General features: G+C 39.1%; 1 protein-coding gene across 2 annotated transcripts; it reads left to right on the plus strand.

The window, feature by feature from the left end:
- The first annotated feature begins 32,892 nt into the window (after positions 1-32,892).
- TMEM33 (transmembrane protein 33) lies at positions 32,893-48,617 on the plus strand. 2 transcript variants are annotated; one of them, XM_040238114.1, is made up of 8 exons: positions 32,929-33,110; positions 33,199-33,271; positions 35,605-35,699; positions 36,223-36,410; positions 39,803-39,870; positions 40,783-40,916; positions 45,601-45,684; positions 46,939-48,306. In XM_040238114.1, the coding sequence occupies exons 2-8, from the start codon at positions 33,227-33,229 to the stop codon at positions 47,066-47,068; spliced, it is 744 nt and encodes a 247-aa protein (XP_040094048.1). In that variant the 5' UTR covers positions 32,929-33,110; positions 33,199-33,226; the 3' UTR covers positions 47,069-48,306. The 2 variants fall into 2 exon arrangements, with proteins under 2 accessions (XP_040094047.1, XP_040094048.1); XM_040238113.1 differs by having other exon boundaries at positions 32,893-33,271; positions 46,939-48,617.
- Positions 48,618-59,974: the final 11,357 nt, after the last annotated feature.

Raw genomic sequence — 59,974 nt, forward strand, 5'->3', positions numbered from 1 at the left:
TGTCACTCGCATTGCACTTGAATTCCTCCACGTTCCATCTTCCTCAGCGATGTATTCATTTGCTTTAGCTCCACCTAGTCTAATTGACAGGATCTATTGTTGCTGCCTACAACTTTTGTTCTTCTGGCCTTTATCCCCCAAAATAGGAATGCCATGCCCATCTTTTCTTTTCCTTTCTTTTTTTTTTTTTTTAAGATTTCTTGGGCTGGTTCCACACAGGACAGCATTCTACATAAAAGGCAATGGTAAGCCCAGGACATAGAAACTTACACATCCCAGAAGTCCTACTGGAGCTGGACACCAACTAGAAAAAAGGGTTACCCATCGGAGGCCTGGCAAAGTCAATAAAATACATCTATGAATATACAGAGTAGAGTGATCTTGTTGGATTTTGCAAAGGGAAGAAAGAACATATTTAAGTAAGGCCATAACTGTTGCTTTGGACTTCCCTGGTGGCTTAGATGGTGAAGAATCTGCCTGCAAGGCAGGAGACCCAGGTTCGATCCCTAGGTTGGGAAAATCCCCTGGAGAAGGGAATGTCTTTAGCTACTTGAGATAAATTTTGAGAACTTGAACCAAATCTGGAGGAGGAACTACACTGGGGAGGGGGATTCTGCCTCCAATGTCAACCCTAAAATGAAGCAATGATCCTTCCCATGTGAGTGGCCAGGATATCTCAATGGTTTCCCTCTTACTGTCCAGAATTGCCTTGGCGGTTCTGACCTGGGCTTCCAGTCCCAACCTCTAGGCCGTGGTTCTCATCCCATGGCCCATGAGACGCAGTGCCTATTGCATTCGGGCTTGAGGGGTAAGGAGAAGACTCAGTGAACAGTCACTGGAAGGTAATGAAAAGGGACCTTCATATTTGAAGATTATATAGAGAATCTAATCTCCACTTCTCAAGATGACTCAATATTAGTGAAACATGTCATTTTCTCATAGGTAAGTTTGGAGCTAAGGAATATCCATTAACTTGACTAGTAAAGTATGTGAGTTAATGGATTCTACTGTGCTGTGCTTAGTCACTCAGTCATGTCTGACTCTTTGCAACCCCATGGACTGTAGCCTTCCAGGCTCCTCTGTCCATGTGGATTCTCCAGTCAAGAATACTGGAGTGGGTTGCCATGCCTTCCTCCAGAGGATCTTCCCAACCCAGGCATCAGACCCAGGTCTCCCTCATTGCAGGTAGATTCTTTACTGTCTGAGCCACCAGGGAAGCCCAAGGAAACTGGAGTGAGTAGCCTAGCCCTTCTCCAGGGGATCTTCTTGACCCAGAAATTGAACTGGGGTCTCCTGCATTGCAGGCAGATTCTTTACCAGCTAAGCTATAAAAGAAGCTCCAATGGACTCTACTGCTGCTGCTAAGTCACTTCAGTCGTGTCTGACTCTGCGACCCCATAGACGGCAGCCCTTCAGGCTCCCCTGTCCCTGGGATTCTCCCGGCAAGAACACTGGAGTGGGTTGCCATTTGCTTCTCCAATGCATGAAAGTGAAAGTGAAAGTGAAGTCCCTCAGTCGTGTCCGACTCTTAGCGACCCCATGGACTGCAGCCCACCAGGCTCCTCCATCCATGGGATTTTCCAGGCAAGAGTACTGGAGTGGGGTGCTACTAGACATCCTAATTTAGACTTGTTCTCTGTTTTATTCTCTAAGGGCTTCCCTGGTGGTGCAGAGGTTAAAGCGTCTGCCTGCAATGTGGGAGACCTGGGTTCGATCCCTGGGTCGGGAAGATCCCCTGGAGAAGGAAATGGCAACCCAGTCCAGTGTTCTTGCCTGGAGAATCCCATGGACAGAGGAGCTTGGTGGGCTAGAGTCCATGGGGTCGCAAAGAGTCGGACACGACTGAGCAACTTCACCTTCATTCTGTTTTATTCTACACCCTTATTAAGTACAAAATGGTGGGGAAATTCCCTGGCTGTCCAGTGGTTAGGGTTCCACACTATCACTACCAAAGTCTTGGGTTCAACTCCTGTTCAGGAAATTAAGATACAACAAGCTGTGCTGCATAGTGCCCTTCCCAAAAAAAGTGCAAAACATTAACCGAATTTTAATATTTTCTCAGCATCAGAGCACATGTCTCTGTCCAATGGTAATTATCACCTAGGATGTCTTACCTGAGAGCTGCCTATCATGACAATTGCTTTTGTCCCTCAGCTTCCACAGAGAGGCAGTACAGTCAAGCAGCGCTCTATGGGTCAATTCTTCTTTTGTGTTCAACCTAGGAAGGTGCTTCATGCTGGCGTGCTTCTGCCATGTCTGGAAAAGTGAGCCAGTATAATGTGCACATGTACCACTCTCTAGTTTGACTTTTCCTCAAGTAACTTGTCTCCTACACTCTTTACATTTTCCCAACAATCCATCTCTTTAACCGTCTTCCATGTTTTATTTTAAAGTCTAGTTTTTTGGTGATTGGTGCCCCATAGTAACTGTGGACTCACCTCTTGAGACTGATAATATTTACACATGGCAGCAGAAAGAGCGCGGAGCCTGGAGTTTCAGGACTTGGCTTTGAGCTCCAGCTCCACACATTCTCACCGTGGACAGAGTGGCAGAGAAAGACATCTAGGCAACATTCGGATTGCATTAGGCTGGTTTGGAATCTGAACCTCAGTACTTTTTACAACTCACTTGGGCATTCTTATGTGCATCAAAGACTGAACAACACTGCTTGCATCTTAAACTTACACAATGTTGTATGTCAATTACATCTAAATAAAGATGGGGGGATGGAGAGTGGGGAACCTCTGCTCTGTATTGATGCATTGACAGAGCACTTGGGAGTCCAGGAAGCTACAAGGGCAGGACCCCAAGGCTAGGAAAGCCAGTACTGGGGCGTCTGACTTGGGCTCTTCCTTTGTTATATTCTTTAAGGAAACAAATATCCTCTTTATGATACTGTTCGTGCTTATCATGATAGGGCCTAGGAGCATGCTCTAGAAGAGGAGAAAGCATACATGAGCTCAAGTCCAGTTTCTAACACTGCAGCTCTGTGACCTTGGACAAGTCACTTTATTTCTCTTGGACCTCAGTTTCTCAAAATCTGGCAATGTGAAAGATGCCAATCTCCAGTGCACAAGTTGGTTGGAAGAACAAACTATAATAAGCACACCTGCCATTTATCATGTGCTTGCTCTGATGCTCAGGCAACATTCAAGTGCTTCATGTGAATACCTCATTGGACTTGCAAAATTTCATCTGAGGAAGGTCTTCTGGGGAGACAGTGCACTGAAAAGGTGCTTTGTGATCAGGAAGGCTTTATGAAGGCATGGGATGCTCATGCTTCACAGGGTAGAAAGACAGATCTAGTTTGACTTTATTTCTTCCTTACGTAATTATTTGCCCTTCACAGTCTTCCAGAACTCTCTGACATATATATTATCCGAGGCTCCATAACTGAAAAGCAAAGACACTAGAATTCACATTTGACTCTTTTAACACTGAGATCATTGATCTTTCTACTCTACTCAACTAGTTCCTGGTTAATTGAAAGTATAGCACATTTGAATCCAACTGTTAGCTCTCTGATACACAAAGTGTGATCCATGGACTTATAACATCAGCTTCATCAAATTCTAAAAAAGTGTTCAAAGTTTAAAATGCTTAGTTTCATTATGTCACTTACTATAGTTTCTGAATTCTGGCAGTGGGGCATGTCTCTTCTAGGCCTAAATATCAATTCTGGGCACATGAAGTATGACCACTTATTCGAATGTGAAGTCCTTCAGGCTTGCCAAAATGTGCACTAGTAATCCTTAAGTATGTACTTCCTGAGAAGCTTATAGTTGTTCTCCTTCTATCAATCAGTCCAGTCGCTCAGTTGTGTCCAACTCTTTGTGACCCCATGGACTGCAGCATGCCAGGCCTCCCTGTCCATCACCAATTCCCAGAGTTTACTCAAACTCATGTCCATTGAGACAGTAATGCCATCCAACCATTTCACCCTCTGTCATCTGCTTTTCCTCCTGCCCTCAATCTTTCCCAGCATCAGGGTCTTTTCAAATGAGTCAGCTCTTCGCATCAGGTGGCCAAAGTATTGGAGTTTCAGCTTCAACATCAGTCCTTCCAAGGAACATTTAGGACTGATCTCCTTTAGGATGGATTGGTTGGATCTCCTTGCATTCCAAGGGACTCTCAAGAGTCTTCTCCAACACCATAGTTCAAAAGCATTAATTCTTCACCGCTCAGCTTTCTTTATAGTCCAACTCTCACGTCCATACATGACTACTGGAAAAACCATAGCCTTGATTAGACGGACCTTTGTTGACAAAGTAATGTCTCTGCTTCTTAATATGCTGTCTAGGTTGGTCATAAGTTTCCTTCCAAGGAGTAAGCATCTTTTAATTCATGGCTGCAGTCACCATCTGCAGTGATTTTGGAGCCCAAGAAAATAAAGTCTGACACTGTTTCCACTGTTTCCCCATCTATTTGCCATGAAGTGATGGGACCGGATGCCATGATCTTCGTTTTCTGAATGTTGAGCTTTAAGCCAACTTTTTCAACTTTTATTGAAACTGAAACTAATTTGAGATGTGCTGTTTTTTTTTTTTTAATTACAGATTTTATCTATTGTAACTCTCTTTGGTTTTAATGAGTTGACTGCCCCCTGGTGGACAAGAACTGTCAGCGCACATGAAATCTAGTGATTTTGCTGTTTAAGATATGAATTATTTTCTTTCGTGGGTAGGTCAGCCGCTCAGTTGTGTCCCACTCTTTGGGACACTGTGGACTGTATAGCCCACCAGCCTCCTCTGTCCGTGGAATTTTCCCGGAAAGAATACTGGAGTGGGTTGTCATTTCCTCCTCCAAGGGATCTTCCTGATCCAGAGGTCGAACTCGAGTCTCCTGCACCTCCTCCTGCATTGGCAGGCAGATTCCTTTTTATTTTTTTGCAGGCTTATTCTTTACTACTAAGCCACCAGTGATATGCTGGCTGTTGCACATATCTGGGAGAACTCCACAGGCCAATTTTGATTTTATACAACTGTTTTCCTAGGAATCAATCAGACTCCTGGAAACCCCTCAGGACTCTGTATATAATCATATACTCCAAGGATATATTTGAAGATACAAGTATGAGGAGGTGATCTCAGTGGCCTAAGCAGAATAACATGGTTTCAAAATACAGTCTAACATATCTAGTAACACAGGCACGTTATTTTGTCTCTAAATTAAATATTGATGGGGCCAGAAAACTTTCTGCTTATCTCTGCTTCTAATAAAGTTCATTTTATGGGATATTTGGTTGGATTTTATTAATAGTAAATCTAGAAATGGCAAAACAGTGTGGTTTTTCAATACCAGTATAATACATTTTATGCACATACGGAAATGAAATTCTTATAATCTCAAGCCCGAAGTATTGAGGTAATTAGTATTGGCTTTAATTGTTTCCTTTTTTCCCTTAAAAAAAAAAAGTACATCTGCATTCACCCAGAAGCACATGCAGAGTTAAAATCAGACTGTCTGGGTGTTTTGGACACAAAAGGAACCTTTGAAAACTCTGATTTGAGCATATGAGTGTCAAGGACCCCCGCAACAGAGCCGATCCAAAACGCGCTACAGTGTTTCCATTCAGCAAGCATCAATGTGCCTCTTTAAGGGTTTTTCAGAATCCCAGGAAATTGTGATTACATGGCATTAGCTTTTCATTTTCTAAAGAATGGGTGAAAAGCATGAAAGTCCTCTTAACAATGTGAAGAAAAGTATTTTTGGTTCTGGTAAACTTCTGCTGTTCTCTGATAAAAACTACACAGAAATGCCTTTAGGATACCACACAATCCTACATACAATTGTAGCTCAGTAGTGTGGGTGCTGGATGGACTACCACCTTGTCCAGCCTGAAAAAGACTCCCAAATGCCTATTGTTCCCCCCAAACAGTCACTTAGTCAAGGATGGTATTCATTCCGGTGATATCATGAATGTATTTGTCTCTATTAGAATGTTCTCATTTTTCCATGGATTTGTGGAAGAAAATAAATCCAAGTAAATCACTGTAGGTTTTGGCAACAATTTATTTCATCTGGTTGATTCTGTATTTGCTATATAGAGGAGGAAATTTTTCAATACTCCATTATGTGTACAAATTGTGGAACTAATATTGACTTGGCTACATTACATACGTACTAGTGGTATTTACTGAATATCAACAAAATAAACCACCAGGAGTCGGTTCGGTTCTAAGCATATTTATATGAACCCAAAGATTCCTTCAAGATCTTGGTAAGAAACCAATGTTGAAATCCTAGGATATTTTAGGGCAATATAAGGATTGGGGCTGGGCTTCCCAGGTGGTACAGTGGTAAAGAATCTGCCTGCCAATGCAGGAAATGCAAGAGATTTGGGGTTCAATCCCTAGATGGGGAAGATCCCCTGGAGGAGGAAATCGAAACTCGCACCAGTATTCTTGGCTGGAAAGGAGGAGCCTATCAGGCTGTAGTCCATAGGGTTGCAAAGAGTTAGACACACACACACACACACACACACACACACACACACAAGGATTGAGGCTACCACCATCACACCATTATTAATTTAATGTATTATGAGATCATCAAATGATAGTCTTAGAGAACTTAGTCTCTAAACTCATGCTTTTTGAATTTTAATATGTGTAACAGTTGCTTAGATGTTTCCTTATTAAAGATTCAGATTCACAGGCCCCTTGCAAAGATCACGATTCATTATGTAAGGTGTGGAGCCCGAGAGTCAGCATTCGAATAACATCCCGGATGATTCCGATGCAGTGACCTCTGGCGGGCTCAAAGAAACAAAACTCAATCCTTTTAATCCACCTTTAATATTTACCTAATCTGATTGTCCCCACCTGTCCAAATGCTTGTACTCATCTTGTTGTGCTTGTCTCCAGGTTTGGATAAATAATTATTTCCTGTCCACATAGTAATAAATGCCTACTCCATCGTCACCTGGTGGGGAAAGCTAAGGAAATATTTACCTTATGGAGAAACTACCTGAGCCACTCATCTCTTGAACAAAGTCAAGTTAGAATGGGCTTACCTAGGTCTGGACATCCGTTTATTTTTTCAATATTTTTAAAAATGTTTTTATATATTTATTTGGCTGCACCGGTCTTTCTTTACTTGTGGCATGTGGGATCTTCAGTTGCATCATGCAAGCTCTCAGTTGCAGCAGATGAGATCTAATTCCATGACCAGGGACTGAATGCTTACCCCCTGCATTGGGAGCATGGAGTCTTAGCCACTGGCCCACCAGGGAAGTCCCTATTTTTCGATATTGAAGAAAAAGGTACATGCCGTTCCCAGCCTCGTCCCCCATGTTGTATACCTTTGCTGCTGAAAGTGTGATCCATGGACCAGCAATAGCTGGGAGTTTATTAGAAATGCAGAATCTCAGCCCTCATCCACACCTATTGAATCAGACTCTGCACCCAAGAACCTGGGTGGTCCCTGTGCATGTGAAAGATGTGTATGATAACAGCCTTTTTTGGAGAAGAATAAACGGGTGAGTGTGGGCTTCTTGACAGCACAATTAACGTGCCCTAGGTAATATCTCATCACAGTAGGATCAAAGAAGTTCTGTAGACTAGGTGGACAACTTTTTTCCTTCTAAGATCACCTATTTAACCTAACCCTTCAATTTTTAAAAAAATTTATTTATTCATTTATTTATTTGGCTGCATGGAGTCTTAGTTGTGGCATGTGGGACCTTCTTTGCGGTCATACAGATCTTTCATTGTAGCCTAAGGACTCTCAAGTTGCAGTGTGCCAGCTCTGGGGCTTCAGCCGTTGCATCCCGTGGGTTTAGTTGCCCCTCACCATGTGGGATCTTAGTTCCCAGGGATCCAACTCTGTGTCCCCTGCTTTGGAAGGTGGGTTCTTAAGCAGTGGATCACCAGGGAAGTCCCTCTAGCCCCCAACTTTTTCACCCTTGAAGCCTGAGACAGTCCTATGACCTGGATTGCTTCAGGATTCTCACTGCTGGGACAAGATTTTACTCAGTGTGCCAGTCCCCAGTCCCTCTAGATGCCCAGTCTCTCTTCAGCAGATTTGACCAGGCTCTCTTGCAAGCAGGGCTCTGGGAAAGAGGCTGGAAAGAGTACAAAAGAGAACCAGGAAGGCCTCTACCCTCTACAAGCGGTGCTGGTTTAGTCTCTAAGTCGTGTCCAACTCTTTGCAACCCCATGGCCTGTAGCCCACCAGGTTCCTCTATTCATGGGATTTTCCAGGCAAGAATACTGGAGTGGATTGCCATTTCCTTCTCCAAGGGCTCTTCCCAACCCAGGGATTGAACCTGGGTCGCCTACATTGCAGGCAGACTCTTTACCAACTGAGCCACCAAGGAAGGCCTCTAGAAGACTGTGATAATAATAACTAATAGTAATAACAGGACAGAGACTTCCCTGGGAGTCCAGTGGTTATGATTCCATGCTTTTACTGCCAGTGGTGGGGGCGGGGGGAGGTGATCCCTTGTCGGGGAACTAAGATCCCACAAGGATCACAGTGCAACCAAAAAATAAATATATTCAATAAGGTGCAGAGGGTTCCAGTCCCTGTTGTTGGCTCCTCACAAGCATTAGCACAGCTCCGTGAGGTATGTGAGAATTCGCTTGCTAAACACGGCACAACCAGGAAGGGACAGAGGACGGGCTGCAGAGCCTGGGTGGGGGCCCACAGGAGAACAACGCAGCAAAACTGAGGGATGATGGCTGGGGAAGAAGGGTCAGGCTGAGTTCCCACAGAGCCACCTCTTCATAATGAGATCGGCAGTGTCCCAGGGTCATTAATTAAAGTGTGAGGCAGACATAGCATCAGCCTCCGAGCTCCCACCCTACCTCCCCTTGACTCCTGCGTTAATTCCTCCTTAAAGGAGCTTCTGGAGTCTCTACTGAATGGTGGATGCATTTCCAAACCACGACCCTGCAAGGTGGGTAAGCACCCTGGAAGGGAAGCAGCTTCCTGGGGGAACAAGACTATTCCCGTCCTACTATTCATGCGGGGACATTACAACGAGGGAGTAGTAATTCCTGTGAGGGGTCAGGCTGCAGTGAAACTCCTTTGCAAATTACATTCCTAGGCTTCCTGGAGGAAGTGGCATGTGAGTTAGACCTCGTTGGGCACGCTCCCTGGTGGCTCCGAGGGTCAAGTGTCTGCCTGCAATGCAAGAGACCTGGTCAGAAGGATCTCCTGGAGAAGGATTTGGCAGCCCACTCCAGTCTTCTAGCCTGGAGAATCCCATGGACAGAGGAGCTTGGTGGGCTACAGTCCAAGAGGTCACAAAGAACTGGACATGACTGAGCTACTTTCAATTTCACATGTGAGTCATGCAGGCTAAGCAGCAGAAGGCCTTCCAGCTCAGATCACCGCGTGGGATGGGACAGCTTTAAGAGCTCTCTTAGGACTGAGCTGTGTTTACCTGCCTGGAGGGGCAGGTGAGGGGAGCCGTGAGAAGGGTCTCCCTTTCCTCGGAGCGGGCTCATCTTGCCCTGTCATATGGTAAGGAAAGCAAAGTCTCGAGCCCATTCCTAGCTCACATGCTTGTTCCTCAGGGCCTGGTAACTCCATCTTCAGTTTCGCCAGAAAGGGAGGTATTTCCTATTGCATCAGAATCCCCTTCCTTGAATGAGAGAGAGGCTTCTCCTACCTTTTGAGGCACAGTCTACCCAGGAATCTGAAAATATCCGTTCCTCACTTTCCTTGCAGCTCAGGCCAGGCCTTCAGGGATGTTCCTGTCAAAAAAAACAGTGCTGAAAGATGCAGACTCTGAGGAAAATCCTGCAGAAGAGTGGCAGCAGAGTCAGCATATACACGCGGTGTGAAGGGCTGTGTGTGGTTTTAGCCCTTGTGTTTCATGTTTGCTCTGGGCATGGAGGTGGTTCAAGTTATCTTGTAGTACTTATGGATCCAGCGCAGCGGCCATGGCTTCTTGGGGCCAATCCAGAGCATAACCTAGGGCATTGTTCCAGCTATGTAGTCTCTAGGCTATGTTCTCCAAATGAACTGTTCAATGTCCCTTAATACGTTCCTTTGTTCTTAAAACAGCCAGATTCGAATCGTCTTGCCTGAAACCAAGAATCATGACGAGGTGTGCTGGAGAATGGAGGGCGTGCCTGTAAGAATTTCAGAATTGATTCCTTGCTTTTACGGAAAGACCAAATGGTTTTTGCATAGGTAATTGCAAATTCAGCTATTGTCTTGATTTCCTGAGTTATTTGATAATTATCTTTGGACCTGATTCTGTAGATTGTGGGGAGCTACAGCTGAAGTTGGGGAGCCAATCAGAAGAGCAGCGAAAAGAAATGTGAGAAAAATGAGATCCTTATGCTTAGTGCTCAGTCATGTCCGACTGTTTGCGATTCTCCAGGCAAGAATACTGGAGTGGGTTGCCATGCCCTCCTCCAGGGATATCCTTGTGAGAATGACTCAGATCCAATGTTTTTTTCCCCAGTGGGCCTTTCGTGGAACTGTCAAAAGTAGACAAAGGGCCCATACCCTTCTGTTCTATTATTAGAAAATTGACTCTTCAATCTGTATTCATACAGTCCTTTTCTGGACTCCAAGTTATCTCCTCTACATTAGTAGAATGGTATAGGATGGTGTGAACAAGAGAGGCCCAAAACAAAAAAGCAGTGTTTACATTTGCTGCAAGTGGAAAGAACTTCTGTGTGGCAAGAAAGAATTGTCAAGAACAGTTTCTGGGGATTACCCTGGTGCCCAGGGGTTAAGATTCCATATGAGCTTCCCCTGCAGGAGGCAGAAGTTCAATCCCTGGTCAGGGAACTAAGATCCCTCATACTGTGAGGCCAAAAAAATAAAAATAAAATTACCAAAAAAAAGAACAACCCTGGCTGTTTCTTTTAAGCTAAGCTGCCAACAAAACAGCACTATTGATAAATATCACTCTGTTATTGTCACAATGATCCCAGAAGAAGTAGACTTTAAAATATGATGTTAAATTTATAAATTTGTTGAAACCATCAAATTTACTTCCTCATATGATGCAATACATTATTTCGGTTCCATAGGTCTTCAAGTAATTTGGTAGAGCATATCATGGAACAATATACCTTTTTTTGTTGTCTGCTCTACTAAAATGGTAGCTTCATGAAAAGAGGGTCTTCAATTGCTCATGTCCTCAGAACATAATAGGCGCTGGGTCAAACTTGTTTAGCAGAAAGGTTATACTGCCTTGGAGTTTGTGAAGAACAGAGAGCATGTGTGTGTATTGTACATCGTTGATTATCCTGATCATATCTTTGCAGCATACTCTTATCAGTAAGTATTTTTAGAAGGCAAAAATGTTACTGCATAGTCACTGCACCGATCCATTTCTGGGTAAATGTGTGCTAACCAGTAAGTCATACCTTATTTAGGTCTTACTCATTCCGCATGTCACTTCTCCATTTTGTTGGTGGTGTTGAGTCGCTCGATCATGTCCAACTCTTTGTGACCCCATGGACTGTAGCCCACCAGGCTTCTCTGTCAGTGGGATTCACCAGGTAAGAATACTGGAGTGGGTTGCCACTTCCTTCTGCAGGGGATCTTCCCGACCCAGGAATGGAACCCAAATCTCCTGCAAGTCTCCTGCATTGGAGGCGGATTCTTTACTAAGTCACCAGGGATTCGATTCCCACTTCCCCCCTTCAGGACTCCCATTTTCCACATTGAACAGAGAGCTTATTTACACACAAAAGAACTTGACTTGGGCATTCTTGGATTTTTTTCCATAAAAGTCTGTGGAGGGTATATTCTATTTTGTAATGTAATAGGATCTAAAGAAACATTCCATCCTCAAAAATGATTTGAGCAAAGCGTAAGGCTCTAGAAACCACTGAATCTCTGAGATTCTTCCTGTAATTGAAGCAAGCAGTACTTCAAAGTTAACTCTTAGACTTTCAGCGTGAATAGCTTCTATCTAAATTGGCAATTTACTTGTGAGTCTGCAATCCTCCACCTATTTTGCATAATTAATATTGTAAACAATATTAATAGTGTTCTTTGATATTACAGTTGGAGATGAAAATTTCATTTTTAATGCATCCCACAAATAATTTGATAGTTGATTCTGTAAGTGTCATTTTTAATTTACTTATAGCTCTTTCCCAACAACTGTTCTGGCAATAAGCCACACTATACAGCAAATGGTTTATTTTCTTGGATTAAATAACACAACATAATTACCTTCATCTTTGTTTGATTTGTACCTGTTGTGACTCGTTTTGCCAGCTCTGAGTTTTAAAAATAAAGAGTAAACTTCTGATCACCATTTGTTTTTTCACTGTATTTAAAAACAAGCAAAAAAAGATGAATACAAACTTAAAATAAGAGTATAAAATGCTCTAGGTAGCCAATTACAACCCAATTCCAGAAGACAGACAACTGTATTAGTTTTATAAGGGTGCCATAACAAAGTGTTACAAACTACTTTGTAATACTTGCAAAGCTTAAAACAATGGAGATTTATTGTCTCCGAGCTCTGAAAGCTAGCAGTCTGAAACCAAAGCAGGGCCATGCTCCCTCTGAAACCTGCAGGAGAATTCTTCTTTGCCTCTTCCTAGTTTCTAGTGGTTTGTCAGATCATTGGTGTTTCCTGTCTTAGAGCCATCACCCCCATCTTCTGTCTTCACATGGCCATCTTCTTAAAGGGCACCTGTCATATTGAATTAGTATGACCTTATTTAACTGAAGTATGACCTCACTGAACTCACTACACCCGCACTGATCCTATTTTCCATCCTGAAATACTAGGGATCAGGATATCAATGAGTCTTTTTTTTGGCTGGGGAGGGAGCACAAGTAAACCTGTAATAATTATTTTGTTATTAAAGATTGACAAATATTTGTATAGTACAATTAATGTTAGTTTTATTATTTAAAGTATTCCTTAGAAGAAACCTTTGGTCTAGCAATTTGAGACAAAAGCTTGAATGTGGTTCAGCAGCACCCCAAGAAGAGGCAATATCATTTCAGTCCAGATGGAGCAAGAAGAATCGAGGTTTAGGCAGCCAGTGGGTCATTTTTCTCCTGTTTGTTCATGACCCTGTCATCATCTGCAAATATTTGGAAGAAAGAAAAAGGTGGTACATGTAGGTTTCCCAGTTGCTATGGATTGAATTATGTCCCACTCAAAATCCACAAGTTGAAGCCCTAATTTAGCTCCCACACGGTAGTATTTGGAGATGGGGCTTGGGGAGGTAATTAGGTTTAGAAGAGGTCTTAACACCTCCTCATCTCTTAGCTATGCTGTCCTGTAGTAAAATTCCATATCCTAGAATCAAACCACTAATCTCTAAATAATAACACTTTCCTAGGCACATGGTTCTTTTTGGAAATGATACAAATACATGTAATATTTTAGCTAAGTCATACCAGAATATTTATAGTTATCAAAAAGAACCAAATTATTGAGGAAATGCATTCTTGCCTCCAAAGGGCACAAATCCTACTTACCCCCATAAATCATAATTCAAACAATACTCTGAAGCGGATCCAATTCATGTATAGTTAACGTCCTTGTAGCTTCCTTATATTATTGTTTAGGCTTCCATGTGTTGTGTAGGGTAAAGAACACACCTATTTGACTTTTTTTTAAAGGGGAGGTGGGCTTCCCCTGTGGCTCAGTGATAAAGAATCCAATTGCCAGCGCAGGGGATATGGGAGGACCCCACAGGCCCAGGAGCAACTAGGACTGTGCACCACAACTATTGAGCCTGTCCTCCGAAGCCTGAGAAACTTAACGGCTGAAGCCCCCACCCTGCAGCCCAGCTCCACAACAAGAGAAGCTGCTGAGATGAGAAGCCCAAACACCGAAACTAGAGAAAAAGCCAGCGTAGCAACAAAGATTCAGTACAGCCAAAACTGAATAAATAAAGGAAGAACATTACAAGAGAAAAGAAGACGTTAGGGAATTCCGTGGCTCTCCAGCGGTTAGGAGTCCACCCTTTCACTGTGACCTCATGGGTTCAGTCCTTGGTTGTGGAGCTCAGATCCCACAGGTCAGGTGGTGCAGGCAAAAACGAAAACGTAAATCAAAGCTGAAATGAGATACCGCTTCATAGCCATCAGGTTATTAACAACAACAACAACAACAAAACAGAAACAGCAAGTGTTGGCAAGGCTAGGGAGAAACTGGGACCCATGTGTGCTGCTGGCAGGAAGGTATTTATAAAATGGTGCAGCCACTATGAAAAGAGGATGATTGTTCCTCAAAAAGTTAAACATAGATTTACCACATACTCCAGCAATTTGATTTCTGGGTATACGTCTGAAAGAATTAAAAGCAGGGACTCAAACAGCTATTTGTACACCATTATTCACGGTGGCATCATTCACTGAGGCCAAAAGATTAACACAACCCTAATGTTTTTTGATGGGTGAATACCTAAAATGTGACATATAAAGGGAAGGAGGGAATGGGGGTGAAAAAAATACGATATATACATATAATGCAATAGGTAGCCTTAAAAAGGAAGAAATTTAAAAAAAAAAAGGAATGAAATTCTGATGCATACTGCAACCTGGATGAACTTTGAAGCATTATACTAAATGAAATAAACCAGACACAAAAGGACAAATGGTATGTGATTTACTTTATTTTTTATTAATTTTTATTGGAGTATAGTTACTTAACAATGTTATGTTAGTTTCTGCTGTACAGCAAAGTGAATCATTTATACATATTCACACACCCACTCTTTTTAAGTTTCCCTTCCCATTTAGGACACCACAGAACATTTGAGTAGAGTTCCTTGTGCTATACATTAGGTTCTCATTAGTTATCTATTTTATGGAAGTAGTGTATTTATGTCAATCCCAATCTCCTAATTCATCCCACCTCCCTTCCCTTCTACCGGAGAAGGCAATGGCACCCTACTCCAGTACTCTTGCCTGGAAAGCTTGGTAGGTTGCAGTCCATGGGGTCGCTAAGAGTCGGACACGACTGAGCGACTTCACTTTCACTTTTCACTTTCCTGCATTGGAGAAGGAAATGGTAACCCACTCCAGTGTTCCTGCCTGGAGAGTCCCAGGGATGGGGGAGCCTGGTGGGCTGCCGTCTGTGGGGTCGCACAGAGTTGGACACGACTGAAGTGACTTAGCAGCCCTTCCCATAAGTTTGTTTTCTACATCTGTGACTCTATTTTTGCTTTGCAAATAAGTTCATCTGTACCATTTTCTAGATTCTGCATATAAGCATTGATATGCAATATTTGTCTCTTTCTTACTTCATTTTGTATGACAATCTCTAGGCCCATCTGTGTTGCTGCAAATAGCATTACTTCATTCTTTGTTATGACTGAGTAGTATTCAATTGTGTATATGTACCACATCTTCTTTATCCATTCCTTTGTCAGTGGACATTTAGGTTGCTTCCGTGTCCTGGCTACTGTAAATAGTGCTGCAGTGAACATCAGAGCATGTGCATCTTTCAATTATGGTTTTCTCTGAATATATGCCCAGGAGTGGGACTGCTAGGTCATATGGTAGCTCTGTTTTTAACTTTTAGATAATCTCTATATTGTTCTCCATAGTGGCTGTATCAATAGGATTCCTTTTTTATAAGGGACATGTGTGTGTGCTCAAATGAGTCTGACTCTTTGTGACCCCAATGGACTGTAGCCCACCAAGCTCCTCTGTTCATAGGATTGTCCTGGCAAGAATACTGGAGTGGGGTGCCATTTCCTCCTTCAGGGGATCTTACCAGCCCAGGGACTGAACCCAGGTCTCCTACATCCCCTGCTTTGCTGGTGGATTCTTAACTGCTGAGCCACCAGGGGAGCCCCATATAAGACACACAGAATAGTCAAAAGCATAGAGACAGAAAGATGGATGATGGTTGCCAGTGGCTGAAGAGGAGGAATAGGGAGTTGTTTAGTGGGTACAGAGTTTCAGTTTGGGAAGGTGAAGAATTTTTGGAGATGGATGGTGGTAATGGTTATACAACAATGTGAATGTATTTAATGCCACTGAAATGTATACTTTTAAATGGTAAATTTTCTGTCATTTTTTTTAACAGAAAAAAAATTTTTTATTAGGAAGAATCATGGAGACAGGATCTTGGATACAGCCTCTCTGACTCATACCCTTCACCTTCAAGGGGAGAGTTCACTTGAGCAATCCTTAAAATCAAGGATTTTTCTGGTTCATGAAAATTTGCCAGATGAGGATCTGTTGCCTTTGTTAACCCAGGATATTCTTCTAGAGAGCTAACTTAAATCTTTACAAATAGTTTCCTTTATTTCTTCTTTCCTTTTCCTTCCTTTCAAAAAGTGTTACTGAGGACCTCTCCTGTGTAGGGCACTGTTTGGGAGATATCACAGAGGCAAAAATGACGGTATAGATAGCAAATACACAGACTCTGGATTTCAATGTCAGTTTTTCCAATACTTTCATTATCTAATGGGCACATTACTATGGATACCTCAGTTCCCACCCCGTGGAGAAGTGAATGGCAATCCACTTCAGTATTCTTGCCTGGAAAATCCCATGTTCAGAGGAGCCTGACAGGCTACAGTCCATGGAATTACAGAGTGTCAGACATGACTGAGCGACTAACACTTTGAGTTCCCATATCTGTAAAATGGGCACAATAATGGTGCGCATTTCACAGGGTTTGTGCTGAATAACTTTTGTTTGTCCCTTCAGACCCTTCTCTGCTCAGTTCCTGGACATGGGAATCGGATTACATGAGCTGCATCAACAGTCACCCTTGCTCCCTAGCTTCAGTATAGATTTGAGCAATCCAAATCCCTGGTAGGAGATCAGAGGGAGGCAGGAATGAGTTATTTTTTTTTAAATCCCTGGCTTTCTCCCTGTGGGGTTGCTGCAGAATGGCTTCCTCTTAGACCAAAAGCTACAGCTGCTGCTAAGACAGTTCTCTCCACATGTCTTTCTTTTCCTAAACTTTCATGAACATTCCCTCCCTTGATAATGTCAAGCCTAGCCATAGGAGAGGTCATGTTCATATTAACTAGCTACCACAGAGGACACGAGTGCCAAGACAGGGGCAGTGTCTTTTGAATAACTCAGCACAATGTTCTGATTCTTCATCATTAGCAGCCAGATCCCAGAGGGCGCTGAATATACCATGATAAGCAGTTTGCAGATGACCCAGCCTGCCCTAGAATGAAAGCCGTAAGAGGACAGGGCCCTCACCTTTTTTATTAATAGTAACTATTCTCTCTCCAATGTCTGGTACCTAGTTACTGACCCCTTCATTATTTAATGAATAGATGAATAAATATTGAAAAAACAGCTCTGAATAAAATAGAAGGGACTGGTGCTTAACACTGACTTTCATTTTATTTTTATACTATGTGTTTGCTGCCTACATTTACAAGTTGTTCTTACTAAGCTTATGGTCAGTGATCGCTATATGTCTGTTGTTATGCAATATGTGTAACAATGACACTTGATGCCAAGGAGAATTTCTCATTGTCTTGAAAACTGTAGATGAATTCATGAACAAATAGTCTAGTGATTTGTGCTGAGTTTTAAAGTTTTGTTTTTAAAGGTTCTGTTGGAGAATTTTTTAAATAAAAAAATCTAAATTTTATATTTTGAAAATGTTAACTACTGAATTTTGCTCTTCATAAATTTTTATTAATTATTTAATAATAAGCAGTAATAAAACAGTGATAAAAAGTGAATAAATATCTTTTCAGCCACCTAAACAGTCAAATTCCTATTACAGCTATAAAGATAACAAATATAGCAATAATACCTAAACTATGGAATACGTAACTGGTAAAATACTATGTAACCAATAAAACTTAAGTAACAATGACATGGATTGCTTATTGTATTATGTGAAAAGAGTAATATAAAAATTTTTTATATAGATGAATTTTACAATGTAATAAAAAAGTCCAACAAAAACTTAGGCATTAATGAAAGCCAGTGGTGGTCTAGAAGGCTGTTCTGTGAATAACTTTTCCTCTTATTTTAAAAATTCTTTTCCAAATTTTCCAATATAATTATATACTAATTTCATAATGAAAAATATTAAAGCATAATAAGTCCATCATCTAACATAACAAATTATTTTCTTCACTAATGGAGAGACAATATGTAGATTAGAAAGAAATAAGTACAAACATTGTTCCTTTAGACTCTGATCAAAAGGATAAATACACTTAAATGCCATTTAGAACCCAAACTGATTTTTTCAGGTTTCTAACATGCATACAAATTCCATTATCTGATGTTCATTTTACTATCATTATTATCATTGTTTATTACTCATTTTTATTTTGCTAAAAATTTGTTATAATTAGAGCACAGTTCCTCAGTGACAAGTATCAAATGAAAAGGATTCGGATCGGTAATGTTAGCCTAAAACAATAAAATAATCAGTTATTTCACCAGCAAAATGGGTTTATGCAGGCGCAGCAAAGAATTGTTACTGGGGACATACAACTATAGTGAACCACTTGCAAGCCCTTTAAAACAAAGGAAGGGGAAACTCAAAGAGAAGGAGAGGTTGGGAGGGGCTGTTATAAACAACAAGTCCATTGTAGGAAACTGGGAATTGGAGGTACAGTGTCCTTTCACTGGCGGAGTTGAGACAGTCCCTCACTGGCTGAGCTATTGCCAGGCAAGGAGAATATCTTTCTTTCTCCGAATGACGGTGGTAAAGTAGTGTCATTCTGCTGGAGATGGAAAGTACATCACTTCCTATTGGGGTATCATGTAGAGTGCTGTGTGTATGAGAGCTCCCCCTTCTGGACTCCTGATTCCATTTCAGTGAAGTTTCCTTTTATTAATTTTCAGATGAATAAAGAAACATTGAATTTATTGTCTTGTATTTTCCTTGTTTCTTCTAGACTACTGGAAATTTTTATCTATTGAGATGCTGTGCTTCAAAAGGTAGGGTAAAGCTTAGAGTAACTTACCATGTCAAGGTGAGTTTAGGTGCTTGAGATGAAAGAAAATAGAGCTAGGGTAATTGCAGAACAGATAACTCCCCAACATCCTTGTGAAGAGTAATGGATATTCTACACTCCTATGTAGAAATGTTTAAAATGTTCATCTAGTCTAGTCTTTCCCAAAACATTATTTGTTGCTCAATGACTAGAGGTAGGGTGGTTAGCTAATTATCAGTTTTCTCTTTAAGATGTAGATTGTAAACCTTCTGGGATCCAGCTAGGGTAATGAACAGATAATCTAAAACAATTCTCTTAATTGACTGTGACACAAATATGATTTTCAAATGTAGGGGTAAGTAACCTGATCTTTGACTTTGAACCAATACAGTCCCAGCCAGGTCCATCTCCTGCCCATGTTGAAATTTATGAATGACAGAAGAGAGTGGTAGATGTCCTCATTTTCTAAAGCCCTAGATCACATCTTGAGTATATGTATGATCGGACCACCCAAGATGGCTCTTCTCTTGCTTTCGGTACATCCAGGCTTGACCAGTGCCTGCTTCACCTATACCCTGCTCACCTGACTGACCTCCCTACATACTTGCCCCAGGCCCCAGCAAAAGATCCTTCTAACTTTAGCTACCAAGCTAGCATATCAAAGGAATGGTGAAGGGTGTTCCTCTCGGCTAGTTTCCCTGGTAACCAATGAACCAACCTAATGTCAATTCCCACCATGACAGGTAACCCTCCCACCCCACAACCCCCCATTCCCTGGAGAGCAAAGACTACTGCCACGTCCTGCCCATCGCCAGTGGTAGGGGTTTTGCTCCAGGACCTTGTTTTGAACACGTAAAATCCCCCTATCTGTTAAACCATTGATGTCTCTGTCCCTGACTCCTGGCTACTCTTCAGTTGTGAAGCTGGGCAAGTACAGGGCTTGCAAGCCAGAGGGGGTGCAGCCTATATGCAGATATATGACACAGGAGGAAAGGGGGCAGGGCATAACCTATAAAAGAATAACATAGCCCAAGGATACAACACAAACTGATTGGAACTGAATAGGTCCAAGATGGTAGACCTTGAGCCTCAGCAAACTCTTTGTTACACATTAGCAAGCTATACCCACAGGTGCCATGACAGCTTCAAGGCTGACCATGCTGCTGCTGCTGCTAAGTCGCGTCAGTCGTGTCCGACTCTGTGCAACCCCATAGATGGCAGCCCACCAGGCTCCCCTGTCCCTGGAATTCTCCAGGCAAGAACACTGGAGTGGGTTGCCATAGAAGTTCAAAGAGTGGGCTGTGACCCAATTCCTGGAAATCTCCACCCCTTCCCCAAAATAGCTGGAAGACTCCTCCCACCTATTAGCCTATGAAATTACCCACCCTTATAAGAACTGACAACCCCATGCCCTGGTGCCACTCTCCCCATCTGAGATGGCCCACATTCTATCCGTGAAGTGTATTTCTCTCTAAGTAAATGTCCATCTTATCTATCACTTTGTCTCTCAGCGAATTCTTTCTGCAGTGAGATATGAAGAACCTAGTCTCATTAAGTCCTGAGACCAGGTGTGTGATTTTAGTTAAAAGAACATGGGTTCAAGTCCCAGTGTGGGTTTTGGCTGGATTGGAGTCCCAATTTGAGCTGCATGGTTTCATATATAGGTTGCTGTTCAGTCACTCAGTTGTGTCTGACTCTTTGTGACCCCATGGACTGCAGCACACCAGGGCTCCCTGTCCATCACCAACTCCTAGAACTTGCTCAGACTCATGTCCATCGAGCCAGTGATGCCATCCAGCCATCTCATTCTCTGTCATCTCCTTCTCCTCCTGCCTTCAATCTTTCCTAGCATCAGAGTCTTTTCTACGGAGTCCGTTCTTCGCATCAGGTGCCAAAGTATTGGAGCTTCAGCTTCAGCATCAGTCTTTCCAATGCATATTCAGAACTGATTTCCTTTAGGATAGACTAGTTTGAGCTCCTTGTAGTCCAAGGGATTCTCAAGAATCTTCTCCAACATCACAGTTCAAAAGTATCAATTCTTCTGTGCTCAGCTTTCTTTATGGTCCAACTCTCACATCCATACATGACTACTGGAAAAACCATAGCTTTGACAATACAGACTTTTGTCGGCATATAGAGAAGACAATTCCATCTCCACTAGGCAAAATTATTTATGTGTTTGAGGATGTGAAAGGTACAATAGTGCTTTCCTCCCCTTATCTGCAAGATGTCCACAGAACCACAGATGTCCTTAGAACGTGTAGATAGGTACAATGGTGAAATGGAATTAAGTCTGCAGACAGAATTAAGATTGCTAACCAGCTGACTTTAGTACAGAGAGAGTATCCTGGATTATCCAAGTAGGCCCAATGTAATCACAAGGGTTCTTAAAAGTGGAAGAAGGTAAGCAAAACAGAGTCAGAGAGAAAGTGAAAGTAGCTCAATAATGTCCGACTCTTTGTGACCCCCTGGCCTATACAGTCCATGGAATTCTCTAGGCCAGAATACTGGAGGGGATAGCCTTGGGGGCACTGTTAACCACAGAAAGATGCTCAGAAAAACTGCTACATTGCTTGCTGGCTTTGAAGAAGGGAAAAAGAGGATCAAGAAGCCAAAAATAGAGTGGGCTTTAAAAGCTGGGAAAATCAAGGAAATAAATTTCCCCCTACAGCCTCCAGAAAGGAATAAAGCCCTACAGATATCTTCATTTTAGCCCAGGGAAACTTATGTGGAATTTCTCTAGAACTGTATGACTGTAAATTTGCAATGTTTAAGGAACCATAGCAGTGGAAATTTCTTAAAGCAATAATAGAAAACTAAAAAATAAGTATTGCTGATTGCATTACTTATCAACTATTTACAATTTACAAAGCTTAAAAATAGCTTGGTCAAAGATGAAGACAGGCACATGTACACACACACACACACACACACACACACACACACACACACAAATTAAGACCCAATACTCACACTATAACTGCAGAGCTTACAGAACTACTTTGGGGCAGCAAATAAAAGTAGGAATATATTCCTAATGAGATAAATGACTCAGCACTTAGCATTGCAAAAATGCCCTATGCAACCACAGGATCATTAATCACTGATGGTAGCAGAAATGAGCAAATTGATGACTTGATGGTTCAATAGAATCCCCCTTGAAAACTGGGAAGAGCCAAATCATCAATAATTCTGGAATCAATTCTTGCTCCATCAGCCAATTTCTAGCCAAAAGGAGTAATGGCCTCTTAGTGGCCAACTGCTTCAGCTACAGAGTTGGTGTTACAGTAGAATTTTCTTTTTTTCAATTAAAGTAAGCTGGGTAACACTTAGGACTTGACTCTCATCCCATGGAAAACTCTTATCAAGTAGAAACTGATTGAAAAGGATTTGAAAAAAAATATATATATATATGTACATAAAGCATCAGCTAAAAAAATTATGATTGAAGCAGAATTATATAGTTTTTGCTTTCTTGGCATCCATACCTCATTCTTTTCACAGCAACACACGGTTTCAGATGAGGCTGATTCCACACATATTCCTCTTACCACTTCATTTAAACAAATGTGGGTGAATGACCCAAGCCTGGCCTTTCTGTCTTGCCAATTGGTTTAAGAACTTATGGGACCAGAATTGACCCATTGAGAATCAAGTTTGGACCATTATTTGAAAGTACCAGGCAAGAAGCACTTTCTATGGGCTGGTCTTGCTAACCTGGTGCAATATGAATAGAAGTTAAGGAAGGATCGGTTTGGCAATGAAGTCAACTCAGAGGGAAGCAGAAACCAGAACACATATCCACTCCTTTGATATCATTTGTACTCTTAAGTCCTGTCATGCCTGTCACAAGATCATTTACCTCTGGTCTCTTTAAAGTAGCCATTTTGTCTCTTTTCCCCTTGAAACCTGTTTGGGTTTAATTTCTGTTACTTGCAATCAAGACAGTCCTGACTAAGAAGACCTTGTAGATTTGGGAAGTGAACTCACTACTGAGGTACATTAAGAATGTTAACAGTGTATTTGAGCAAAAGTCAATTATAATCACTACTAAACCAGAATTAGTAGGAGTTCACTGACAGGAGCTAAGGGAAAGGCTTTTATAGAAAAACAACAAAAAAAAGGCAGAAGCAAAGCAATAAAGCTAATTTATTGGCTATAGCTTAAATATTCGCCTTATCTGGAAAAGCTTAGTTGGCTGTTTGCAATTGGTTGTCCTTAGGTTTTGATTTCTTAACCTTGAGGTATTAATAGGCTTAGATTTTGGTTTGCTTAGTAGGTTAATAAGGTATTAGAACCACCTTGGTCTCATGGCCTTCTTATTTAATTAACTTAACATTATGAAACAGACTAATCAAAGAAACTAAATAAATACACTAGGGGAAAAAGGGCTTCCCTGATAGCTCAGCTGGTTAAGAATCCACGTGCAATGCAGTTTGATTCCTGCGTCGGGAAGTTCCCCTGGAGAAGGGATAAGCTACCCACTCCAGTTTTCTTGGGCTTCCCTGGTGGCTCAGACAGTAAAGAATCCGCCTGCAATGTGGGAGACCTGGATTAGATCTCTGGGTTGGGAAGATCCCCTGGAGGAGGGCATGACTACACACTCCAGTATTCTTGCCTGGAGAATTCCATGGACAGAGGATACTGGTGGGCTACAGTCCATTGGGTCGCAGAGTCAGACAACTCAGCGACTAAACACAGCATAGCACTATAGGGGAAAAAGACAATTTCCAATTGTTAGAAAACAAAAACAGGACTTCCCTGGTGATCCTTCAATTAAGAATCCACCTGCCAATGCATGGGACATGGGTTTGATTCTTAGAGTGGGAAGATTCCACATGCTGTGGGGCAATGCAGCCCTTGTGTCATGAGTACTGAGCCCATGCACTCTAGTAACCATGTACCACAGGTAGAGAAAGCCTGTGCAGCAATAAAGAACCAGAGCAGCCCCCCCAAAATTAATTAATTAAAAAAGGGGGTTAAATATCATGCATATATTAAACATAACACAAATCATAAAAGTATTCACAATAGTTTTATTTTCACAATTTTCTTCCCACAGAGGAAAAATGACACATGTCATGGCATTGAATAGTTAACAACAAAAGCTGTTACACAACCAAATGTCTTGACAAAGTGACTTCAGCTTCTCCCATTACAACCTCAGTACATTTTATGCTGTCCCTGAAGTTCCTGAAACACTGGCCTGGGACCCACATCAGCATCTATACTTTGTCTGAAGTCTGGAAGAATGACACAGAAATGGAGAAAATATACTCTGCCTTTCAGAGGCTCATGCTCTAGGGAAGGGCAATAGAAAAAGAAAATCTAATGTCACTAAAAGTGAGCACCATTTGTAATAAAGGTAGTTACCCCCTTATTTTTATGTATTCAAAACACATTAGCTCTTCCTTGAAATCTTTCTAGAACCTCCACTGTAGGACTAGGTCTGTGGTCCCTTTTAGTCTATTTTTAGCACATCTGAGAATGCAGAAGAAGCAAAGGGATTGAAATCAAAATAGCTCAGTTCTTAGAATAATATGATTAAATTGATTCAGTCAGGAAAACAAAGTCAACCTATTAAAAGAGTTTTGATGGGGAATATCATCATTCATAAATCAACAAGATTTGGAAAGCAGCCTGGTTGGTGCCCCCTTTTCATTTATCTTAAGTTAACAGTTTCACAGATCCAAGCCTGGCAGTCTCTAGCTCAGCTTGGTGTCTAGGTTTGTGGGACAGCCTGTTTCTCTGTCTGTGCCCCATGCATTCACTTATTATTTTGATTCAGCTTTAAAAGGGAGCAGAAAACTTCCAGCTCATAACAAAGGACTACTTATCAAAACATAATTTTAACATTTACACATGTATTTTCAAAATTAAAACAATAAATAATATGGATGTTAATAATAACAATAGAGTCCAAAATGCAGTACTTGGATGCAATCTCAAAAATAACAGAAAGATCTCTATTCATTTCCAAGGCAAACCATTCAATATCACAGTAATCCAAGCCTATGCCCCGACCAGTAATGCTGAAGAAGCTGAAGTTGAATGCTTCTATGAAGACCTACAAAACTTTCTAGAACTAACACCAAAAAAGATGTCCTCTTCATTATAGGGGACTGGAATGCAAAAGTAGGAAGACAAGAAACACCTGGAGTAACAGGAAATTTGGCCCTGGAGTACAAAGCAAAGGAGGTCAAAGACTAACAGAGTTTTGCCAAGAGAACGCACTGGTCACAGCAAACACCCTTTTCCAACAACACAGCACAAGACTCTACACATGGACATCACCAGATGGTCAACACCGAAATCAGATTGATTATATTCTTTGCAGCCAAAGGAGAAGCTCTATACAGTCAGCAAAAACAAGACTGGGAGCTGACTGTGGTTCAGATCATGAACTCCTTATTGCCAAATTCAGACTTAAATTTAAGAAAGTAGAGGAAACTACTAGACCATTCAGGTATGACCTAAATCAAATCCCTTATGATTATACAGTGGAAGTGAGAAATAGGTTCAAGGGGTTAGATCTGAGAGACAGAGCGCCTGAAGAACTATGGACGGAGGTTTGTGACATTGCACAGGAGGCAGGGATCAAGACCATCCCCAAGAAAAAGAAATGAAAATGGCAAAATGGCTGTCTGACAAGGCCTTACAAATAGCTGCGAAAAGAAGAGAAGCTACAGGCAAAGGAGAAAAGGTTTACCCATTTGAACGCAGAGTTCCGAAGAATAGCAAGGAGAGATAAGAAAGCCTTCCTCAGCGATCAATGCAAGGAAATAGAGGAAAACAATAGAATGGGAAAGACTAGAGATCTCTTCAAGAAAATCAGAGACACCAAGGGAACATTTCATGCAAAGATGGGCACAACAAAGGACAGAAATGGTATGGACCTAACAGAAGCAGATGATATTAAGAAGTGGTGGCAAGAATACACAGAAGAACTATACAAAAAAGATCTTCATGACCCAGATAACCTAGAGCCAGACATCCTGGAATGCAATATCAAGTGGGCCTAGGGAGCATCACTAGGAACAAAGCTAGTGGAGGGGATGGAATTCCACTTGAGCTGTTTCAAATCCTGAAAGATGATGCTGTGAAAGTGCTGCACTCAATATGCCAGCAAATTTGGAAAACTCAGCAGTGGCCACAGGACTGGAAAAGGTCAGTTTTCATTCTAATCCCAAAGAAAGGCAATGCCAAAGAATGTTGTTGTTTAAACTACTGCACAATTCCACCCATCTCACACACTAGCAAAGTAATGCTCAAAATTCTCCGAGCCAGGTTTCAACAGTACGTGAACCGAGAAACTTCCAGCTGTTCAAGCTGGATTTAGAAAAGGCAGAGGAACCAGAGATCAAATTGCCAACATCTGCTGGATCATTGAAAAAGTGAGAGAGTTCCAGAAAAACATCTACTTTTGCTTTATTGACTACACCAAAGCCTTTGACTGTGTGGATCACAAGCTGTGGAAAATTCTTAAAGAGATGAGAATACCATATCACCTGACCTGCCTCCTTAGAAATCTGTATGCAGATCAGGAAACCGCAGTTATAATTGGACATGGAACAACAGACTGGTTTCAAATCAGGAAAGGAGTACGTCAAGGCTGTATATTGTCACCCTGCTTATTTAACTTACATGCAGAGGACATCATGCAAAATGCCGAATGCCGAGCTGGATGAAGCACAAGCCAGAATCAAGATTTCCAGGAGAAATGTCAATAACTTCAGATGTGCAGATGACACCACCCTTATGGCAGAAAGTGAAGAAGTAAAGAGCCTCTTGATGAAAGTGAAAGAGGAGAGTGAAAAAGTTGGCTCAAAGCTCAACATTCAGAAAACGAAGATCATGGCATCTGGTCCCATCACTTCATGGCAAATAGATGGGGAAACAATGCAATCAGTGAGAGACTATTTTTTGGGGCTCCAAAATCACTGCAGATGGTGACTGCAGTAGTGAAATTAAAAGATGCTTCCTCCTTGGAAGAAAAGCTATGATCAACCTAGACAGCATATTAAAAAACAGAGACATTATTTTACCAACAAGGTCCGTCTAGGCAAAGCTATGGTTTTTCCAGTAGTCATATATGGATGTGAGAGTTGAACCATAAAGAAAGCTGAGCACCAAAGAATTGATGCTTTTGAACTGTGGTGTTGGAGAAGACTCTTGAGAGCCCCTTGGACTGCAAGGAGATCCAACCAGTCCATCGTAAAGGAAATCAGTCCTGAATATTCATTGGAAGGACTGATGCTGAAACTCCAATACTTTGGCCACTTGATCTGAAGAACCAACTCATTTGAAAATACCCTGATGCTGGGAAAGATTGAAGGCCGGAGGAGAAGGGGATGACAGAGGATGAGATGGTTGGATGGCATCATTGACATAATGGACATGAGTTTGAGTAGGCTCCGGGAGTTGGTGAAGGACAGGGAAGGCTGGCATGCTGCAATCCATGGGGTCGCAAAGAGTCAGACACTACTGAGTCGCTGAACTGAACTGAAGAATAATAAAAGACAACACAAAGTTGTGAAAAGAGGCTCAACCTCATAGTTACTTAGGAAAATGCAAATGATATGTAATGCAAAAAAGGCAATGATATGCCATTTCACACATATATGCTCAGTGAGAACTGAAACTAACAAGTGTTGCCAGGAATTAAGAATTTTCTCATATACTAAGTACAGCTACTTGGGGGAGTAAATTTGCAACTATTTTAATATGCAAGATTGAAGATACCCTATGGCTTACCCATTCCACTTCAAATATTTACTCTAGATACAAGCTCAAAACTACTCACTGTAGAATTGATTTTAAAAGTGAAAAACTAAATGTTCATCATTAAGATTAATTTTGGTAATTCATAAATAAAGTACTATAAGATATAGTATTTATCACTAGAATAAACAAACTAAGCCTAGGTATACTAACGTGGACATAGCTTAAACACTGAAAAAAGGTTCCAAGAGGTACATGAAGTATGGTACCATCTATTGAAAATGTTAAAGGATTCAAAGCTGTACTGTATATTGTTTATTCTCCATGTACCCAGGTAATAAGTATGTATGTAATAAAGATGAACAGAAAGAATATAGTAACTTCCATGAAGAGGTAGCTCTGGGTAATTGGGTTAATGGGATGGAGATGATTTTCAACTGTATATGTATTGCTTTATGAAAAAGAAAATATATAAAGTAAATATGGCAAGAGATTAACTTCTGTGACACATGGACTCCTGGGAGTTAAAAAAAAAAAAAGGTTTTCTGAAAGATCTGCTGGCACTGATAATTTTAATGGAATTGACCAAACCATAAATTCCACTGCAGGTGGTGCCAGTTTGATCCCTGGTCAGAAAACTAACATCTGGCATGCCACCAGGTGTAACCAAAAAAAAAAGGTTAAAAATAATAAATAGTAAATCATAAATAAGTGTACAAGGCTATTCACCAAAGTCCTCCACCTTCTTCTACTTTCCATTTTCTCGTTTCCTTTCTCATATTCACCAAAGTCCTCCACCTTCTTCTACTTTCCATTTTCTCGTTTCCTTTCTCAAATGTAAGACCTTTGGTAAGGATGTAAAAGTTATCTTTCTGAGAACATGTCACACTAGTTCTTTTCCAACCTCTTTTTCTTTCTGTAAGAAAGGCATCTTAATCTTCTGAGTCTTAGTAGCTGTCAAATTTTCTAGGGCACTGAACAAAGAGACAATTTAAAATACCAGGCTAGATGTTAGGAAAAAATTTGACTCAATAACCATGTAAACAAATCCTTTTGCAATCTCAGTGACTTTTGTATGGGAAGTAAAAAGTTTTCCCTTAACCCTTCTTAGTTTCATTGGCTGTGGTCCTATAAATTAGACTGACAAAAAAGAGTAACAAGAGAAAAATCAAAGTTTATTAACATGGAAAGTTTATAACATGCGTGATTCATACACGTGGGAGTAACTCAAAGGGGGTGGTTAAAACTCTGGCATATATAGCATCTTAACAAAAAGTGACAAGACAAAGGGAAAGGACTTTTGAGTTTCTAGAGTGGCAAATTGTGGGAAGGCAACTATATAGAGGAACTAATGGAAAATGAGGGCTAGTTAGTAAAGTTTGTTACATAGATTACTTTGGTGCCATGTCTGCGCAGATTCGGGTAAATTTCATCCTTACTGGTAGAGAGAGGAGGAGGAAGAACTTCACATATTTATGTTCTGTTTTTAGGCAAATGGAGGGGAGAACAGATTCTCAATTGCTACTTCTCAACTGCCTTCAGCTTAAAATAACCCTTATGCCAAAGTGACATATCCTGCTGCTGTTCACTTTCAATACCACTGGAAAAACAAACTAAGCTGTAAGTTGACTGAATATTATATATAATACCTGATAATAAATTACCATATGATTTTGGGCATACTAAAACTCAGAAGGCATTACATTGCTATAACAAAATTCCTTTTATTTTCTTCTAAGCTTTTTAATGTGGAAAATTTTAACACAGATGAAATCAGAGAATAATACAATACTCTTCCATCTTGACTGAACAATTATTAACATTTTGTTGCATTTGCTTTTGTTCTATCTGTCCATCCATCTACTTAGTTTTTCTTTTTTTTCGCTGACACTTTTGAATATAAGTTGCAGACATCCTGAAACTACCTCTAAATCACATCTCCCTCAAAAAAAATTAACAATAGTCACATAATGTCTTCTAATATTCACTCTGTAATCGAGTGTCTATAATTTATAATTGTCCCCAAATTTCTTTTACTGCTCTCTCCCAACCTAGAATCTAGACAATCAAACCATGCACTTGGCTATTATGATTTTGCATGTGTGTATGCTCGAGTGTGCTGTCATATCTGACTCTTTGTGACCCTGTGTACTGTAGCCCCCCGGGATCCTCTGTCCATGGAATTTTCCAGGCAAGAATACTGGAGTGGGTTGCCATTTCCTACTCCAGGGCATCTTCCCCACCCAGGGATCAAACCTGTGTCTCTTGCATCTCTTGCGTCGGCAGGCAGATTCTTTACCACTAGAGCCACCTGGGAAGCCCTACTGTGACTTTGTACATGCTTTTAATTTGGAATAGCTCTTTCACCTTTTGTAATGATACTTATTATTTGAAGGATCCTGGCCAGTTATTTTGTAGAAATCAAAACTGCATTTTGATTTTTGTCTCATGCTGTTGTTTAAGTTGTTAATCTGTCTCTTTACATTTTCTGTAGCCTGGAAGTTAGGTCTAGATGGGCTGGATTGAATTTGGAGTAAATATTCTGCCAAGAATTTCTTTAGAGAATATTGTAAATATTATGTCACACCGGGAGGCAGTGTCAGGATAACCCAGTATATTTATGGTGCTAAATTTGATCTCTTGATTAAGGTTTAATTGACATGTTTCTCCACGGAAAAGATTCATTTTTTTTTTTTTTAACTACAAATCTCTGGAGTTATACTTTAGAATTGTGTCAATATTGTGCCATCAACATTTCTCTCAATGGTTTTAGCATTCATTGATGGGCCTTTCTATTATTAGTGGACATTTGTCCATTAGTGGACTAATTCCACCTTAGTATTATTTTATGGCCATTTTTTAATGTATTTATTTTTAATTGAATATTTTTTAAATAATCATAAATACAGGGATTTCCCTGGCAGTCCAATGGTTAAGAATCTGTGCTTTCAGTGCAGGAGGTGCCCAGTTTGAGCCCTGGTCAGAAAACTAAGATCCCACATGCCACTGGGTGGGGCCAAAAAAACCAATAATGTTTAAAAATAAATAAATTATAAATACAGTGTATAAGGTTATTCACTGAAAGTCCTCTACCTTCTTCTACTTTCCACTTTCTCATGTTTCCTTTCTGAAATGTAAGACCTTTGATAAGAATATAAAATTATCAGGTTATAATACAAAAGAGAATCAAATAAATTCTCCAATAGAATAGGAATATATTGGGACTTCCCTGGCTGTCCAGTGGTTAGAACTCCGAGCTTCCACTACCACCAACATGGATTTGATCCCTGGTCAGGGAACTAAGGACTTCCCAGTTGGCTATAGTGGTGAGGAATCTGCCTGCCAATGCAGGAGACACGAGAGACTTAGGTTTGATCCTTGGGTTGGGAAGATCCCCTACAGTAGGAAATGGCAAACCACTCCAGTATTCTTGCCTGGAGAATCCCATGGACAGAGGAGCCTGGCAGGCCACACTCCAAGGGGTGGCAAAGAGTTGGACACAACTGAGCAGCAGGCCTGGCAAGGCAGGGAACTAAGATTCCACAAGCCAGGAAGAAAAAAGAGTCATGCTTTTTAAGTGTGGTACCATACCAGCTGCCTGTGTATCTCTAGTCAGCTTCCTCCTTCAAAAAGCCTCAGGTTTTTATTCTCAGTCTCCAGATCTTCTAAGTCTTCCTTCTCTACAGCTCTTCTCTAGGTCTCGGAAGATAACCTTACCTCTCCAGCCTACTCATACCTAGTCAGCCACCAATCCTGAATGGCCTCTCCAAGTCATCTTTCCTCTTCTCTTCCCCCACAACACTGCTTTGGTTCAGAATCCCATCACTTTCCCCCTTGTAAATGCAATCGCCTCCCTATAAAGCCCCTGGATTTTTTTTTTTTAATTTTTATTTGTGTTTATGTATTTGGCTGTGCTGGGTTTTATTTGAGGCATGCAGGATCTTTACTTGTGGCATGAGAACTATTAACTGTGGTCTGTGGGATCTAGCTCTCCTACTAGGGATTGAACTCGGGCCTCCTGCACTTGGAGCTCAGAGTCTTGGCCACTGGACCACCAGGGAAGTCCCGGAAGTCCCTGGTGTTTTAAATTATTTATTTATTTTCGCTGTGCTGAGTCTTCATTGCTGCTGGTGGTATTGGCTTTCTCTAGATGTGGTGCGGGGGCCTACTCTGTAGCTGCGATTCACGTGCTTCTCATTACAGTGGCTTCTCTTGTTGAGGAGCACAGGTTTCAGGGCAGGAGGGCTTCAATAGTTGCTGCATTCCGGCTCAGTGGTTGTAGCGCACAGGCTTAGTTGCCCACTTGCTCCTGGGATCTTCTCAGGTCAGGGATCAAACCTGTGTCCCCTGCATTGCAAGAAGTACTCTTAACCACTGGACCACCAGGGAAGCCTGCCCCTGGTGGGCTTATGGGTTTGCCCCTCTGATCATCCCCTTATCCTGTTTCCAGAGTGACCTTTGTGGTTATATTGAACTGTCGTCGCTGTCTGCATTCCCCTTCCCCATTTAGCCAACTTCTCCTTGTACTTCAAAACTTTGCGCCAGAATTAGGTTTTCTAAGAACGCTTCCGGGACTCCTCTGATTCAGGCCCCCCGCTGTGTGCCGACTGATTAACTCCGCCTCTTCGGAGAAGGCGATGGCACCCCACTCCAGTACTCTTGCCTGGAAAATCCCATGGACAGAGGAGCCTGGTAGGCTGCGGTCCACGGGGTCGCTAAGAGTCGGACACGACTGAGCGACTTCCCTTTCACTTTTCACTTTCATGCATTGGAGAAGGAAATGGCAACCTACTCCAGTGTTCTTGCCTGGAGAATCCCCGGGACAGGGGAGCCTGGTGGGCTGCCGTCTATGGGGTCGCACAGAGTCGGACACGACTGAAGTGACTTAGCAGCAGCAGCAGCTGCACACATTACAGAAGCACTGGGCTATGACTGCCGTTTCTCCTATCTCTCCCGCAGCCTGTGTCATAACCATCTCTGAAATATTCCTTGCCAAGTACAGAGCTTGTCACATAGCAGCTCTCATTAAGTGCTTGTTGAAATAACTAATTTTAGAGGTAGCATCAAAGAGCTTGGTGGGCCTCTGAAAGAAAACGGCAAAGAAAACATTTCCGAGGCTTCTTCAGGGAATAGAGAGCCTTTGTGGTTTGGCCACGGGTAGAGTGGACCAGCTCTGAGAGGACGATGAGGCAAAAGCTGCTTCGGCTGCCCGGCTTCTTAGCTTACAGAGCAATGGGCGTGCACGAAACGGGAAGCCAAAGCAAGAAAAACGACAGTTCCCGTCATGCCTCAGGGCACCGCTCCACTGTCCCCTCTGGGTCACCGCCTCTTCCCCACGGAAGCAAAGCGAGCACTTCCGGGTTCGGCAATAACCTGGAGCCGGTGGCGTTAGGTTGGCCCGGCTGGGCCCTGTTCCGAAGCTCCGCCTTCGTCTCGGTCTTTCTGGAAACCCAGCTTTGCTCTTGGCGGTGCCAAGCGGGTATTTTCCGGCCGTTGCGGGTGCCCTTGGGACAGTCCGCTGCACTGAAGCGGCGAGACCTTTGCTCTGTGAAGGTTCGGACGCTCCCGCAGAGAACAGGGAAGCCGGTTCCCGGAGTTGCGGCCCCGGCGCTGACCTTCCTTTTTCCCTTCCCGATTGCAGCGTCTCAGACGCTAGTGTGAGCGCCCCCATGGCGGATACGGCCCCCAACGGCCCCCAAGGGGCGGGCGCAGTGGTAAGTGAGCGGACAGGATCGTTTGGCTTGATTGCAAGTTAGGAAGGAGCTGGGACTGTTGAAAGTCGGGTCCCAAGCGTTCCACCGGCTTATTGTTCTTGGGCCTGAGATTAGTGATAGGGGTGGGGGTGGGGAGAGAGCCGATGGTGAGCTAAGACATTAGACAGAGCTAAAGTTTCTGATTTCGGCAGCGACAACAGGCGGGCCTCCAGCAGTGGCCCTCACTTGTATGCCCGCCTGAATGCCGAGGACAGAGGGCCTTTTCGTCTCTTCCCACCCTTCGGTCTCTGTCCTAGGTCCCACGGTTGAAGATGCGACCTGAGATTGTGCTGTGACACACGCCTCATTACGCACACGCGTGCTGGCAGAGAACGGGTCTGCCGCTTTTTAAGCAAAAGGAGAGCGGTTTTTTCTCTTTTCCTCCTTCGTTATTTTACGAAGAGAAATATTAAGTTTATGTAAACTTTTATTTCTAGGATGCATATCTGCTGCTTACTGTCTTTTTTTTTTTTTTTGGTACCAGAAGCAAAATTGTACGTGAATTGAGCCAGTCACTTAAAAAAAAATGTACAGCATCTCTCTTTGTGCACACCTTTTTTATTTTGCTGAACCATTTCAGAGTTACATGCGTCATTATAATTAACCCATAATGTAGTACTTATGTAGAATATTTTTGTACAGACCACAATGCAGTTACCTCAAAAATTTGTGTAGTTCATTTTGCAAATTTAACGTTGCTACTTGTTACCACCTAATATACAATTCATATTTAATTCCCTCAATTGTCTTTTAAATTGCTTTCTTCTTATCCAAACTCAATCAAAAAGCTTGCAGGGTGTTTACTGACCTTTGGTCCCTTTCAGTCTGGAATAATTCCCTTGTTCTTCTCTTCCCATTTTTGTCTTACCAGAGTCCAGACCTGTTGTTTTGCAGAATGCTCCTTAAATTGGAATTGTCTAATTTTTTGTACCCACCCCTTGACTAGATTCAGGTTAAATGCTTGGTAGGAATATTAAATAAGAGAGATTTCGTTCTTCTCAGGGCATTTTATATATATCAGGAAGCATGTTACGTTGATTTATCCCATCACTGGAGTTTGGTCATTTGGCTTTGGTGGTGTCCACCAGATTCTCTATGGTAAAGATAACTTCCTTTCTTTGTGAATAAAGAGTATTCTGTGTCATGATACTTTAAGATTATGTGAATAATTTTTCACCTCAATATTTTTTTCACCCAAAGATCCATTGATATTTTTTGCCTGAATTATTTGTTGTGGTCAGTCAGTTCACTCTTAAAATGTAAACCAATACATTTTCTTAGATCTTTTTTTAAACTATGTAGTTAAAAAATGCACATGCATAAAAGAGTATGAGGTGAAATGCAAAATTCAATGATTTATCACAAAATGAATACTGTAAACAGATTTTTTTCTAATGTTCTAAAATTAAATTTCAGACAATTGTGTACAGTCTGAATATTTGTAGAGAAACTGAGCACTGTAAGCTGGATTCATCCTTCCACTTGACTTACTGGTGAACATTTAAATTTACCAGAGTAACATGTAGTAGGTTTGGATAGAATAAACCCTGAGGCATGTATCTGAAACTACCTGCATACTGTTAGAAAGCCTGCAGTAAAATTAAAAACATCCTTGAATTTTAAAATAGGCTTGGGTTTCTTTCCCCAAAGTTTTTTGTATCTTCTTCGAAAGAGAATTAAAGTTAGATTGCTTCCAGCAGTGTTTGAGACTCCAGGTTAAAACCTGTTAGGTTTGAAATCCTTTTTGTGTAAACATTGTTTCTAAAACATTAAATAGAATGCAGAATAGCAGAATCCATCACACATAGTAAAAGTAAGTATTGCTTTTGTGAAATTTGTTTTATTTTACATACTCACATGTTTATGTTGGGTCTTGATGTAAAAATTGTTTATGTAGATACTATCCAAAAATGTAAAAGCCACTTTAGAATTTGAATATGAAATACAGTTTGAGAAAATCAATTTTAAGTTATTGAATTAGTGTGATGGACATATCTTTTAGCAAAATGCAGCAAATAGGAAAGATAGAATGAGGAAAAAGTGGAGAAGAAAGTGATATGTGCATGTTTAGTCTAGGGCCACAGAAATCTGTGAAAGACTTGTCAGGGAGCTTTCAGGAGAAGGAAGAAACTCACTAATGAAGAAACAGTTGCCCTAAGAGTTATACCTAAAAAAACCAGTTGGTACAGGAGCGTTGCGACATTTTGAATAGGAATAAAATTGCAAAATAGTCATCCTTTAAAACATAATTTGCAAGCTTAATTTAACTACAGTATTTTTCTTTTTAAATTCAGCAATTCATGATGGCCAATAAACTGGACACAGCAATGTGGCTTTCTCGCTTATTCACAGTTTACTGCTCTGCTTTGTTTGTTCTGCCTCTTCTTGGGTATGTATTATACGTGTTTCTGCTGTTCAGTCATTTTTTTCTGGAATACCTTTTTAGATGTCACACTTTGTTAAACACCCAGGGGTTTGATAAATAATAAAACACATGTCTCATTCTTAAAGGTACTAATATTCTAGTAATAGTACCAACTGGAGGTATATTTTACATTATGTGCTTTGTGAAAAGTAACATCACATTGAAAATCTGAGAGGAAATGAATGTGGGGATGAGTTCCTGTTTTTTCACCTTTTTGAGTGTTTAAGAGGAAGAATGGCTGCTTTCGAAAATTCAGTTGGATATTGTACATCAATAATACTTCAATAGAGATAAACATTCAGTTGGGTATATATATATAAAATGATGCTTCTAAAAAGCTTCAGTAGAGTCACATAATTTTTTTTTTCTATTCTTAAGTAATAGATTTAGGTATTAGGTGTTGTGCAATTATGATGCAATTCACAAAGGAGGAAGAGGTATGGTAGCTGTTTACGTCTCCTGATGATCTCTCCACTGTAATTCGCAGGTTGCATGAAGCGGCAAGCTTTTACCAACGTGCTCTGCTGGCAAATGCTCTCACTAGTGCTCTGAGGCTGCACCAAAGATTACCACACTTCCAGTTAAGCAGAGCATTCCTGGCCCAGGCTTTGTTAGAGGACAGCTGCCACTACCTGTTGTATTCACTCATCTTTGTCAATTCCTACCCTGTTACAAGTATCCTTTTTTACTGTTTTGACAGTGAAATTGCCTACTGAATGTAGGGAGATCACTTGTGATTTTTTTTTTTTTGCTACTGGAAGGATTCGGCAATGAGGGTGTTCCATGAAGCCTGGGTTGGTTAGTTTGTTGGCACTTCATTTGAAAGCAGTTAAGTTAAGTGTAAGAGTTTCTGACTCTAAAATGTGAAGTCCAAATTTTGAAGAGGTGATTGGGAATTTTAAACTTTTTATATTTGATGTTATAAACTTCTCTGTTAGCAATGGATACTGCAAAATTCAGATTCAAAGCACAAGCCCATGGAGGACTTATATTTTAATATGTGAGTTTCTTTCATTTAATTCACACCTTCTTTGGGAAGATACCCAGATGTCTTGCTTTAAGAAAAGAGAAATCCTTAGCTCTGTTTTTTAACTTTCAGTAAGCTAGAAACAAAAGGAAATTAATCAAGAAATAACTTATATTTAATCTGAGAATGAGGTAATTAATAAAGTAAAAAGAAATTAGTATTTGCTTTGAATAGCCTGAAATGCAAGAGATGCTGGTTAAATTCCTGGGTTGGAAAGATCCTCTGGAGAAGGGACAGGCTACCCACTTCAGTATTCTTGGGCTTCCCTGGTGGCTCAGATGGTAAATGCAGGGGACCTGAGTTTGATCCCTGGGTTGGGGAGATCCCCTGGAGGATGACATAGCAACCCACTCCAGTATTCTTGCCTGGAGAATCCCCATGGACAGAGAAGCCTAGCAGGCTGTAGTCCATGGGGTCGAAAAGAGTCAGACACAACTGAGCCACTAAGCACAGCACAACACAAAGTAGAAAATAAGGACAGACCCATGGATTTTTGGAATTTGTAAGTTTATACATTTCAGAAATATGTTGTGGGATAATAGGTATTTTTTAAATGGAGGGGAAGAGATTCTGCAGTTTGATATTTGGGAAGCAATAGATTTAACATTGCTAAACAGATTCTTTCCTGTGGGACCTTTGATATGGTAATATGCATCGTGAGACTAAGAGTTACCAGTCTTTGCTAAACTTAATCATTTTAATCGGTTGTCCACCCAGCTACCCAGCTCCCCTTGAATCATCCCTCAGGAAAATATTCTGTACTTTAAGAAGTGTTGCCCTTAAGTGTTCTTGAATATTTTTGATACAGCTGTACATAATGGAAAGCACAATAAAATATGTCTCTACCACAAGTCTTAAGGAAAAGAGAATGGAAGGAAAATTTTTTTGAGCACTTGTTTTGACAGTATGTATGAACTTGACGTATTTAATCCTTGCAACATTCTAAAGAAAATTGTTATGAGCATTGTATTATTGAGAAGTATACTGAGGCTCAAGGAGTTTAAAATAACCTGCCTGATAGCACATTGGCAAGTGAATAGTAGTGTAGGTAAAACTTGCTAGATAATCCTTGTACTGCAGCTGTAAGCGATTAGCACGTTTGTTGACATATCATTGGATTGACCTGTTTTTATCAGCCACATTCATTGAGGTTCTTTACAATCAGCAATATTAAAATTCTTGCTTTTCTGAGATATAATGGGAAATTGTATAGAGATTCTTGTTTCTGCCCTTAGTAGCTTAAAATTTCCTTGAAGAGAAAAACAGAAATGGTAGAAACTGTTTTCTAGATACTAATGTAGAGCAAATTGAACACATCAGTTATGACCTCTGGGACAGTTATATTGAGTGAATCCTGAGATGCTGCCAAATGACTCAATGACAGTGAAGACAACCTCTCTGTCTTTTCTGTCTAGTATTTGCTATGCCATCTCTAGGGAATGTTGAAGATTAAGGATTTAATGTTCTTTAATTCTTACTGGGAGGGGAGTATGTAGTGGGAATAACATAAGCTATTAATTGACAAGAAATACTAATCTGATTCCTAAAGTAGTTAGGTATTACATTAGTAAAAGTGAGCCCAAAGTCATGTTCTGATCTTTGCTCTTAGAAAGATGATATATTGTCCTATTTCTGTTATACACTCTTTGTCCCTTGAATTTTCTAAATAGTTTAACAATGAATGCTAAAATTATGAGTCTCTTATCAAGGATTTCTGAACTACAGAATGTTAGAGATAGGACATATTAGAAACCCCTAGCTTTGGTCACTGCAAATTCGTACGACAGAAGATGGAACTTGGCCTAGGGAATTGAAGTTAGTGTCAGAGCCAAGAATGAGACCCAGATATCTTGACTCTGAATTCAGGATTCTGTTAAAAGTGTAAAGCTATTTTTATGTATGTGTGATTTCTTCTCAGGAAATTGGCATTTTATTTAATTCTTATAAGTGATAGGGAAGGTTTGGTCAGGATATTAATCAGAGAACTTTTATGTTAGAGTGTTAGAATTCTTACAACACTTGGCTGTGGGTCAGTGTTTTACTTGCCAGTGGAAACTTAGGAACCTTTGGGTCCTAAATGATGAGTTATGGTTATAATGAATTTGATACTCAGATTGTGTCATAGTGGTCATCATTTCCCTCAAACCAAGCTTCCAGTTGGTGTAGAAAAATATCATGGATTATTTTTTAGAAATTGCTATTGAGGACAAGTGTTTTGCCATTTATGATTAACAGTCTATAGCATTTCATGCAAATAACTTGGACAAGTAGGGGTTTTTTGTTATCAACCTAGCAGAAGTTGGGATAAATAGAGTATTTTGAGCAATTTCCATTTTTTTAAAAAGCTAAAAGAAAATTGTATATATTATCTATCACAAAAAGCCAAATAATGAAACTTAAAATAAGGATCCTTTGCTCATGTCTGTAATTAAAACTGATGAAACTCTCAATGGAGTATATATACAAACCAGGTATACAATGTCTTTTTTATTTCTACAGATTGAGAATACCTTAACCATGAAAGCTTGACTATAAAAGCTTAATTGGAACCATATCTCAAAATAATGAAGTCCTTGTAGGAAAAATGAATTAAAGATCTATAGTTGAGGAAAATTTGGGAACTGCTTTTTAAACCATTACCCTATACTCTTTCTTAAGTTGTTGAAAGTACAGAGACTGTGTTGGTATTTGATGGCTAAGGTATTCCATCCAGAATGACCATTGTGGGGTTAAAAGCCATATTACTTATCACTTTGAGGTGGTCTAGATTTTAATTTAATTTAGCAAATGTTCACAATATGTTATATACTAGAAATAGGGGAAATTTTTTTCACTTCATAAAAAGAACTGTGGGTTTAAAAAAAATGTTTACAGATTAAAAAAAAACACTTCATTTTATGAAGTATCAGTAAAACAGAAGCCATCACTGAACTCATTTTAGCAGATGCCATTTCAGATCTGTATACTTGAACATAATACATACCCTGTTGTGCAGAGTACTTGATGAATTTGTAATGTTTTCCTTAATTATTTTCTTCAGTGAGTATTTTCCCAGTCTTGTTATTTTCTTTGCTTCATGCTGCCACATACACAAAAAAGATCCTTGATGTAAGTAAAACAATGTTGGCCTTGTCTTTTGACTCCCGGATTTACAGGTAGTTGACACAAATTTGAGTTCCAAGACATTTGGGTGTGTGTCTCAGAAAGTTCCTATGTTCCTTACAAACCTGCTCTAAATTAGTGATTTGAAAATTTTGGAATTTTTTTATTGTTTCAATAAAATAGTACATTTTGTCATAATGGATTATAGTTAAAATCACTGCCCCGTTCCTGGAGGAGTTTCAGAAGTTTGAAATACATTAGATAAGTTGTCAGAAGTCTTGTTCTGTCAGTGATTTTAACATACTAGATGAGTAGAGTGTACTGAATTTCTTTACACTGATGTTCAAAACTACTGCGTTTCTAAAACATTTTCTTATTCCTGAGTCGGAACATTTAGTCTAATAACCTCCATGTGCCAGGCAGATTGACTGCACATGCACTGAAGTTTAAATTAAAATACCCAAAAATTTGCCTTGTGTTGGCCTTTTTCTCTATCTCCATAGTTCTAGGGTTACAGCAGTAACTGAACTTTGTGATTTCTATCTTTAATTAACTAAGGAATCTCAGATACTTTCTATTTCTGCATAGCCAGATTTTGTTACGGTTGAGAGAAATCACCACCACTTTTAGTGGAATAATCTAATCTTTCTTAAGGAAAACAAAGCATCAATGAATGAAAAGGGCTTTTATTAAAGTTCTCTATTTAATTCTCCAAATATAGAAAATACAGTAAAGCAGGAAAATATGTTAACTTTTGTCCCTAAAAGTATAGTTTGTAATTTTTCATATCATCATTTTCAAATAATTGTCTTTTGATTGTATTACATGTTAGATATGCCATTTATCTAAGGAAAGAAAATAATTGATTGATCGAAAATGCTTTCATGACTTCTGATATTTATTTTCTTACATTTTAAGGCAAAGGGTTCAAATAGTTTACCTCTGCTGAGATCTCTCTTGGATAAATTAAGCACTAATCAACAGAATATTCTGAAGTTCATTGCTTGTAATGAAATATTCTTGATGCCTGCTACAGTTTTTATGCTTTTCAGGTAAGAATAAAAATACATTTATTTTAGGAGGCTGATGTCTAAGTGAATATAATAAATGTATCAACTCAAGTTTTAGGCTGCTTAAATCTGTTGAAGTAAATACTGGTGTGTAGAGTTTGATGGATCTTAGCAATCATCTTCTCATGTGATAGTAGAGAACTACTGCAATAGCACTACTACTGTAGTTGACTATAGTAAACCTAGGAATTTGTCTTCTTTATTATTTCCTGCTGCTGCTGCGTCGCTTCAGTCGTGTCTGACTCTGTGCAACCCCCATAGACGGCAGCCCACCAGGCTCCCCGGTCCTGGGATTTTCCAGGCAAGAGTACTGGAGTGGGGTGCCATTGCCTTCTCCGTATATAGTATGAGTTATTTAACATTTTGAAAATTATTTTCCAAATAACTACTTTTGAAAGAGTCTTAGAAAGGCTAATTTAGTCCATTGTAACATTACTGAGATTATTTTTCCCATACTGGAGAAAAATCTGAAAAGTTAAGGTCTGGTATTGGTAGTTGTCTACTGCCACCTCCTTATTTTGTTTGTTAGTTATGAGAAGAATGCGTAAGTAAAGAAAACCTTCTTTTTGAAAATAGAACATTAGGATAGTATTGACCTCAGTCTCTGAATTCTTGCATTTAAGTTATAAAACTACATTTCTCTCAAGAGGGCAAGGCTGATTCATGTTGTACAGCAGAAACTTAACACAACATTGTTAAGCAGTTATACTCCAATTAAAAAATAAATTTTAAAAAATGTAAAAATATGTAAAGGAAAATAGCTAAATAAAACTACATTTCTTCCCAGATTATTGCTTTTTCAATTTTCAGTTTCTCAGGTAATAGGACATTACAGATAAAAAACTAAAATATCATTTAACTATGAATGCTAGTTGCAATTCTGTCCTCTCCTTCCCAGAGATAAGGAATTTGATATGAGTACATATATGTAGTTATTTTAAAGTACTTACACAGATAGGAAATGTGTATCATTATTTTATGGGTGTGGGGCTTTGTTTAGTTTTTATTGTACATCACAGGCATCAGTTGTGTGCACCTTGCTTCTTTCACTCATACAGTATGTTTTTGTGACCTGTTTATATTGACATTCACAGTTCTGGTTTGTTTTGTTTAATGGCTGCATAGTGTTCCATCATATTATTATGCTACATTTTATTAATGGCCATTTGTTTTCAGATTTTTACTTTTCCATATGTTGCTGCAATAAACATTTTTTTTAACCTGTCTGCTTATACTTTTGTGTGAATCCATATATACTTTTACTGAGTCTAAGCTGGTTATATTTTATATTTAATAGACCATGTACCAAATTGCCCTCTAATAGATCTGTTACCTATTTTCCATAATCTCATTAGTTTGTAACAAACATTTTTATCTGTGAAATATTTCATTTTAATGTTCATTGACTTGATTAACTAGTGAGGTTTTTATATAACAACAGTTACTCCTTTCCTTAGCAGTGTTTTTAAGCTGGTAAGAGAGTTTTTTAGATTTCCTCATAAATACATCTGTACCATTGTTGTAAATAATATTTTCCTCTGAAAATTCCAGAATCACCACATGTTGTTAAGCTGTGGGGTTCCAAACTAGATAATATAATTTAAATAGGGTCCTAGAATGGTACAATGGAAAAACTTCTTACCGGGTGTCAGGGAGCTGGATTCTGGATGAGTTGACAGTTAACTAGGCCTTCTGGGCCTTGTTTTTGTACATTTAAAAAACTAATAGTAGTTGAAATTAGTAACTTCCAAAAATCCTTCCAATTGTAACGTTCCATGAATATTAAATATAGAATTTGATGGAACTGTATTTGTCTATTATTCACCTCTGGAATTTTCACCCTAGAAGTTAGTTCATCTTTTTTGTGATCCTCATCATACACTTAAACATTTTAATTGATGAAAGGAACTTTTTACCCTCTTACTTTCTTGCTCATTTTTCTGTTTCTTGGGTCGCCTGGTCTTGGGTATCCCCAAATTCTGTGATTTGCTTTATGTACCTGAGTGAAAGTTAAAATGTAGCTACCAAAACTAACTCTATATGTGGAGATAATTGGTGTCTATTCAGGTTAATAAACAGAACAGTTTGTTCTCTTTTTAAGTAAGCTGAAGAGAATTACAATGAAATGCTGAGACACCAAGCACATTTAAACAAAAAACCTCATTATTGGAACTGTAGTGAATTTTTTGTTGGCATACCAAGCATTTACTATATTGGTATATTAAGTCAGTTGTGGTATTTAGTCTTTTATTTAAACACTTACAATGTACAAATTGATCTTAATTAAGATTATTATAAAGGAGATGAGAATTTACCAAAATATTTAAATAGAAGAATCATGTTATTTTTAAAAAGTAAGACTAAGTAATAAAGTATTATTCAATTCCCTTATAAGAGAAGCTATTAATGGTTCGAGTTTGTCACTTGACTTTAACACAGATTAAAAAGTTAAACATTTCAAGTCATTATTCCTTAAATGCTACCTTTCATGGTAGAAGCACAGTCTAATATTAGAAGGCCTTGTTATTAAGTTAAAGTTGTAGCAGTAATGCATAAAACTATATTTAGAAGTGAACAGTTTTTGAGTTTATCTTATACATGGAGTCTGTGAGTTAGTTTATCTTACATAATACACATACATGTGCAAAGACAGATAAAAAAAAGGATGATCATTTTGGGTTTGTTCATCAGTAGAGAGCATGTTAGTACATGCATAAAATGGAATATTTCATGTTGTAAAAAGAATAAGATAATTTGTGTGTTGTGATAGGGGATGATTGCTAAGATACAATACATTTAAAGTTAGTTGAGAACTGTGTAGGGTATTCCCCATTTATATTTGAGGTGTGCGTGTTTAAAGGCATATATGTTTCTTTCTGTTTCATCTCTTTTGTGTTTTGGAGTATAGTTGTTTTATAACGTTGTGTTCGTTTCTGCTGTACAACGTCCTGAATCAGTTATGTGTGCGTATGTCCTCTCCCTGTTGACCCTTCCTCCGGCTGCCCCATCCCACCCCTCCAGGTCATCGCAGAGCACTGAGCTGAGCTCCTGTGCTCCACGGCAGCTTCCCACTAGCTGTCTGTTTTGCACATGGTGATGCATATATGTCAGTGCTGCTTTCAGTGTGTTCTACCCTCTTCTTCCCACCCTGTGTTCACACGTCCCTTCTCTGCCTTCTCTACGTCTGCATCTCTGCTCCTGCCCTGCAAGTACGTTCATCAGTACCTTTTCTAGGTTCCATATATATGCGTTCATGTATGATATTTATTTTTCTCTTTCTGACTTATTCCCTCTGTATGACAGACTCTAGCTACATCCACAGGGTTCTTCATCTTTAAAACAGGAATGATAATACCACTTCCTTCCTAGAGTTAACTGAGTTCAGTGCATTACAGAGTGAGCACTGCATTTTAGCCATTATATACACTTGTTTATGTAAATTTCTGGAAGGCTATATTAGAGACTGCTATAACTTTGATTAAGAAACTAACTTGGATGATGGAAAATTTGTGTTTCATTGGATATTCTTTTCTACTTAATGTGTTCTGTAATGCCTCTATTTTTCAATTTACAGAGTTAAACTTTTATCACATGATTTATTGGAGAAAGTAGATATATTTAGTTATAAATTTGTAATCATGTAAATTTTTATTATGAAAGTAATACAGTTGGGGGTGCAGAGAGGCTAAAAAGGAGAATTGCCTGGCAGTCCAGTGGTTAGGACTCTGTGCTTTTACTGCAGGGGGCTGGGATTTGATCCCTACTCAGGGAACTAAGATCCTGCAAGCTGTGTGGGTCTGCCAAGGGTGAGTGGGGAGGCTAAAAAAATTTAACCTAAAAAATCACATTTAGGATCTTGATGCGTTTATTCTACCTCAGATTTTTAAAATATAGTTGTAATAATATGTATAGCTTTATATCCTGCTTTGTTCAGAGTTCCTGTGTAGTTTTCAGTAGTCAAGATTTTAAGTAATTGCCTACTGAATCCATCAAATATACATATCATTTACTTAGCCCTGCTACCCAACTGGGCTTCCCTGGTGGTTCAGATGGTAAAGAATCTGCCTGCAATTCAAGAGACCGAGGTTCAGTCCCTGGGTGGAGAAGATCCCCTGGAGAAGGCTACCCACTCCAGTATTCTTGCCTGGAGACCGTTAGTTTGTTGCTGTGTTTTATTTGTGGTTGTTTTAGTGAACATCTTAAGATAGTTTTTCCTAGGAAAGGATTACAAACTTAGAATTTCAGAAACATGTATATGACTCTTGGGGTATTACGATTGTCAGTTTAACCAAGAAAAATAAATAATATAGGCTATGTTTAGCCAATACTCACATTTACTAGTGAGCCTATATGGTTTTATTAATTTTCTTATTTGTTTATACCAAATAAACTTTTCGTTCTAAATATTTTATAAAAAGTTTTAAAACTTGATTACCAATTATTAGTGGCAGTTGTTGAAGCATTTATATAACATTTTCTGATTTATTTAGTAGCTTTAAAAAATTTAACAATACCTACATGAACAACTTGGACTTAGATATGATAGATATTATGATCATTTGATGAATGTAAACACAGACATTGTCCAGTTAAGATGCCTTTAAATGTTGAGTATATGTATGAATTGATAATGTGTATTTATTTCCCTTGTATTTATTTATTTCAGTGGTCAAGGAAGTTTGTTCCAGCCTTTTATATACTATAGATTCCTTACTCTTCGATACTCCTCTCGAAGAAATCCATATTGTCGGTAAGCTTGTGATTAGTTTAAATCTATTTTATTTATTAATAGTATTGTGAAATATACCATTTGTAACTTTTAAGACTTGTTTAACTTTTATGTTAGAATTTAGAAGCAAGCAGTGTTTTGCAAATCTAAGTTCTAGGATTGATGAGGTGCTTGCTTTTCAGACATTAAGACTGAAGTTTTCTTGACCACATCTAAAACAGTGCTAAAGTGTAAGGAATTTAAAACTGTGTAGGACAAAAGTCTCCCTCTCCTGGTACTGTCCTAGTTGAGGAAACACATCGCAAATAAGGAAGGAAACAGTAGTGCAGGATGTGGTATTCACATGTCAACCTGTGATGAATTTCATGTTTATTGTATCAGTACTATAGTCCGCAAGAGGGGAGAGATCATTAAGCCAGAAGAGAGAAGAGCCCAGGAAAGTTTCACAAAATATTTTAATTTGTTCTGGAAGGATTAAAGACTTGCAGTAGACAGTGAGAACGAGGAAAAGCATTTTAGGTAGGAAAACAGTAGGAGCACAAGTTCAGAGCAATAAGATAAATAAACACAGTTTAAGGGGCACATATGGAGGCCTGTTTGACTGGAAGGGAAATTCTGAGTGGTGAGTGGTTAGAGCAGAGATTTAAAGGTATATTGGAACCATGTCGTAAAACTTCTTGAGCCTCAGGGTAAGAAGTTTGGAACTTAGTACTTTTTAAATGTAGAGGAATGATGGTGGGCTACAGTCCGTGGGGTCACAGAGTCTTAACACGACTCAGCAACTAAATGACAGCAGCATTTATTGATCATTTTCTGTGTTGCCTCATTGAAACTTCCCTGTGACTCCAATAAGTACATATTCCCATTTTTCAGATGAGGAAGGCTCTAAGAGGCAGTATGTTCTTTTAAGGAAATGTTAGGAGGGGTAGCTCATATTAGATAACTTTCACATTCTTGCTCTCTTTTTTTAGACCTAGTCGAATTTGCGTAAGTCAGATGTGAAGATAATGTGACTCAACTGTGAAGGAAATACAAATCATCCCTAATCTCAGCCCTTAGAGAGCCATTTATTAAATGCATTTATTAAATGAGTATTTTCCCCAAAAAAGGACACAGGTGTTGATTTGGGGAATTTTAATTCTGTATGTTGCCTGCAGTACATCCTGGTTATTACTTCTTTCAGATTCTTTAGTGGAAAGTCGTTATCAGCATTTACTCTTGAATCACATTGCTTTTTCATTGACTTTCTGAAAGAAAACATATTTTATGTTGCAGGACCTTGTTTAATGAACTGAGGATTGTTGTTGAACATCTTATAATGAAACCTGCTTGCCCACTGTTTGTGAGAAGACTTTGTCTCCAGAGTATTGCCTTTATAAGCAGACTGGCACCAACAGTTGCCTAGTGTAACTTCCAGCTAAGTTATATATAATACAAATAAGCATTGTTAGCTGCTGGTACTTCTGCTAGGGATGGATAATTCCAGGTGTAAAACTGACCTCAATGCAATTTACATAATTTACATAAAATGCTTCTCAAAAGTAATCATTTTCCTGGCATGTTAAATCAAGCCTTTCAAATACTTTCTGAGAAACTTTCTTGTGATGCGTTGTTAATAGTTAAGGAAGTTTGAATCTTGTGATAAATGTATCAAGAATTCTTTAGATGCTGCTGTGCTGCCTTTATCATGAAGTACATTTATTTGTCTGGTAAAAATAGCTCTAAAGTTTGTTTTCATCTAATTGGTAACCTGAATTTACATCTGGCATGAGTTCATTATGATAATATTAACATGTAAATTCAGTATACTTTGAGACAGTATTCTTTTGCCATTCAGTAATTTTGGTTGATGGTTGTAACAAAACACCTCCCTCCTCCTGTATTTAATTTCAAAGTGCTTTTATGTAGAGTTTATACTGCTTCATTAGGACAGATTTATTTTGGATTTCTTTATGTATCTTATACTATGACCTTCCAAAATTTTATTTTCATATTTACTTCTGTGGCTTTGGGTATTTTTTTCTTACAGGCCCAGCTGAAAGGTTGTTAACCAACTGGGTAAATACTTGTGGTCACCTAAGCATTTTACATCAGCGAGCAGTAGTCATACAGTTTTCCTCTCAGAGACAGGTTGAGTAACATTTCTCAAATAGTAAATCCTTCTTTTAGGATTGTGGATACAATTACTTAGATCGGATTCTTGACTGCCAGTTTTCTCAGTTTCTTAGGCTTGAATTTTCATAGACAGTTGCACCAGTTCAGGTGCCCTTTGAAAGGAATGTAAGTGAAGATTGAGCTGTGACTGAACTCTGTATCTGTTCTGAAATAATAATGAAGATCATACACACTTACCTATCAAATTTCATTTAACAGATTAAATAGAAAGGTTTATAAGTGTTGGTTATTGATTGGGAATGGGGCCAGAGGAGTTGTGGGGGAAATAGTGTGCATTTCAGTCTTGTAATGCATGGATGAATTTAGAGGAATTGAATGTATTATGCAACTGTGATTTGAGTTGTTTAATATATGAAACACATTTGTTGAGCTTCCATCAACTCCTTTTTAAAATTCATTCTGACCTTTATTTATTGCATGATTGGAAATGTTTAAAACATGGCAAAATGTTAATACAGAGTAATGTAATGGTTTTTGTAACCAGTTTTCTTCTATGTGCATGTAATTTAGATTTCTCAAATATACTCAGTGACTTAGCAGTAACATCAGTTTTCTTTTTATTCAACTTTTTGGTCTATAAAAATGTGATACCTACTTGATAGCTCAACTGTAACCAGCTATTTTTGTAATTTTGTAATATTATATACAAAGTTAGAGAAGCCTCATAATACACAGTTGATTGTTGGAGGGCACTCTCATTGTCACTATGTGTGTAATCTGATGGTTTTAAAAACTAAATTTTCTAGAGCAATAAAGTAACTTTAATGTTAAGTAAACAATATATTATTTCTAATGATGTTTTTAAAAATTTGAATTATATCAAGAAATTATGGCAGCTGAAGGCATTTTTTTTTAAGTTACTAAGTTTCTTTGTTTCCTACAATTTTTTTATCTTGAGATAATTTTAGATTTGTAGAAAAGTTGTAAAAAATAGAGTTTCTGTATATCCTTTACTCAGCTTCCCCTTGTATTAACAGATTCCATAAGTATAGAACATTTATCAGAACTAAGAAATTAACCCTGGGACAATACTATTAACTACTAAGATGTGGAACTTACATTTCACCACCAGTTTTTCCATTTATTGATTTTCTTTTTGTGTGCTCCCTTTTAAGCATGATTGTTTCTTTTAATGATCTGTTAAGTATGCCTCTGTTTGTTTTTTTTTCTTTATTTTGAAAATTATTGATCAAAAAGATTTTCCTAAAGGAAATAATTTAGGTGGGTTTTAACGAAAAGAATTTAACATTAACACTATTAAAATTTAACACTTTCTGTGCTTCAGAAGTTGAAGCTTTTATCATATAATGGGATTATACTTCTGATATATTTTTTAAAGAAAAATTTGGCTTATAAATAAGCTTCCCTGGTGGCTCAGATGGTAACGAATCTGCCTGCAGTGCAGGAGCCCCAAGTTCAGTCCCTGGGTCGGGAAGATCCCCTGGAGAAGGAAATGGCAACCCACTCCAGTGTTCTTGCCTGGAATATTTCATGGACAGAAGGGCCTGGTGGGTTACAGTCCATGAGGTTGCAAAGAGTGGGACACAACTGAGCAACTAAGACTTTCACTAAATTCATGAAAAAATAAATCCTACAATTTGAGCATTGCCAGATGTTTAGTTTGCATGAACTTATAGTTAGGAATTTTGCAGTATGAATATGTACAGTCAGCTCATTCGACATCTGAAAGTACAGTGTAACTTTATATCTATCAAGTTAAAATTGAAGAAATATAGGAACTTCCTTGGTAATCCAGTGGTTAAGACTCCACCAGTCCAGTGCAGAGTGCGTGAGTTCAAGCCCTGGTCAAGGAACTAATATCTCACATGCCGCGAGGCCAAAAAAATAAAATTGTATGGCTTGGATGTCATTTACACAACGCAAAATGTATAACAAAAAAGAAAATTATTATAATAGAGTATATAGAATGAGTGTACTAGGGAAGGTTACAGCTGCTGAATTTATTTTTAATACAGCATAGCTGAATTTATTTTTATGTGTTTAAAAACAGTTGATTTAACATCTAGGCTATCTGATTGTTTAGGAAGTTGTATAGTGCTGCTGTTCTAGCACTTTTAAATATTAAACTTTCTTGGACAGGTATAAGCCTCATACAGAATCTACTTTATTCTAACAAAGATTCTGTATTCCTTTTGTATAGTTGATTCCTCATGAATTTTAACTATTTAACGTCAGTCCAAAGGGGAATTTCTTAAATAAAGTTTGAGATCAGAATGAATGAAACTAATTTTGAGGGATTGTGGTAAAGATCCTTATGTAATGCTAACAAATGTGTTTTAATTAACATAGATCTGAAGCTTCTCTCCACCCCTACCCAAAGCCCTTTTTGATCTGCTAGCTTAATGTTGTCACCCAAACTGAGGCTGATTTTTATTCTGTGGTGAAAACCGCAAGGGAGAAAGTAACCAGTTATGCTGATGAGCAGTAGGTGGCACTCTTTCCTCAAGTAGTCCCCAGCTGTTTATCATGCCATGTTGAAAGGTTAAATGCCACTAAATCCTGAGTCAGCCATAAAACTAAGGACCTGAATTCCATGATTCTCTTTAATATGTAATTATTCAACATTCAGTAAATATTTAATAAGCATTTACTCTTGAGTACATTTTTTAAATACAAAAACGTTCAAAAGCTGGAATAAGTACCCTATTAATATCTGCTTCCTAGGTAAATAGAGTAGGCCACAGTTAGTGGTATTACTCAGATCATAATCTCTCTGCTGTTTTTGTTTTTGTTTCCCTAAGTGCCTAATTTACCTAAACATGTCAGTTATAAAATTTTTCTTTCACCTTCATTTTCAGGTATAGAGAAAATGGTACTTAATTTTTTTCACGGTCATTTTGTAGGTAAACAAGGTACAGCCAGTTCCATCTCTTAAAATTAAGACTTCACAGTAATACAAAAGCATGTCGATAATTTTGGATATTAGGAATGGTGCCTAGATTTGTAAATTCAGTTTGAGTTACAGAGACAGCTAATTTCATTTAACACCTCACTGAAATTTCTCTAGAATTAAGAGAATTCTGAGAGGCTATATGATAGCATAGTTCAATGGATTTAGTATATACCAAAGGCATATATGTTTTGTAAATCCAGGAGTTGTTTCCAGAAATTATTTTAATGAGCAGTCCTCTTCTAATACTCTGGGTGGAAAGTTGTAATTGGATCTGGTATTAAGGATAAGAAAGAAGCTGCTCAATGTTTGGGAAGTTTCCTGGTGGTAGTTATTCTGTGACATGTGTATCTTCTAAGCTGGTATTCAGGAGGGTTCTTAGAAGGAACACATCTGTGTGAGGGATTAACTCTAGAGTAGTCTTTCTTCTCTTGGGCAGTGCAAATAGGAAAACTGACCTGCATTGAATATGACTTGATGTGACCAGAGGTAAAGTACAGTATTTTTTTAGTTTAAAACAGTTCATTTTTCTTAGGTAATGATAGAAAAAAATTGTTGCTAGATATCTTTGCTGGAATCTAAAAATTACCTTATATTCCAGGAGAAGGAAAGGCCCTAGAATCATTTTACTTTTCCATCATAGTTTTCTGAAGCTACTTTTTAAAAATACATATATATGCTCAGTACTTTTGAATTAACTTTTTTTTTCCCTTGGTTCATAACAGTTTAAATTCCAAACTTTTGACTTTTTTTTTTTTTTGGTAATTTTAAGATAAATGCTTTTGACATGAATTTTTGCTTACGTTTATATTTGTAAGTTGAGACCAAATGGGCAACGTCTTAGGCATGCAACATTTGTGATATGTATATATTGGAACAAATGTAAAAGGGCCACAAAGATTAGAGAGTCATAGAAAATTGCTTGATTATAATAAATGCATTGCTCTGGTGCTCTATGTAATGGGATATATTGAACTAAATTTGTATATACAGTTTGTCAGCATTTCTTAGTAACTTCTCTTGAATCCATTTTTAATATCTAATATTATACAGGTTGGGGAGTTATATACTCTTCAGGCCAATACTATCCAGACTATATAAATTTATAAAATAAATTGAAAAATTCATCATTACTGTGTATTCAAGACCAAAGCACATAAATGCTAATATAGGGCTCAGAGGGGAAATATACTGCTCCTGAATATTTGAGAAAATGTGAAGTCCTTTCAAGAGAATCTAATAAACATAATAATCATAGCCTGCTGACACTAAGGAAAAAGGACCTCATTCACTCTTTCTTTTATGCAGTGATTTACTGGTCCCTACTGATTTCCAAATTGGATCACTGTAGTAAATTATCTATGCTGGTACCTGTGAAAGTAAGCCCTGGGATCCATATTTGTTCTGTGTTCTGCTTAAATCAGCAAGAATGATAAATTTGATGGTGTGAAATTGGAAGTGTCAAGGCCTTTCTCTGGTGATTGAGCAAAATAATGTCTCCACTTGTAATTTATTGTGACCCTTTTCCACTGTATGTGCCTTGTGTATCTCATATTTATTTCAATACAAATTAAATTGTTGTTCCTTCATCTGTATTGTTATATCTAAGATTTTATTGATGTAAAAATCAAATTGTGTAATAAATCTCTCTGGATTTAAGCTGATTTGAAAATGTTATGTTGCAAAAAAACATTTACAATTAGAATTTAGTTTTCTATTGTGCTTCCTTGCCTTATTGTTAGAATAAGGTGAATTTGAACTCTTCTGTTTTCTTCAGCTCGTCACAAATGAGAAGACTGGTATAATTTTGTGATCTAGTATGAAGCAGGAAAAAAAATGTGGCCTAAGGTGAGACTGGAAAAAAAAGAAAAATTATAGTTGTATTTCTTAGCTATTGGCTTGCTTGCTCCCCTGTACTTTTTTATTTAGTGAAATTTACAGCCTAATGGATGAGTTATTTGTAACCCTAAAATGATTCACAATATACAATATATTCAGAGTCATAAGTCAAAACAGGATAACATAGAAGAAGATACTCAGTATCTCCCTTCAAGGGAAGTGTTTAGAGTTGGCAGTTATTTTCTGTGGCAATTTTAATAACTATTACCAAGCAAAACACTGTAAAGGTGAGTTATAATCTCTAAATTGTCCACTTAGAGATTATAATCTAAGGCGCATAATGGAAATCAGCTACATAAAGGCAATTTTGATAGGTAAACAAATAGTTTTAGGAGAATTGATTTCCTCAAGATTTAGTGGCATAAAGTCTTAGAAACTAAAACATTGTTAGTTCATAATGCTCTTTCCCTTAGCATATGGGAATATTTGAAACTGTCTAAGAAGTAATTCTGAGCTTTGGGAAGCGAAAGGTCATCTCATTCTTCAAGCTTGGTTGAATGAAGAGACTCCTCAAAGAATGGTCATCCAAGATCCTTGAGAGTCACCAGTCTGAACAGGTGATTTGTCAGTAAGTTTTTGTCTGTTTTTTTTTAACCTTTTATGGTGAGGTGTTTTTTTGTTTGTTTTGGGGGGAGTTTTGGCCTTGCTTCAAGATGCGTGGAGATCTTACTTTCCTAACCAAGGATCAACCTGTGTCCCCTGGCAAGGAATCTTGGAGACTTAACCATTGGACCCCTAGGGAAGTAAGTCCCTGGAGTTTTGAACATATATAAAATTAGAACAGTATGATGAACTTCAATATTATCATCATCCAGCCCTCAGAATCCTCTACCATGGTCGTCCCAGTCTATTTTTACCTTTATTTACCTTTTCTTCTAGTTTAAACAACTCACACTATTCTTTTCCACTTAGTAAAAATTGTGTTTCTAAAAGATACTATTGCTACTGCTAAGTCACTTCAGTCGTGTCTGACTCTCTGTGACTCCATAGACGGCAGCCCACCAGGCTCCCCCATCCCTGCGATAAGGATCCTTTTAAAGATTGGTATTAACAATAGTTAATGTAGGTCTTTTTGACTGACTAGACGTGGTTGACTAACAGTAAGGCCTGGACATGAAAAAGGCTTAACAATTTTATAACAATAAACATAACATGAAGGGAAGGGAAAATTCTAGTGTCTTTCTGTAAAAGGAAGACTTTTCCCCCTGAATTGTTGTCCTTAGAGAAAGATACAAAGACCACCACCATTAAGGGAAAGTGGTAAGGAAGATTTTGCCTTTCCACTTCACTTTCTCCCTCCTAAAGGAGACAGTGTATCTAAGGACTTTTTCCTTGAACACAGAGAGTGTGGGGCTTTGGTGGGCCTCCTGGAAACGGGGGCTAGGTCAGTGCTTCAAATGAAGAGAGTACTATTAACCAAACATGGAGGTAAATAACTTGGCATTAAATTCTTTCAATTTAGAACTCTAATCATGCCTAGACTTCCAAGAGTAATAGGCCATTTCATATAAGTAATAAACCCTCAAGACAAAGAAATGAAACTTGTGCATGCGTGCTCATTGTAGATCTCATTCTAGGAATTATACATATATGTATATGTATATACATATATGTAATTGATTATATAATTATGATTGTGTGTGTGCTCAGTCGTGTCCGACTCTTTGTGACCCCATGGACCGTAGCCTGCCAGCCCCTTCTGTCCATGAGATTTCCCAGGCAAGGATACTGGAGTGTGTTGCCATTTCCTTCTCCAGGGGATCTTCCCAACTCAAAAATTGAAACCTCATCTCCTGCTTCTGCTTTGGCAGGTGAATTCTTTACCACTGAGCCACTTGGAAAGCCCCGAAACCTGTAGTGATCCAGAATAAAATGGATATCCTTTTTTGTCATTAACTCATTAAAAAAAATACAGTTGTATTAGAGTTGTATATGCAGGTTTCCCTGATCTGAAACAATTGACCCAGATAACTGAGAATTATCAAGTTCATGTTTTACAATTCAATTTAGTAATATCCAAAATACATTGTTCATCTTTCAAAGTGTTTAGAAATTACCCTTTTTACCACTTTATCTGAAAAACTAAGCTTCCTTTTAGGACATAACTGTATTACTGGGCCTATTTTGAACTGATGTTTATAATATGAACTTTATGTTTTCCTTTCTTGAGGACAGTCTTCAATTTAAAAATGAAAGCAGAACATTTATTGGAATAGTTTTTAGAAAAATATTTTAATTTGGGCACTTGGATATAGTTTATAACTTTAGTTATAAATTATATAAACTATAATAACTTTAGTTATATTGATATATTGCTGAGAATAAAATATTCTTTCAAAGTGAGTAATTAAACATTTACTCTTATAATTAGAACCCACCAGAGGACTTTCTTTCTTAACAGAAAAAAGTATTAACCTCTTAAAGATCTCTGTGCTCCTTCTTTGTCACAGACCTTCTGGCTCAGATGCCTTTTGTGCAAGAAAATACCTAAGTTTTAACCCAGCAGTGCTTCAATTTTATTCATACTCTCTTGCCAACAATTTTCAGTTCTTACCAGAGAGAGCAGAGGAAGGGAAAGGAAAGTAGGCGCATCTCAAGGAAAGGGAATCTTCAGGCCCCTGTGGCCTAAGGCTTAGCTGTATGGCTCCCTGACAACCTTGCCCTCTTGTCTGAGGTATTGAAAGGCAAGTCCAGGAAAAAGAACTCTAACCCTAAAGCTCTGCTGAGGTGAAATCCCACCAGCAGCCTTGGAAGGCCAGTGGGCGAACTATCATTCCACAGACACACTCCTGCTTTCTCACCTTATCCTTGTCTTCATTTCCTTTTTGTCCAAGGGCCTCAAGACGTCATTTGAATCTTTCTTTCTTTTGGCAGTGACCTCAACATTTACCCATGGTCCTATTGCAGCCACCTGGCAAAACCTCAACCTCTAAAGACTTCCCTGGTGATCCAGTGGTTAAGAATCTGTCTGCCCACGCAGGGGACACAGGTTGGATCCTTGGTCTGAGGAAGATCCCACATGCTGTGGGGAAATTCAGCCCTCACTCCACAGCCACTGAGCCCCCGTGCTGCAGCTACTGAAGCCAGGTGCCCAGCCTATGTTCTGCAGCAAGAGGAGCCAGCACAGTGTGACGCTTGCACACCACGGCTGGAGAGAAGCACTCACACACAGCAGCGCTCACCAGCGCAGCCAGAAGTAAGAAACCAACCTCCAAGCTCAGTTCAGTCACTCAGTCGCGTCTGACTCTGCGACCCCACGAACTCCAGCACGCCAGGCCTCCCTGTCCATCACCAGCTCCCGGAGTTAACCCAAAATAATGTCCATTGAGTTGGTGATGCCATCTAACCATCTCATCCTCTGTCGTCCCCTTCTTCTCCTGCCCTCAATCTTTCCCACCGTCAGGGTCTTTTCAAATGAGTCAGCTCTTGGCATCAGGTGGCCAAAATATTGGAGTTTCAACCTTCCAATGAACACCTAGGACTGATTTCCTTTAGGATAGACTGATTGGATCTCCTTGCAGTCCAAGGGACTCTCAAGAGTCTTCTCCAACATCACAATTCAAAAGCATCAATTCTTCACTCAGCTTTCTTTATAGTTCAACTCTCACATCCATACATGACCCCTGGAAAAACCATAGCCTTGACTAGACGGACCTTTGTTGACAAAGTAATGTCTCTGCTTTTCAATATGCTGTCTAGGTTGGTCATAACTTTCCTTCCAAGGAGTAAGCGTCTTAATTTCATGGCTGCAGTCACCATCTGCAGTGATTTTGGAGGCCCTCAAAATAGTCAGCCACTGTTTCCACTGTTTCCCCATCTATTTGCCATGAAGTGATGGGACTGGATGCCATGATCTTAGTTTTCTGAATGTTGAGCTTTAAGCCAATTTTTTTCACTCAATCTAAAGTCGTACCTAATACCTCCTGAGCTTTTCTTTCACAGCATGCTATTTTTCCTTTACACTTTTTATTAGAATTGTTCAAATCTTGTATGTCCTTTCTAATATCTTTTACTACTGAATACTCAGAAAGGTATGCCAGAGTCTCACTGTGATAAGAGATTTGTCAATTTCTCCTGGAAATCCTCTCAATTTTTGCCTTATGTATTCTAAGGCTATATTACTAGGTGTAAGCAACTTTAGACTTTCGTCTTCTGGTTGAACACTTTATCATTATGTAACAGCCCTCTAACTCTAGAAAAACAACTTTTGCTTTAAAATCTGTTCTGTCTGATTTTAATCAAGTACACCAGGTTTCTTCTGCTTAGTTTTTACCTGATGTGTCATTTCCCACTCTTGTCCTTTCTGTTTTAGATGTGTCTCCTATAAAGCGTTATTTTGGATTGTCAGCTCAGTCAAGCTTGGAGCTATATTTTCCCAGGATTTCTCTTTCTGGGTTAGAGTTGGCTCCGAAAACAATTTTGTGTGAGAATTGAGTGGTAGGTGTGAAGGTTTGTACCTTCACATTTGTGGTAGAGTTGAAGGTGTGTAGACAAGGAGATGGATAACTGCAGTAAATGCCCAGTAGGGTCTAGCATGTTCTTTTTGTGCTTCTTCGTCCTGAGGGCTGCTCCAGGTCGGCTTCTACTGCTTGTCTGTGTACCCACAGAGAAGGTAGCCCCACTGGAGCAATACGTCCCCAAATTCCTATTGTTCTGCACTTTGCAGATGAATGGGCTAAGCTTTTTTCATTTTTTCCCTATTGTCTTCAACATTCATGTGAGTGCTTAGGAGCACCAGTCAGTATCTTTGATTCTCTTATCTCCTTTCTGGATGTTCAGGTCTCTACCTCCTCACACAATTTTATAAAATCTACTTTCAGTATAAATTCTTTGTCTCATAACTCATCAAAGTTCCATTTCTCTGCCTGAAACTTGACTAGCAGTAATGCATAGCTACATTTTAAAAAATGGTGTGGTAACTCTTTTTTCTCTGTGTAAAACATTGCTTTGAGTTTTAATGTTTATTTCCCCAAGACAGCCTGGCCTGCACTCTACTTGCATAAATTTTACAAGCTAGTTTTCTGCTGCTTCTAGTTTTAAACTTTAACCGTGTTTCTGATGACAAGGAATGCTGCAAAAATACTCTAATTCAACAGTTATGATCACCAAATATCACCAAATAATTTTTATCCATTCTACAGTGTTTCAGAATTACCAGCTGATTTTTAAACACAGAGTAGATACAGATGTTAATGGTGGTTAATCTGGTATGTTTCTTATAGCAAACTGATAATTTTTTTTTTAAGTGCATCATTTAGTCCACTCATAATTAATGTTATTACTGATATATGTTGGAAAAGGGCTTGGCAACCCACTGCATTATTCTTGCGGAGAATCCCATGGACAAAGGAGCTTGAAAGACTACAGTCATGAGCTCACAAAGAGTTGGACACGACTGAAGTGACTGAGTGCTGATATATGTGGGTTTATTTCTAGTATCTTATTTTGTGCTGTTCTCTGCCTTTTCTGTTTCTTTTTGCCTTGTTTATGCCTTTTGTGTGTGTGTGTGTGTGTTTATTTCCCCTGGACTTTTTTTTTTTTAACTTATTTCCCCCACTCTACCATTTTGGAATTTGTACACACTTGCTGCCTTTTTTTCCCCATTAAGCTTTAGAAATTTAAACATGCATACTTAAAGTTTTGAGTTAAAAGGATTTAAATTTGCTTTTGCCAAGTGCCTTGGGGCACTACCAGACTGGGACCACTTTAAACTGAATTCTTAGCTCTAGGTTTTTTTCCCCACATAAGAAGTGTAAATTCAGGGCAGAAGTTCTGGCTTGTAGTATTGAATTCTTAGGGGAGATTTTTTTCCCTCCACTTGACACCAAGGTAGAAAAAGGCAACTTTGCTAGCTGTCTCTTTAGATTTCAAATGCAGTCATCATTTTGCAAATTTATCCCGTTAGAAGCCACCTTTCCCAGTGGCTCAGACGGTAAAGCATCGGCCCACAATGTGGGAGACCTGGGTTCAATCCCTGGGTCGGGAAGATCGTCTAGCGAAGGAAATGGCAACCCACTCCAGTACTCTTGCCTGGGAAATCCCATGGAAGGAGGTGCCTAGCAGGCTACACTCCACGGGGTCACAAAGCTGGATGTGACTGAGGGACTTCACTTTCACTTTCCTGTTAGAATCCCCTCCTTGGGTGGGGCCTCTTTATCTCCTGCCTTCAGTGTCCTGTTCTGGCTCCCACCTCTTACCCTAAGTTTACCAAGAGCTAGAATAGATTCAATCATTCTGAAAATTCTTTACATTTTGCCATTTGGGGGTTACTTTTAAGCTGTGTGTGAGGGAATAGCATTTTCCTGTTTAACCTGATTTTTTTAGGTTGACTTGAGAACCAGTCAGCATTAACAAGAGAAAGGTACACTTGGTGATGTTTCATTCTGAAAAACCTGAAGGACCCAGAGCCTCCATCCCAGATAGGTGGGAACTAAAGGATCCTTTATTGCCAGTTCAAGATAACAGGAGGCAGGAGACAGGGAAAGACTTGGGAGAAGGGGTGAATAGAGGGAAAGATATGGTTGGGAGGTGGGATCTGTGATACGATAGGATAAAAGACTCCATGGGAGAAGTAAATAAATGTTTTGCTCTATACTCTGGGCTCTTTTTTATTCGGGATGTTTCTGGTTTTCTTTTTGGTGATGGATTCAGCTGATATACTAGCTCACGTTAAAACATGATCAAGGAGTTTTATACACATAACATCAGGAATAATGTTAAAAAGTCCATAAACAGTAGCTCCAATCTTTATAGACATTCTTTTAACTTCCTTGGCCCTCAGTTTCCTCATTTGTAGAATGTGGCCAGTTGAGAATTATTTTGAGGATTGTTTGAGTTGAACATGTTTGTACACTGTGAAATATTGTACAGATAGCAATGTTTTATATTATGCTTCTCATTTTTTTGTACCTTAGGAGATTCTGGGGCTCCTAGAAATAAAGGACTTCCTTCAAAATTCTACTTGATGGGTCAGTGATAGTTAAAACTTTTGTTACCATGTTTTAAGTCAACACCTTTCAGGGCAAAAAAGAAACTTTGGACACTTTAAAAGAATGTTTTTCTTTCCCCCTTATTAAAATACAAAGCCTTATGTATGTTGACAGGTGGATTTTATAATTCTCATAATTCCAGGGACATAAATCAGATCAGCCTCTCTAATTGCAAGAGCTCTCTCCAGAAGTACTTCTTCAAAATCAGTAAATGATTGAAAGTCCTCTCTAAAACATGCTCTAACTATTCCAAATGAATTAACAAGAAGGATGCAAAAATAGTCTTAAGAAATGCTCAAAACTAAATTTATCTGCAATGTACAGAGAATGACACTCA

The sequence above is a fragment of the Oryx dammah genome, unplaced genomic scaffold (assembly GCF_014754425.2).
Source record: "Oryx dammah isolate SB20612 unplaced genomic scaffold, SCBI_Odam_1.1 HiC_scaffold_3, whole genome shotgun sequence".
NCBI lineage: Eukaryota > Metazoa > Chordata > Mammalia > Artiodactyla > Bovidae > Oryx > Oryx dammah.

Bases quoted from the DNA above. Each gene is read 5' to 3' on its own strand.
- TMEM33 (XM_040238113.1), top strand. From the start codon at position 33,227: ATGGCGGATACGGCCCCCAACGGCCCCCAAGGGGCGGGCGCAGTG. The intron at 35,700-36,222 runs GTATGTATTATA...TGTAATTCGCAG, and splicing joins TTTGTTCTGCCTCTTCTTGG to GTTGCATGAAGCGGCAAGCT. The intron at 39,871-40,782 runs GTAAGTAAAACA...TTACATTTTAAG, and splicing joins ACACAAAAAAGATCCTTGAT to GCAAAGGGTTCAAATAGTTT.